The sequence below is a fragment of the Mustela putorius genome, unplaced genomic scaffold, assembly GCF_011764305.1.
Source record: "Mustela putorius furo isolate JIRA1106 unplaced genomic scaffold, ASM1176430v1.1 tig00003899_pilon_pilon_pilon, whole genome shotgun sequence".
In the NCBI taxonomy this organism is placed as follows: domain Eukaryota; kingdom Metazoa; phylum Chordata; class Mammalia; order Carnivora; family Mustelidae; genus Mustela; species Mustela putorius.
The window spans coordinates 148,887-220,087 of record NW_025422048.1 but is presented as its reverse complement, the minus strand read 5'-3'; the positions used below and the strand labels follow the sequence as shown (position 1 = coordinate 220,087).

The window sequence follows — 71,201 nt, the reverse complement described above, 5'->3', positions numbered from 1 at the left end:
TCTGTGCCCCTGGTTCTACAGACGAGCTGTTTAGAAGCCAATTGGTACCTTCTAGCCAAACCCAGCGCACACACCGGTGTAGGGACTCTCACCGATCACGTTGACCTCACAGTCGTTTTAGTTCTAATGGTTTCCAGTGGGATCCTTTCCCCCCTTTACATATTTCTTTATGTTTGTGACCTATGAATGAGCGGAAACACCAAGAGATAGTTCTCCTGTCTGAGGGTGTATTTTTCTGGAAAAGTTTCCCCGGACCTCAGCCCCTCGACACGCAGTTCGCAAAGGGCACACGGAGCAGCCCCTCAGTCACATCCACCCACCCACGGCCAGTCAGACGCCCCTTGAGGAGGAGGCTCACTTGGTATGTAACATGGAGGTCGAGTCCAGTCGGTCACGCAGGGATTCTCTTCGTTGGGATCGCTTTGCAGTTCAGGTGGGAGAGCACGTTTCGGGGCCCAGACAGCTGACTAGCACAGGCATCTCCGCTCTGATTTGACAACCTCTTCTGAAGAGTGAACCACGTTTGGTACAAATCCACTCTTCACCCCTTCCCATCCCTCCTGGATTGTAATATCCCCCCGCTTAACCAGCTCATATATGTCTCTTGTCAGGTCTGTGAAGGCTTTCTCCACGTTAATGGCGTCTCGGGCTGACGTCTCAATGTACTTCATGCCGTATGCAGCAGCCAGTTTCTCTGCCTCGTGGCGAGTCACTTGCCTCTGTGTATCCAGGTCACACTTGTGACCTACCAGGACAAATACGATTTGGTAGGGCTGAACGTGTACTTTGGTCTCTTCTAACCACTCATGCACATTCTGGAAGGACCTGCGGTTGGTAATGTCAAATAAGAGCAGACCACCTACAGAGTTCCTGTAGTAGGCGCGAGTGATGGATCTAAAACACAAGAAAGAAGTAAAGCATAAAGGCCGTGCCCAAACCCCTGTACTTCCGTGAGCTCGCGCAGTGCACTGACACAGTCCTTTAGTAAGAGTGATCTTTTGTTTAAAGAATGGAATGCGAGTGCCATTCTGTAATGAATAACCCGTGAATTTTCAATTGGGCAAAACTAAGAGACAGCATCTTCTAGAAATAAACGCTCATGGCCTTCCAGGCATTTTCTCTCAATTCAGGTAGAACTACAGCTTACTGTCCCGAAGTCACAGGTTATTATGAAGTAGTTGAAACAGAATTTAAAAAGATTAGAAATGAATTTATGGTAGTTGACAGAAAATGTTTATGAGTATATATAGCTGTATTGCAATATACTCCATTTTCCCCCAGGTAACACTTCTTATTTTACTCTAAGAGGGTCCTCCATCTCTTCTCTGAGGAGAAACATGCTTTGTTTTTTATTTTCTAGGCCATGTGGAAAGGGGAAAAATCAGAATGGTCTGCGGTGGTGTCGAGCAGAGTGACTGTCAGCCCCATTTCCTGACACACTTCAGAGAGGCTGAGTCAGGAGCTACCCCAGGGAAGAACTGCCTAAATAGCAAAAATTTCCCCTTAAACTGATAGAACTTATTTAAAGCAGTGTGCTGGGAGTATCTCTAAAACCTAAAGGTTTAGGTTCTAAAACATTTGCTGTACTTAAACAGAAGAAACCTCTGATATTTTAACTTCTTGGTTTGAGGAGCGCACATAAGTCACAGTACTTGGCTTAGAGCATAGTAGAGCTTAGTGGAGGGTTAAATTGTTGAACAATTTGCCTCTACCATCACTTGTTTTACACTACTGTGCTTCTTGATCTACATCTGTTTTTAGGTTTTCTGTCTCCTTGGATGAAAAAGTTAAACAATGAGGGACTCAACAGCTTAAGGCTTAGGACCAATGGCCCAGTGATAAGAGAACAAACATCGTCCAGGGAATTAGATTCCAAGTTAGATGATAGTAAGAATGAACGTTACCAGTGACTTCAAGTCTCTAAAACCAGGCAAATCAGCCCTGGAGACTGGAAGCATTTCTAATTCTCTTATGTTTAAGGGTTCATGGAGAATGGCAGGTGTAATCAGAAAATTCAATGTGAACAAAGGTTTTGATTTGTGACTAACTTGGTTCAGGAAAACAGTCAACAAGCTGTAGATCCCTATCAAAACTCTTAAAGACATTATTATATTAGTGGTTTGTAAGTATTTAGAAAGGAAAAAAGCCCTTTCCAAACACAATATAAGGCTACCTAAAAATTAAAATTCCCATTCATCAAAAACTTTTCTTGAAGTTTAAAGACAAATGACAAACCAGGAAAATATTTTACAACATACATGACAGAAAAGGGTAATAATCTATTAAAAAACTCTTTCAAGTCAATATCACCCAATAAATAATAAGCAGTGGATATGAAAAGGCTGATCATAGAGACAGAGATTCCTGTCAACATATAAAAACCCTTTCTTCACTTCTAATACAAGAAATGCAATCACGAATTCAGAGTTGATCCTGTGCAAGGGTATGTGCCACAGTGTTGTTTGCAGAAGTTGGGGGTGGTGTGGGTGGGGCCAAGTTTGTAGTAAATTCTTCTTTCTACTCTTCTTCAACTACCTAACCAGTATTTTCTATGCTCAATTAGTGTTCAATAGATAAATGAATAAATATTGACAGACATATTTGAAAATGAATAAAGGCGATTGAGTCCTTTTGACCTAATTCCTGCTGCCATATGTGACATTAGCTCAACTTGATCTCTCCAAGTTTTCTGTGTACGCTGCTCTGTTACTTGTCTTTACACATGCTGTTTCCTGTCCCTGGGCTTTTCCTGTCTTGGCTTGGGTAATCCTCTCCAGGCAGCTTTCTGTATGTTCAGACACATAATTACACATGATACATACTACAAGGGAAAACAAAGGGTTGTAGGAGAAAATTATACCTGTTCATTGACTACTCATTATATGCTTAGCGTTGTAGTAGGGTGTGGGCATCTGAATATGAACCACACAGTCTTTTGTATAATTACTGCTTATGTATTTCCTTCCACTATGCCGGCACAGAAGTTCTAAAAGGGAAGGGCTCTTGTCTGTTTTGTTTACAAGGCATCCTCTTGTGTGTTTCCTCAGGCTGTTTCCCCAGAAACAAGCCCAGTGCCTGGCATGTAGTGGATGATTTCCGAATGTGTGCTGGTTGCAAGAAGGAATCAATCATCCGTATCTATTTCATATAATTACGATTATCTCTATATCTCTATATCTGTATCTATGTCTATAAGTAGCTATGTGTGTATATCATCTGTCTATGCCTGTCAGTTTTGTAAAGATGACCTGGAAACAGTTTTGAAAGTAATGTAGCATAAGGACTGAGATTGATAAATTCCAGCTAGTTTATTAGCTACTAAGGGGCAGATCGGTGGAATTGTGGTGCAAGCAATACGTATTATTGACTGGCCCTCCCTGCCAGGGTGTTTCTTTCCCGGCACTGAACTCCCGGCCAGCTGAAGGTGGGCTTGAGCAGAAATCCCCAGACCCTTGGGATCGTCCCTACGGGGGCCGGGCCGACTGCAGGGCCAGGAAGTCCTCTCTCCCCAAGGGTTGTGCAAAGCCGAGTAGACCCTCCCACTGCTCGCGGCCCGGCTGCGCTCCCCACCTGAACCTCTCTTGACCCGCGGTATCCCAGATCTGGAGCTTGATGCGTTTTCCTGGCTCGATCTCCACCAGACGGGAGAAAAAATCCACCCCCACGGTGGGGTCCGAAACCTGGGCAAAGCGGCCCTCGGTGAAGCGGCGGATCAGACAGGACTTGCCCACCGTGGAATCCCCGATGACAATGAGCCGGAACTGGTATAGCCAGATGGCCTCCATGGCCGGGGCTCAGCAGGTCTCCTCGGCCCGGGCCGGCCGTGGGCGGTGAGAGGGGCGCCCAGCCGAGGCCTCGGAGAGCGTGGCTTGGTCCGGATCTAGATCGGCCGCCAGCACATCGCTAGCCTGGGAGCCTGAGGCGAGGTAGGCCCCGGCGCGGGGAGAGCGAAGGAATGGATGCTGCGCTCGCAGAGGTGATGAAATGGCAGCAGCATCAGCACCACGCACTCTGACTCATCACTGACAACCGAGTTACTGTAATCCCGCGCGTAGACGCGACTGCCGGGGCTGCCACACTGTCTGTAAAAGGAGCGCACACAGAAACAGCCGCGGGGGTCGGTGGGGAGGGAACCCAGCGCCTTCCTTTCCTTTCTAATTTCTCCACCCACCGCCCCTTCTCAATTAACTTTTTTCTCTACCTCCAACTAGCAAAAGGAATACCTTTTCATTCAAACTAGCAAAACAATCCAAAAATGTACACAAAAAAAGTAGATCCATCCTTATTAAGATATTAACAGCTTGGGATATATTCTTTTACGTGTATTGCCAAGCAAATATACATACACATAAAAATGTATTGCTATTTGGTGTCACAAAAATTGAATAGAATTGGACCATTACTTTAGTGTTTGCTTTTTGCAATTAATAAAGAATCATAAATATCCTCCATTTCCAGCCCACTTTCCTTTTGCAATGACAATGCTACAATAATGATTCTAACTATAGTCACACATACGTTATTTTGGTGAGATAGAGTCTTCCAAAAGGGACGGAGAAGTCAAAGAGGATGAGCATTTTAAATGTAATGAATTTGGGCACGATACCTTGTAAAAATATTTAGCGATATAAATTCTACTTGGCAATATGTGAAAAGGCGATTTCTTCACAATTTTTATTCAAGCGTCATGTTATATTCTTTCTGAATTCTTGCCACTCTGATGTAGTTAAATAAGGCGTTCATTACTTTGTTTTACATTTTCCTGACTACTAATGAGGTCAATACCATTTCTCAAGTATTGACCATTTGCATTTCCTCTTCTGGGAATAACCTCTTCAAAACTTTTGCCTGTTCTTCTTCTTCTTTTTTTTCTTTTTTAAGATTTTATTTATTTATTTGGCAGAGATCACAAGTAGGCAGAGAGGCAGGCAGAGACATAGGAGGATGCAGGCTCCCCGCTGAGCAGAGCTGAGCAGAGAGCCCCATGCGGGGCTCAATCCCAGGACCCTGAGATCATGACCTGAGCCAAAGGCAGAGGTTCAACCCACTGAGCCCCCCAGGTGCCCTTCTTCTTCTTCTTCTTTTATTTTTTTTAAATGTAATTCCTTATCATTGCATTACACAATTAAAAAACATTGGGCTCCTGTGTGTCTCAGTCGGTGAAACGTCTCCCTTCGGCTCAGGTCATGATCCCATGATCCTGGGATTGAGCCCTGGTCACAGCCCCTGCTTGGCATGGAGTTTTCTTCCTTTCCTGCTGCCTCTCCCCCCTCTTGTGCTCTCTCTCAAATAAATAAATAAAATCTTCAAAAAACAGTTTTATTGATATATAATTCACATTCCATACTATTCACTCATTTGAAGTGCATAAGTCAATGGTTTTTGGTATAGTCATGGACTTGTGCAACCATCACCATACTCAATTTTAAAATATTTTCATCATCCCCAAAACAGACCCTTACCTTGTGGCCCATCACCTCCTATCATCCTTTCCTCCTAGCCCTAGGAAACAGCGAATCTACTTTCTGTCTCTATAGATTTCCTTATTCCGGACATTTCATATAAAGGGAATTATAAAATATGTGGCTTCTTTTCACAGAGACACTTTCTAGCTTTATAACTGGCTTTTTTCACTTACCATAATGTTTTAAAAGTTCATTCACATTCAGTTTTATGACCGAGTAGTATTCCATTGTGCGGAAGTACCATTTTATTAATCCATTTATCTATGGATGGAAATTTGGGTTGTTTCCACATTTGGGCCATTATAAATAATGCTGCTATGATCATTTTGTCTACAAATATTTGTTTAAACACATGTTTTGAATTCTTTTAGCTTTAAATCTAGGAGTGGAATTCCTGAGTTCGGTGGTGACTGTATGTTGAATGCTTTGAGGAAATGCCAGACTGTTTTCCATAGAGACTGCAAAGTATGATGGCTCTTATTTCTCTGTATCTTCTTCAACACTGGTTGTCTTCTGACTTTTTAATTTTAGACATCCGAGGAGTGGGTGTGAAGCGGTATAGCTCATTGTGATTTAGATTTGCATTTCCCTGAAGACTAATGACAGTTAGGGTTATTGACCATTTGTATATCTTCCTTGAAGAAATGTAGATTCAGATCCTTTCCCCACTTTGAAACTGGGTTATTTGTCTTTTTATTGTTGAGTTGTAAGAGTTCTTTATCACATACATGATTTGTAAATATCTCTCCCATTCTGTGTTCCCTTTTTGCACTTTCTTGAGGGTGCCCATTGAAGCACAGAGTTTTAAATTTTGATGAAATAGAAATTACCTTCCCCCCCTTTTGTTGCTCATGCTTCTGGTGTCATGCCTTAGAGTACTTTGCCAAATCCAAGGTCGTGAAGATTCATTCCTAGACTTTCTTAAAAGATTTTCATAGTTTTAACTCATATATTTAGGGCTATGCTCTATTTCGAGTTAATTTTCAAATATGTTGTGAGGGAGGGATCCAACTTAATTCTTTTGCATATGGGTATCCAGTTGTCCAAGCACCATTTGTTGGGAGAGGTCATTCTTTCCCCATTGAATGATTTTGACACCCTTGTTGAAAATCAACTGGCCATAGACTATGGGTTTATTTCTGGACTCTCAATTTTATTCCGTTGGTTTATATGTGTAGCCTTATGCCAGTAACACATTGTCTTGATAATTGTAGCTTTGTAGCAGTTTTGAAATCGGGAAGTATGAGTCCTTGTCCTGTGTTCTTTTCCAAGATTGTTTTGGTTATTTGAGGCCTCCTTTAATTCTATGAATTTTAAGATCAACTTGTCAGTTTCTTCAAATAAGGCAGCTGAGATATTGATTGAGATTTTATTAAATTTATAGATCATTTTGAAGAGTATATTCATCTTAACAAAATTAAATTAAATTAAGTCTCCTAATGCTTGAACATCGGGTATTTTCCCACATATTTAGGTCTTTTAAAATTTCTTTTAACAATGTATTTTAGTCTTCAGTTTGCAAGTCCTACACTTCTTTGGTTAAGTTATTTCTAAGTATTTTATTCTTTTTGATGCTATTGTGAATGGAGTTGTTTTCTTAATTTTATTTTCAGATTGTTCATTGCAAGTGCATAAAAATACAACAAAGGCTGTTTGTGGTGGATGTGATGGCTTCAAGTTTACTTCATGGAATTGGTGTGCTGGCCATGCATGACCTCAGGGCCCACAGTCCCAATGGCATCTATGGCATCTGCATGTAGTGTTCCTACTGAGACGGGCAGGCAATCGGGCTGGAGAGGGAGGTCATGATGACTCATGAAGGTGAAGGGGCATGCTAGCCCCACAGGCAACTTCAAGCACCAAAGAAGACCCTAATTTAGTCCCATCTATCACCAACAAGCAGATAGTGGGCTGCATCTTTGAAGAGGACAAAGATGTTGCCTTCATCTTTTTCTGGCTGGACAAAGGCAAGATCCAGTGATACCCTAGCTTTGGAACCCATTACAAGCTGGTGCCCCACCAGTTGGCCCACTGAGCCTTTACCCTAACTTACTCAAAATGTCCTGTGAAGTTTCTTCCTTACAGTAAAGACTAGCCATCGCATCGGCCCCTTCTCCTCCCTCCTCCCGCAAATACAATAGATTTTTAATTGATTTTATAATTTCCAATCCTGCCAAACTCGTTTACTAGTCCCAGTGGTATTTTTTAGGGTATTCCATATGATTTGGTCAAATAGTTTGTCTGCAACTGATCATGTGATCATGAGATGATCATATGCTTTTTGGTTTTGTGGTCTTTTTTTTTTTTTTTTTAAAGATTTTATTTATTTATTGGACAGAGAGAGATCACAAGTGGGCAGAGAGGCAGGCAGAGAGAGTGAGAAGCAGGCTCCCCACCAAGCAGAGAGCCTGATGCGGGGCTCGATCCCAGGACCCTGGGACCACGACCTGAGCTGAAAGCAGAGGCTTTAACCAACTGAGCCACCCAGGCCCCTGGTTTTGTGGTCTATTGATATTATGTACTACATTAATTAATTGATTTTTGGATGTTGAGTTAACCTTGCTTTCCTTGTATAAATCCTGCTTGATTGTGGTGTATAATTTTTTTAAAGATTTTATTTCTTTATCTGACCGAGAGAGAGAGATCACAAGTAGGCAGAGGGGCAGGCAGAGAGAGAGGGAGAAGCAGGCTCCTTGCTGAGTGGAGAGCCCAATACGGGGCTTAATCCCAGGACCCCAAGATCATGACCTGAGCCGAAGGCAGAGGCTTTAACCCACTGAGCCACCCAGGTACCCCAAATGGTGTATAATTTTTAAAATATGTTTTTAGATTTAATTTGCTATTATATTGTTGAAGATTTCTGTATCCAGCTTCATACTATTTGATCTGTAGGGTTTTTTTTTATATATTTTTAAAATTTTTTATTTTTTATAAACATATATTTTTATCCCCAGGGGTACAGGTCTGTGAATCACCAGGTTTACACACTTCACAGCACTCACCAAAGCACATACCCTCCCCAATGTCCATAATCCCACCCCCTTTCTCCCAACCCCCCTCCCCCCAGCAACCCTCAGTTTGTTTTGTGAGATTAAGAGTCACTTATGGTTTGTCTCCCTCCCAATCCCATCTTGTTTCATTGATTCTTCTTCTACCCACTTAAGCCCCCATGTTGCATCACCACTTCCTCATATCAGGGAGATCATATGATAGTTGTCTTTCTCTGCTTGACTTATTTCACTAAGCATGATACGCTCTAGTTCCATCCATGTTGTCACAAATGGCAAGATTTCATTTCTTTTGATGGCTGCATAGTATTCCATTGTGTATATATACCACATCTTCTTGATCCATTCATCTGTGGATGGACATCTAGGTTCTTTCCATAGTTTGGCTATTGTGCACATTGCTGCTAGAAACATTCGGGTGCATGTGCCCCTTTGGATCACTACGTTTGTATCTTTACGGTAAATACCCAGTAGTGCAATTGCTGGGTCATAGGGCAATTCTATTTTCAACATTTTGAGGAACCTCCATGCTGTTTTCCAGAGAGGCTGCACCAGCTTGCATTCCCACCAACAGTGTAGGAGGGTTCCCCTTTCTCCGCATCCTCGCCAGCATCTGTCATTTCCTGACTTGTTGATTTTAGCCATTCTGACTGGTGTGAGGTGATATCGCATTGTGGTTTTGATTTGTATTTCCCTGATGCTGAGTGATGTGGAGCACTTTTTCATGTGTCTGTTGGCCATCTGGATGTCTTCTTTGCAGAAATGTCTGTTCATGTCCTCTGCCCATTTCTTGGTTGGATTATTTGTTCTTTGGGTGTTGAGTTTGCTAAGTTCTTTATAGATTTTGGACACTAGTCCTTTATCTGATATGTCGTTTGCAAATATCTTCTCCCATTCTGTCAGTTGTCTTTTGATTTTGTTAACTGTTTCTTTCCTTTGCTGTGCAAAAGCTTTTGATCTTGATGAAATCCCAATAGTTCATTTTTGCCCTTGCTTCCCTTGCCTTTGGCGATGTTCCTAGGAAGATGTTGCTGCGGCTGAGGTCGAAGAGGTAATTTTTAATATTTTTTATTGTGGTGTCCTCATCTGGTTTTAACCTCATAACACGAGTTCAGAAGTGTTCCTTCCTCTTCTGCTATTTGGAAGAATTTGTGAAGAATTGGTTTTAATTCTTTTTAAATGTTTGCTAAACTTCAAGCCAGTTGGGCCTGGGGTTTATTTTGTGGGTAGCATTTTGATTACTAACTCAATCTCTTCACTTGTTATATGTCTACTCAGGTTGTCTCTTTCTTCATCTTTTTAAACTTTAAAGTGTATATTTTATTTCATCAATTATATTCAAAACTATAATCAATTTTATAATCAGCTACCCAATATATAAGCACTATAAAATTATGAATGAGATGTTTTACATATATTTGTACTAAATCTCAGATATTAGGTGTGTATTCTCAACTTGTACCAGCAGTGTTGCTTGTGGCTTGTGACAGTGCAGCCCCAAAAGGCCCCACCACTCAGCTGCATTCTCCCCCTACAATTCCTTTTCAGGACCAGCTGGCTCATGCCCTGGCCATTGTTTCTTGAGCCAGCTTCAGTAGTTTGTATCTTGGTAGGAATTTTTCCATTTCATCTAAGTTATCCAATTTCTTGGGATACACTTGTTTGTACTATCACTTTATGATCCTTCTAAATTTTGTAAGGTCAGTAGTAATGTCTCCTCTTTCATTTATGATTCTAGTAATTTGAGTCTTCTCTCTCTCTCTTTTTCTTGATCAATCTAGCTAAAGTTTTGTCCATTTCCTTCATCTTTTCAAAGAACTAACTTTTCTTTCATTGATTCTGTTTTAATTTACTTCCATTTCATTGATCTCTGCTATAATTTTTAGTATTTCCTTCCTTCTCCTTGATTTACTTTTAGTTTACTCATCTTTTTTTTCCAGTTTCTTAAGGTGTAAGGTTAGGTTATAGATATGAGATCTTCTTTTTTTTCTTAACAGAGGCATTTACTGCTATAAATTTCCCTCTGGACACTGCTTTATTTGCATCTCATAACTTTTGGTATCTTGTGTCTTTATTTTCATTTATCTTAAAGTATATTCTGATTTTTATTTTGATTTCTTTTTTATGGCATACCATATGGGTTTATTCTGGACAATACTTCATGTGCACTTGAGCAAAATGTATATTCTGCTTTTGGGTGTATTGTTCTATGTATGTGTCTTAAGTCTACTTGTTTTTACTGTTGTCCAAGTCTTCTATTTTCTTCTTGATCTTCTGTAGAGTGGGCTAGCTATTATTGGCAGTGGGATGTAAAGTCTTCAACTATCATTGTAGAAATATTTCTTGCTTTAATTCATCAGTTTTTGCCCCATGTATTTTGGAGTTTGGTTGTTGGATGCTTATATATTTGTAATCACTATACTTCATAATGGATTGGCACTTTTATCATTATGAAATATTCCTGTTTATCTCCAGTACTCCTTTTTTTTCTTTGGAAGTCTATTTTGTGTGATGCTAACATAGACACTTCAGCTTTTTTGTAGTTGCTGTTTGCATGATATATCTTTTGCCGTATTTTTTTTTACTTTCAATCAGTTTGTATTGTGCAATACTAAACATTTCTACTGTATATATAGTTGTATCATTTTTAAAAACCCACTATCACAATCTTTGTTTTTTTATTAGATTTTGTTATTGTAATCAGTGAAATACTTGGATTTGCATATGTCATTTAATTTAATTTTTCCTTTTCTATATATTTTATGGGATTTTTTATTCCTCTATTCCTCATGTCTGCTCATGTCTTCTGCCCATCTTTAAACTGGATTATTTGTTTTTTTGGGTGTTCAGCTTTATAAGTTCTTTATTTTGGATACTAACTTTATCAGAGATGTCATTTGCATTTATCTTTTCCCATTCCAAATCCTGCCTTTTAGTTTTGTTGATTGTTTTATTTGCCATGTGGAAGCTTTTTTATCTTGATATACTCCCAATAGTTCATTTTTGCTTTTGTTTTCCTTGCCTCAGGAAACATATCTAGAAAGAAGTTGCTATGGTTGTTGTCAAAGAGGTTACTGCCTGTGTTCTCTGTTAAGATTTTGATGGATTCCTGCCTCCATTTAGGCCTTTAATCCATTTTAACTTATTTTTATCTACGGTATAAGAAAGTAGTCTAGTTTCATTCTTTTGCATGTTTCTTTTTTTTTCCCCTCTGAAGTATTTTTATTTTTTTATTGTGTTATGTTAGTTACCACACAGTACATTATTAGTTTTTGATGTAGTGTTCCACGTTTTATCTTGTGCATGTTTCTATCCAGTTTTCCTAACACCATTTGTTGAAGAGACTGTCTTTTCTCACTGGATACTCTTTCCTGCTCTGTTGAAGATTGACCATATAGTTGGGGGTTCATTTCTGGGTTTTCTATTCTATTCTATTGATCTATGTGGCTACTTTTGTGCTAGTACCATAATGTTTTGATCACTAAAGCTTTGCAATATAACTTAAAGTCCAGAATTGGGATGCCTCCAGCTTTTCTTTTCTTTTTCAAGGTTGATTTGGCTATGTGAGGTCTTTAGAGATTCTGTCAGAATGGCTGAAATTCAAAACACAAGAAGTAAGAAGTGTTGGCAAGAATGTGGAGAAAAAGAAACTCTTGTGCATTGTTGGTGGGAATGCAAAGTGGTATAGCTGCTATGAAAAACATTGTGGAGGTTTCTCAAAAAAAATAAAAACAGAACTACAATATGATCTGGTAATTTGCTACTGGATACTTACCCAAAGAAAATGAACAGTAATTTGAAAGATATATGCACCCTTATGTTTATTGCAACATTTACAACAGCCAAGATATGGAAATGACCTAAGTGTCCATTGATAGAGGAATGGATAAAGAAGATGTGATGTGTGTATATGTATGTGTATGTTTATGTATATATAATGGAAATTACTCAGCCATAATAAAGAATGAGATCTTGCCATTTACAATGACATGGATGGAGCTGCAGAGTATAATCCTAGTGAAATCAGTCAGAGGAAGACAAATACCATATGATTCTACTCATGTGTGAAATTTAAGAAACAAAACAAAGAAAAGAGAGACAAACAAAAACCCAGTCTCAACTACAGAGAACAAACTGCCGGAGGGGAGGTGGGTGGGGGGATGGGTGAAACAGGTGAAGGGAATTAAGAGTACACTTATATTGGCAAGCGCTGTGTAAGATATACAATTTTTAAAAAAGATTTTATTTATTTATTTATTTATTTATTTATTTGACATAGATCACAAGTAGGCAGAGAGGCAGACAGAGAGAGAGGGGGAAGCAGGCTCCCTGCTGAGCAGAGAGCCCAATGTGGGGCTCGATACCAGGACCCTGAGATCGTGACCTGAGTGGAAGGCAGAGGCTTTAACCCACTGAGCCACCCGAGCACCCCAATATATACAATTTTTGAATCATTATATTGTAACCTGAAGCTCATATAACACTGTATGTTAGTTATACTGGAATTAAAATAAAAACTAAAGGGTGTCTGGGTGGCTCAGTTGGTAGGGCAACTGCCTTCGGCTCAGCTCATGATCCCTGAGTTCCAGGATCAATTCCCACTTCGGGCTCCCAGCTCCTCGGGGAGTCTGCTTCTCCCGCTGACCCTCTCCTTCTCATGCTCTCTCTTTTTCACTTTCTCTCAAATAAATAAATAAAATCTTTAAAAAAATAAAATAAAAACTAAGGAAACAACATTGGTACATCACTAATAACTATACTCCATACTCTATTCAAATTTCACTAATTTTCCTTAATTTCCTTTTCCTTTTCCAGTATCCCCTCTAGGATACCACATTACATTTTGTCATCGTGTTTCCTTAGCCTCCTCTAGTCTGTGACTGTTTCTCTAAGTTTCTTGGTTTTTGATAACATAGAGACCCTTGAGGAGTCCTGGTCAGGGATGTAGTAGATTCCCATTTGGGATTTGTTATAGGGGTCTACTCCTAACTAGTAGAAGCATGTTTTTCATGCTTCTACTAGTTAGGAGTAGACCCCTATAATGTGAATATTTGCTTGCTTAACTTTGTCTAAGTTAAGATCCCTTAACTTACCATAGTTTTTAAAATTTCTCTTTTCTTGGGGTACCTGGGTGGCTCAGTCAATAAGCGTGCATTTGCCTTTGGCTCAGGTCATGATCCCAGGGAATCAAACCCTGTGTCAGGCTCCTTGCTCAGCGGGGAGTCTGCTTTTCCCTCTGCCCCTCTTGCTCAAGCTTCCTCTCTCACTCACTCTCTTTCTCTCAAATAAATAATAAAAATAAAATCTTTTAAAAATAAAAAAATAAAATTCTGTTTCGCTTTACTGTTCAGCTTGGGTGTGATTACCCCATCTTCCAGATCACTGAACTGTTCCTCTGCATCTTGTAACGTACTGTTGATTACCTCTAGCGTATTTTTCATTCAGGTTACTGAATTCTTCAACTCTGATTGGGTCTTTCTTTTATTTTCTGGTTCTTTGTTGATATTTTCACTGAGGTCATCCACTCTTCTCTCCAGTCCTGTGAGCATCTTTATGACCATTACTTTGAACTCTATTAGGTAGATTTGATACTGCCATTTCATTAAGTTCTTTTCCTCAGGTTTTGTCTTGTTCTTTCATTTGGAGCCTACTCCTTTGTCTCCTCATTTTGCCTGACTTTCTGTGTTTATTTCTATGAATTGGTCAGAACAATGACATTTCCTAAATTTGAAGGAAAGGTTTTATGTATGGCCATCCCCTGTGTAAGCTGTGTGTGCCTGGTGAATCTGGATGGCTATCTGGAGCTTTGGCTGGCATGGGCTGGGGATACTGGGGTTGCTGTGGTGGGATGGCCAGAGCTGAAGTGGGTACAAGCTAGGGTGTCTCAGGGTGCTTAGCATAAGGGGCACTCTGATGGGCACGAGATGGGTGTTCCCTGGGTGCTCTGTGCAGGGAATGTCAAGTGTGTGGTTAGAGTGGAAAGTGAGCTGGAATGCCCCAGAATGCTGTGTACCAGGAGTGCCCTTAGCAAGTCATCTGGAGCCAAAGTGCTGTGGGCCTGGAGTGTTCCAGGGTGCTTTGTGTCTGTGTTGCCTTGGTGAAATGGCTAGGCCTGTGAGTGAGTAGTGACCCAGGGTGTTCTGGTGTGTGCTGTGCTGGAGTTGCTTTTGTGGATGGTTGGGGCTGGTGTGGGCTAGGGTCTGGGGCTCACTGAGGCAGCAGGCCAGTTAGGGTGCCCAGTCTGTGCACTGGCCTGTGCTTTAAAGGTGGAAGGGAATGTAAACTGTGGAGCTGACCAACACCTCTAACTCAGAGGAAGTTCCAACAGCTCCCTCACCATTTGCTGGTTCCTTTATAGTCTAGTTGCCCTTTTAAACCATGGCTTTTAAAAAATTTTTCCCACAGTGGAGAAATCTGCTCCTGGTCCCTCAATACTATCTCTCCCTGCTGCAGTTCACAGTCTCAGGGCAGGGGGCAGTTTCCCTTTGTTACTGTGTCTCCATCTCTTGCTGTTCTCTGTGTGGTCTCTATCTTTCGTTCTGCTGAAGCTATTCGGTCAGCTGTCAGTTTTTCATGAGGAGTTGCTCTATAAAATGCACCATTTGGTGTGTTCTGCAGAAGAGGTGAACTCAAGATGTTCTTATGTCATCATTTGGGACCAGAAGCTGTAGTTATGCTTCTTTGAAACTTTTAATTTTCATATAATTATACTTTTACCCATAACATAGCTTCCCCCAACAGTAATGTTTGCATAACTATTGTACTTATACATCTTTAAAATTGTTTATGGGCACAATGATACAGAATTTTTCAAGTTCTGGTTTGTTTAAAATTTTTTTCTTTTTCTGTAAACTCGATATTTGAAACTAGCTTCATTGGATATGAAATGTTTGGTTCTCACTTTTTTCTTTGAATTTCTTGAAAATGCTGCTGCATTGCCTTGCCTTATATGTTGCTTTTGGAAAGCCTGCTTCAGATTAATTGATTTGCCTTCATGAATTGTTTAATTGTTTTGCTTAGAGGTTTTGAGGATATATTTTACCTTTCATGTCTAATAATTTTACTAGGATATGTCTTGGAGTTAATTTTACTAGGATATGTCTTGGATATGTCTGGAGGTTTCCCAGAAACCTAGTGGGACTTTTCAATGTGTAGACTAAAGTTTTTCACTTTGGAAATTTTTCTTGGATTATAGGTTATTTTTCTGCCTTTTTCAATGCACCTTATTAAATGTTCTTGAGTCTATTTTCCCTTCACGAGCTTGTAATTTATCTTCACTTCTGAGATAATTTCTTCCATTTATTTTTTGGTTTGATCAATTTTCTCTTTGTTTTTTTCTTGATTTTTTGAAACCTGAATCCAGGTGATTTTTTTCATACCCCCATATATTTGTCTGCATGTTTTTAAATTCAGTTTGGAATGTTGTATTACAGGGTTTTTTTCTGTAAGGAGATGTCTATCAGTTGAGGTATGCTGGATCCTGTTTTCTGATTTTTGGGTGTAATAACTCTATGGATTTACTAAAAGTTACTTCTCACTTCTTTTTATGTCTTGTATCTCTTCCCTAGAAGCCATACTTCTTCCTTGTACTCTTTGTTCTGACCTACTGGCCTAACTTGAGTTAGACTTTTCTTTCTTCCAATGATTTTAGATTAAACCTAGACCCATGACTAACTTCCTTATTTCCTATAGTTTTTTTCAGCTGAAGTTTGTGATGCAGCATGAATATGACAATACTTCCTGAAATTTGGTATTTTTTTCTTTTTTTAAAGTATAGTTATATTGATATTTGGGGATTTTTTCTGCTTTAAGTTATGCTTTCCATGTGGTTTAAGTGCCATTTAGAATTTGCTTTTGTTATTTGTATTGATTTTGGAGGAAATATTGAAAGACACAAATCAAGGCAGCCACCATTGTCTTCATCAACCTGGAAGTCTAATTAATCTTTTAAAAAGTTTTCCTAACTTAGAAAAACCAGATCCACCGTTCTCTACTTTGTTGACATCACAAGGTATCATTTTCCTTACCTGAATAGTTGAATACCTTCCCACCTTTGCTGATGACAAAACAGATCTTGCAGGTGGTCTTAGGTTATAACTTGCATAAAAGAAAACCTATCCTCAGACACTGGGTAGTATACAGTTACCTCTTTCTTTCTTATAAAAAGCAGTATTTGCTTCAGATTTTCATTTTAATTCCAGTTAACATAGAATGTAATATTAGTTTCATGTGGTACCATGTAGTGATTCAACACTTCATACAACACCCAAGTGCTCATCACAGCAAGTGCGTTCCTAACCCTCCGTCATCCCCAACCCCCCACCCACCTCTCTTCTGGTGACCATCAGTGTGTTCTCTATAAGTAAGAGTCTGTTTCTTGGTTTGCCTCTCTCTCTCTTTCCCCCCTTTTGTTCCTTTGTTTTGTTTCTTAAATTCCGCATATGAGTGAAATCATATGGCATTTGTCTTTCTCTGACTGACTGGTTTTGCTTAGCAAAATACTCTCGAGCTCCATCCATGTCATTGCAAATGGCAAGATCTCATCTTTTCTGATAGCTGAGTAATATTCCATGATATATATATATGTATATATATATATATATATCAGTATATCATATATCATATATCCATGATATATATATATATATATATATATATATATACTGATGAATGGATAAAGAAGATGTGATATATATATCACATCTTCTTTATCCATTCATCAGTATTTGGCTATTGTTTGGATACTAACCCTTTATCAGATGTGTCATTTGCAAATATCTTCTCCCATTCCGTAGGTTGCCTTTTAGTTTTATTGATTGTTTCCTTTGCTGTGCAGAAGCTTTTTACTTTGATGAAGTTCAAATCATTTATTTTTGTTTTTGTTTTCCTCGCCTCAGGAGACATATCTAAAAGATATGAAAGAAGCTTTTGTGACTGATGTCCAAGAAGTTACTGCCTGTGTTCTCCTCTAGGATTTTAATGGTTACCTGTCTCACATCCACTTTGAATTTATTTTTGTATATGGTATAAGAAAGTGGTCCAGCTTCATTCTTCTGCATATTGCTGTTTTCCAACACCATTTGTTGAAGAAACTGCCTTTCCCATTGGATATTTTTTCCTTCTTTGTCAAAGATTAATTGACCATATAGTTGTGGTTTTATTTCCGGATTTTTTAATCTGTTCCATTGATCAATGGTGTCTTCCTTTTTTGAGGCTGAACTTTTGTTTCTCCTTTGAAGGACCAAGTTCGGCTTTTGTTTTCAGATTTGAGTGATTTTATTTTAACATGTAAATTTGAGTACATATAGTAATAGAAGATTTAAAATTCTATACAAATCTTTGACATTATTCTTTAAAGACAGTGTGCCTTATCGTTTTATGGACAGCAACAATACTTTTTGGCTAGTCAAATTTCTTAGTTTCCTTCTTATTTTTATGGACAAAAATGTCCAGTTTACTTCGAGACTTTACCATATATTTGTTTCTTTAAAAATCGTTATTATGGGGGCGCCTGGGTGGCTCAGTCCTTAAGCATCTGCCTTAGGCTCAGGTCATGATCCCAGGGTCCTGGGATCGAGCCCCACATTGGGCTTCCTGCTCAGCAGGAAGCCTGCTTCTCCCTCTCCCACTCCCCCTGCTTGTGTTCCCTTTCTCTCTATGTCTTTCTCTGTCAAATAAATAAATAACATTTAAAAAAAATAAATATCATTATTATGTTTTATTTAATGAATACTTGCTCATTTAACAATATAGCCTGGCCATAAAGATCATATTCTTATGTGTGACTATGAGGCAGTCATATTTCTAGGTATTTAATGCCACTCTAATACCAGTTGATCTTTTTTTTTTTTTAAGATTTTATTTATTTATTTGACAGAGAGAGATCACAAGTAGTCAAAGAGGCAGGCAGGGAGAGGGAGAAGCAGGCTCCCCGCCCAGCGGAGAGCCTGATGCAGGGCTTGATCCCAGGACCCTGAGATCATGACCTGAGCGGAAGGCAGAGGCTCAACCCACTAAGCCACCCAGGCGCCCCACCAGTTGGTCTTAATCTCTTTTTAGAGCTGATGTTAAAAGTCATTCTTTTAGGATTTGCCTCTCTGATATACTTACTCTCTGACTTTTTATTCATACCAGAAATAAATTCACCCATGTATTAAACTAACAAAAATGTAAAATTGTTTTAATGATTTAAACAGAAGTGTTTCTAAGGAGCAGTTTAAGAATGTGGCTCTATTTATGTCATTTGTAACTTCAGCCATCTGTTGAGCTTACACATGATGCATTCTAATAATTCAATTAAATAGCAAAAGATCATGATACTTTCCATGTGATTTAAGATTGCAGTAGTTATGCCATGGGAATAAAGAAAATTAAGTGAATATATAAGGAACTTAAAAATACACAGTGAGAAGATAGTTTGGACTGACTAGATACAGAAAATACGGCATTCTTTTCATGAGAGTTGAGTAGAGGAAACAGTATTTTCCATATTCTTATTTTCAAAAACCTTTATAATATGATAAGTGAAAAGAGAGCCTTTCTACTAAAAAAGTCCTAACTTTTCTGTTTAGCCACACTTGCATAGGTATTTTCAATTTCTTTGTCTTCAGGACATGTGTGGATAAATTCTTCACGGGCATAGGCATTGTGAAGATAGCGCCAGACTCCTGAGAATTCTGCTGGAATGTCAAAGTCACGGTATTTCTTGGCTGCAACCTAGGGTTTTGGGGAAAAAAAAAAAACAGTTGGTAGTAAAAGACATCAGTGACATGCCTAATGTGTAGAAACATATCTGAAAAGTCACGATCATTAAGGACACGTTATCTACACAAAAAATAAGCTTAAAAATCTTGGACTTACTGCTTTAATGTTTCGTTTACAAAGGTAGACAAAGCTATGTGTGTGTAATCACATTTATATTTATGCTGTACTTAATTATTAGTATGTTTAGAAGAAAGCACAGAAAAAGAACACATATTTCTCCACTAGACTAAGACTTTGCTTAGGGTCCCAACTATGTCTTTTTATAAAATATTTTATTTATTTATTCCTCAGAGAGAGAGGAAGCACAGGCACAAGCATGGGGAGCGGCAGGCAGACAGAAAAGTGGGCTCCCTATTGAGCAAGGGGCCCGATGCAGGACTCCAGGACCCTGGAATCATGATCTGAGCCGAAGGCAGACGCTTCACTGACTGAACCACGCAGGCACCCTGGGTCCCAACTATGTCTTATCTCTTTATGTGTTCTGTTTGTCTGGCATAGGATCTGTGACAGAATAAGTTCTGTTTGATAAGAATTTATTAAATCAGTGATTAAATCATCATAAAATTAGTAGCTCACACTATTTGTCATTTGCTATGATTCAGACACTGTTCTAAGCATTTTACATGCCTTAATTTAATTTTCTCAACAATTCCATGAAATGGGTAACATTACCCTTGTTTTATAGATAAGACAAGATAAGAAAACACCTTCTGATTTCAGAAGAAGCAAGAAGTTTTTATGGTTCCCAGAAAAGATCATTATGGATTTTTCCTCTGGGAAGAAAAAGGGTGACAAAACCATCATCTAACAATCTCACACTAAATAGTCACTGTGTTTCATGGGGGCAATTCCCAAACCCCTCCCAAAACCATTCAGCATGCCTTACAAAGGCTTACTTTAATAATGTTCAGTTTGGGTAACAAGCTGCAGTCAGCCAGTGTCAGCTGATCCCCGTCCAAGAACAATCTTCTGGAAACTGTGAGTTCCTCAGGACTGTCTGGATCAATTTCATCCAGAAGCGGAGTGTTTAAGTAATCATCCAGACGTTTAAATTCTCTGAGCAGAGATTTTTCAAAATCTGGTGCAAAGAAGTCATAGGGTTACTAATGTTTTGTCTTCATGACTGAATACATTCTCAATATGCTTTTTTACACATTTAGACATCTTTACATACATGTTATTACTAAACACAGAAGAGTCAGAAGTGGAATCAGAGACTAATAGCTCTCATAACTCAGAAGATAGTAGACCTATTCAAGAATGTTTGTGGTAGATGTTATGGTTTCGGAAACCTTAAAAGTACACAGTCCTGCAGTTAGTTCACTCCTGGTATATCAATGCTCTAATTGAGCTAAGTTAGTAGTTGCCCTATTGAGTCTAGGGTTCTAAATTTAACAAAACTTCATGGAAAGGGATCTCAAAGGAGAGAAGAAAGAATCAGAGGAAAAGTGTATTCCCCAACAGATACTACATAGTCAGGAAAATCCTATTTTAGCTGAGTGAGACTGTGAGAGTCAGCAAATGTGTGAGAGAAACAGAAATTTAAAGGTATCTTACGCTTATTTGCTTCTTTTTGAGTATTCTTAATGTATGCAGAAAACTTGGCAAAGAGGTTACAGCCCACATCAAAGGACTCCTTGTTCTTGGGACTCAGGTGTGGATACCTTAAAAAGAAACATCAGTCTATGATTATTCACACATAACAAGTTAGGGACCAAGTATCCTGGCTTGCACTTTACTGAGGATGGAGGTTTTGGGAAATTGTGCTGGACATGGAAGGCCCTGGAATGTCTCATTGGAAATATATATTTCTCCCAATAACAGAATACTTAATTTCTTAAGTTCACTGGGAAGCCAGTTGTGGAGAATTCAAAGCTCATTAACTTGTAGAAACAATATTTTAAATGGCAGTTAGGTCCTCTGTACTTGCTCCTAAAAGCCTATTTGGCAGGAGATATGTTGGTAATACATTTTCAAAGATAAGTCATAGGAAAAACATGATTTTAAATTATTGCAACTTACATAAAAAATGAAGGAATATAGAGTATCCTCTAAAATGTTGTAATAATGTAATTCACCACATTAAGAAATTAAATACCATATGATCATGAATAGATGCAGAAAAAGAGTTCAATGAAAATCAATTCCTATTCACAAAAAACATTCCGTTAGCAACTAGAAATGGTCAGGACAAAAACTTAGTCATCTTCCTTGATTCCTCTCTTCTCTCCATATCCATATTTGATGTATTAGCAATTCTCGCCAGTTTACTTTTCAAATTCTTGCCAGCTTACTTACTTACTTATCAATTCTTGCCAGCTTACCCAGGGGAGGTGGGTGGGGGATGGGCTAGATGGGTGATGGGCATTTAGGAGGGCAATGGGTGAGCACTGGGTATTGTATGTAAGTGATGAACCACTGAATTCTACTACTGAAGCCATTACTGCACTGTATGTAAACTAAATAGAATTTAAATAAAAATCTGAAAAGAAAACACATAACCTCCCAAATGTACTCAGAATCTATCCACTTCTCACCACTTCCACTGCCCCGTGACTGATCCAAAGCTTCTTGACTACTCTCCCCACTCCCCTGCTTGTCCCCCACACTCTTCGACTATTTTCTACCTGCTGCCAAAGCAATCATGCTAAAAGGTAAGTTGTATCATGTCTCTTCCCTCCTTATTATCCTGCAGTGTGTCCATCTTATTCGGACTCAGACCCCGAGTCCTCTCAGTAACCCTCTGCTCTCCTTTCCTCCTACTCTTCCCCACTCACTTCACTTGGAACTTAGTTCCTTGGTGTTCTTCAAATAGGCCTGACAAGCTTCCACATCAAGTCGTTTTCATGTTGTCTGCCTTAAAAGGAGTGATTTCCCTCATACATGACCATGACCTGCTCCCCCTCTTCCTAAGTCAGGCCTTCCTCTGCCTACCCTATCTAACATTGCAACCCTTCCCCCTGTACTTAACACTTGCTATTTCCCTGCCTTGTTGTTTTTTTGTTTTTAGTATTTAGCATCATCTAAAGTAGTTTGTTTTGCTTTAAAGTAGTTTGTTTATTGTCTTCCCCAACTAGAACGTAAGGTCCACAAGGGCAGAGTGTTTTTGCTTGGTTTAACCACTGATGTGTCCCAAGTGCCTAGAATAATATCTGACACTTACTAAGTATTCAGTAAATATTTGTTGAATGATTAAACTAATTCATTAATTTCCTTAACTTGATAAAATGTATCCATCAAAAACTTTCATCAAGCACCCTATAAATGGAGAAATGTTAGAACTATTTCCCTTAAAATGAGTACAAGATAAGAATAATCACTATCATTACTACTCTTCAACATGGTGCTGAATGCACTAACAAATTAAACAAAAAACCATTCTAAATGGTGACTTTAGAACCATTTACATTATATTAAGGAACAAGTTAATTACATTAACTTGAAAACCATTTACATTAAATTAAGACACCTACAGCAGACCTGTACCCCTGGGGATAAAAATATATGTTTATAAAAAATAAAAACTTAAAAAAAAGATTCAAATTAAGACACCTACAATTGCTTTTATAGTAGATACTGTTTTTGAGGTTCTAACAAGTTGAGAAAGACAACATAAAGCACTCGTATAATAATTGGAAGAGAAGCAACAATATAATTATATACCTAGAAAACCCAGGAAAATATAAGAAAAATTACTAGAATTAATGAGATATTTTGGGAAGGTGGCTAATATAAGTCTAACATTAAAAAAAAAAAGTCTTCCATGCTAGCAATAACCAGGTAGAAATGGATATTAGTAGCATATTCCATTTACAATACTGATAAAAGTATAAAATATTTAGAAATAACTTAATAGAAAAGGTAGAGAGCCAGTATGAGAAAAGCAGAACAAGACAAAATCTTATCAAAGAACATAAGACTGGCACTTAGGTTGATAACCTAATGTAAATCAGTGGATGAATAGCTAAAGGAGTTGTAGTGCTTATATGCAACATATACTATAATATTCATTAAAAAACAGTCAAGTGATAGTTTACTGGAGGCACCTTGGTGGAGGGATTGAGGAGATATTGTCTGAATTGTAAAAACTTGCAACTAATAGATAAATAAGCACAGTATAGTAATTATAGTCAACAAGACGCTATTATAAACTTCAAAAGTTGCTAAGAGACAAAGTTTTAATTGTTCTCACCACAAAAAAGAAATGATAATAATAAATATTATGTAATGTGATCGAGATATTTATTAACACTACAGTGGTTATCATATTGCAATATATAAATATCAAATCAACCTGTTGTGTATCTTGAACTTACACAATGTAATAAAACAATTATATCTCAATAAAAATATAATAAGATGGTACCCAAACAAATACACAAATCATGTTCTCTGATGGGAATCATTTGTATCATAAAAATGAAATTTCTTCAAATAGTAATATAAATCCAGTGTAATTTCAATTAAAAGCCTAATCTTTTTTTTTAAATTGAGATAAAATTCACATAACATAAAACTACATGAGCTATTTTAAGATTTTTTTTTAAATTTACTTGACAGGCAGAGATCACAAGTAGGCAGAGAGGCAGGCAGAGAGAGAGGGGGAAGCAGACTCCCTGCTGAGCAGAGAGCCCGATGCGGGGCTCAATCCCAGAACCCTGGGATCACGACCCGAGCCAAAGGCAGAGGCCTTAACCCACTGAGCCACCCAGGCGCCCTGAGCTATTGTAAAATGTACAATTTAGTGGCTTGTGCAACAATCACTCCTACCTCGTTCCTGTTAAGCAGGTACTCCCCATTTACTCCTCCTCTCAGCCCCTGGAACCACTAATCTTTCTGTGTCTATAAATTTGCTTATTCTGGGCATTTTATGTAAATGGAATCATATAATATGTGGCCTGTGTGTTTGGCTTCTTTCATTTAGTATTATGGTCAAGGTTCATTCATATTCTAGTATCTATCCTTACCTCATTCTTTTTTATGGCTGAATAATATTTCATTGTATGGATAGACCACATTTTCCTTATCCAATAATCAGTTGATGTACATTTGTGCTGTTTTCATCCTTTGATTAGTGCAAATAGTGCTGCTATGAACATTGCATATGTGTTTTTGTTTGCATACTTGTTTTCAGTTCTTTTGAGTGTGTACCTGATTTTGGAAGTGCTGGGTCATACGAGAATGCTATGGTGAAATTTCTACTAGCAATGTATGAGAATTCCAATTTCTCCACATCTTCATCAGCACTTGCTATTTTCTGTTTCCTTTATGAGAGCCATCTTGGTGGCTTTAAAGTATTATCTCATTGTGTTTTATTTTTCTCATTGTGGCTTTGATTTGCATTTCCCAATGTTTAATGATGTTAAACATCTTTCATGTGCTCATTAGTTGCATATATTCTCTAGAGAAATGTCTACATAAGTCCCTTGTCCATTTTAAAATTAGGTTGTTTGCCTTTCTGTTGTTGAATTGAAAGAATTCTTTATATATTCTGGATACTAGACCTTTATCAAATACATGATTTGGAAATACTGTCTCCCATTTTGTGGGTTATCTTTTCACTCTTTTTGATAGTGTTCTTTGATGCCTGAAAGTTTTTAATTTGATGAATTCTAATTAATCTATTTTTTCTTGTGTTGCTTAAACATTTGGTGTCATATCTAAGATTCTATTGCCAAACACAAGTCCCTGAAGATTTACATATAAGTTTTCTTCTAAGAGTTCATAGTTTTAGCCCATACATATAGTTCTTTGATAGAATTTTAATTAATTTTTATTTATGGTGTGCGGTAAGGGTCTAACTTTATTCTCTTACATGGAATATCTAGTTGTCCCAGCACCATTTCTTGGAGAGACTATTCTTCCCTCATCCAATGGTTTTGGCATTCTTGAAAATCAATTGACCATAGATGTATGGGTTTATTTCTGGACTCTCAACTCTCCTCCATTCACTTATTCCTTTCTTATGCACTGTTTTGATTACTATAAACTTGTAGTAAGTTTTGAAATCAGGAAGTGTGAGTCCTCCTACTTTGTCTTTATCAAAACTAATTTGGCTATTTGTAGTCTCTTGCAATTCCATATGAATTTGAGCATTGCCTTTTTCATTTCTGCAAAAAAAAAGTAATTTTTATTGTGGTTGCACTGAATTAGTAGATCCCTTTGGAGAATATTTCTTTTTTTTTTAAAGATTTTATTTATTTATTTGACAGAGAGAGATCACAAGTACGCAGAGAGGCAGGCAGAGAGAAAGGGGGAAGCAGGCTCCCTGCTGAGCAGAGAGCCCGATGTGGGGCTCGATCCCAGGACCCTGGGATCATGACCGGAGCCGAAGGCAGAGGCTTTAACCCACTGAGCCACCCAGGTGCCCCTGGAGAATATTTCTATCTATCTTAATATTAAGTCATCTATTCCCCAAGCATGGGATGTTTGAATGGGTTGAATTGTGTCACTCCAAAAAGATATGTTGAAGTCATAAACTTAAGTACTTTATTTTTTTTAAATTTATTTATTTATTTTGTGGGGGGAGGGCAAGAAAGAATCTTCAAGCAGACTCCCCACTGAGTAGAGAGCCTGATGCAGGGGTCAGTCTCACAAGCCATGAGATCATGACCTGAGCTGAAACCAAGAGTCAGATGCTCAACCAACTGAGCCAACCAAGCACCACAACTCAAGTACTTTCTAATGTAACCATATTTTGAAATAGGTCTATTACAGATGGAATTAGTTAAGATAATGCCATACTGGAGTAAGGCAGGTTCATTAATCCAAAATGATTGGTGTTCTTAAAAAAGAACATTTTTTGAAAAGACGGAAGTATGGAGAAAATGCCACGTGAAGATGGAAGTTTGGATTTACAGATCTACAAGTCAAGGAACATCAATGACTGCTGGAAAACTACTAGAAACTAGGCAAAGGCAAGAAAGGATCTTTTTCTTAAAGGTTTCAGAGAGAGCATGGCCCTGCTGATACTTTGACTTCATACTTTATACTTCTAGCTTTCAGAACTGTTAAGACAAATTTCTATTTTAAGCCACCCAATTTATCGCACTTGGTTATGGCAGCCCTAAGAAACTAATATAAATGTAAAATTTTTAGGTCTTCTTTAAATTATTTCAAAAATGATTTGTGTTTTTCAGCAGAGAACTCTTTCTCCTCCTTCCTTAAGTTTATTCTAAAGTATTCTGTTATTTTTGTTACTGTTAAAAATGGAATTTTTTTCTTAATTTACTTTTTTGGATTATTCATTGATAGTGTAAAGAAATACAACTGATTTTTGTATATTGACTATGTCCTTCAATTGCACTGAATTCACTTATTAGTTCTAGTAGTATTTTAGTGGATTTTAAAGGATTTTCTATATGAAAGATCATGCCATGTGTAAATAGAAATAGTTTTACTTCTTCCTTACCATTTTGGAATACTTTTTATTTATTTTTCTTTTGTAAATGCTCTGGTTAGCCCTTCCAATACAATGTTGAACAGAAATGTCAGAGAAAATTCCTCAATTTTTGTTTATGTGAAATGTCTTAATGTCTCTTTTCACTTTTGAATGATAGTTTAGCCCAATATGGTTGACTTTTATTCCTTCAGCACTTTATTTTATTTTATTTTTTAAAGATTTATCTGATTATTTGAGAGAGAAAGAAAGAGGGCAAGAGGGAGAGCCAGAGAGAGAGAGAGAGACAGAAGGAAGTGAGGAGGGGCAGAGGGAGAGAGAGTCTTAAGCAAATTCCACACTGAGTGTGGAGCCTGACTTGGGGCTCAGTCTCACTACCCTGAGATCAGGACCTGAGCCAAAACTGAGAGTCAGATACTTAACTGACTGTACCACCCAGCTGCTCCACCTTTCAGCACTTTAAATATGTCAGCTCAGTGCCTTCATCTGTTGATCTTATTGAGGATCCCTTCCACATGATGAGTCATTTTTCTCTTGCTGCTTTCAAGATTTGGCTTTGGCTTTAGAGAATTTGATTATAATGTATCCTGCTTTTGATCTCTTTGTGTTTATCTACTTGGAATTCATTGAACTCCTTGGATGTATAGATAAATGTATTTAATTAAATTTGGGAAGTTTTCAGCTATTATTCTGTCAAACATTCTTCTGCCTCTCGATTCCTATTCTCTCTTTCTGGGATTCCCATTATGTGTATCTTGGTACATTTGATGGTATTCCACTGGTATGTGAGATTCTGCTCATTTTCTTCCTTTTCCCCTGACTGGATAATCTCAATTGACTTATGTTCAGTTTTGCATATTATTTCTTTTTTTTTTAAGATTTTATTTATTTATTTGACACAGAGAGAGAGAGAGAGATCACAAGTAGGCAGAGAGGCAGGCAGAGAGAAAGGGGGAAGCAGGCCCCCCGATGAGCAGAGAGCCTGATGCGGGGCTCGATCCCAGGACCCTGAGATCATGACCTGAGCTGAAGGCAGAGGCTTAACCCACTGAGCCACGTAGGCGCCCTGCATATTATTTCTTTTATCTGTTTAAATCTGCTGTTGAAGTTCGGTAGTGAATTTTTTGTTTTAGTTATTGTACTTTTCAACTCCAGAATTTCTATTTGGTTCCTTTTAGTAATTTCTATCTTTTTATTGATATTCTCTCTATGTTGAGGTTGTGCTCTATACTTTTCTTTAGTTCTTTGTCTATGGTTTTCTTTAGCTTTCTGAACAGATTTTACGTAGGTGATATAAAATATTTGTATATTAAATCAAATATCTGGGCTTTCTCAGGGACATTTCTATTAATTTCTTTTTTTCCTGTGAATGGGCCATACTTTCTTGTTTCTTGACATGAATTGTATTTTATTTTTTTAAATTAACATATAATGTATTATCAGCCCCAGGGGTACAGGTCTGTGAATCGCCAGGTTTACACACACTTCACAGCACTCGTCATAACAAATACCCTCCCCAGTGACCATAACCCCACCACCCTCTCCCTACCCCCCTCTTCCTGGTGACCCTCAGTTTGTTTTGTGAGATGAAGAGTCACTTATGGTTTGTCTCCCTCCCGATCCCATCTTGTTTCATTTATTCTTTTCCTACCCTGCAAACCACCCACATTGCATCTCCACTTCCTCATATCAGGCAGATCATATGATAATTGTCTTTCTCCGATTGACTTATTTCACTAAGCATAATACCCTCTAGTTCCATCCATGTCTTCGCAAATGGCATGAACTTTATTTTTTTCTTGAAAACTAGATACTTAAATATTATAATGTAGAAACTCTGAAAATCAGATTCTCTCATTCCCCAGGATTTGTTGTTGTTGCTTATTGCAGGTATCCTTTATTTGTTTAGTGAATTTTCTGAAGTGATTTAGTAAAGTCTATGTTCTTTGTTGTGTGTGGCCACTGAAATCTTTGTCCCATTATCTTTGGTTAGTTTTTGATTTAACAGAGATTTCATTAAACTCCCAGAACCAAAACAAACAAACAAATATAGAAAGAAAGGTCTTTCAGTGTTTGCAGTCTTGCTCTGAGTTGGGGCACTCCTTCAATGCTTATGTAAGCAGTTTACAGTTTAGCCTTCAATTTCTGCTTGCCTGGTGTCTCAAGTTTAGTCAGAAGTAAGAATTTAGGATCTTCTCAAGTCTTTTATGAGCATAGGTCTAAACCTGGACATGTGCATGGACTTCTAGAGTCCCTAGAATACATGAAAGTGTTTTGAAGCCTTTATTCCCGCAAGTATCCCCCAAACATCCCAGCCTGTTTCTTCCCAGGCTTTTCAGTTGTCTATTGCTTTCCCCAAGTACTATCCCTTGTCCCATGTAGCAAGGACTAATGCAACTGCCTTTAAATGCCTTCCATGAATGCCCCCAAGGAAACTGCCTCAGCCCCGGGAAAGCTGTAAAGTAGGTGAAAAGAGACAAACCCTTGACCTACTCTTTCAGGGTGCCACCAGGCCAAATCACACAACCATATTTATTTGAGAATAAATCCCATATCATGTCCTCTGCTACCAGAAACCTGCACCTACAATGTGGACTGCTATCTTTAAGGCTGTTAAAGACTGAGGAGTAGAAGATGGTAAGATAACCTGAAATCCCATAAGGCTCTTTTACTAAAATTAAGCTTCTTTTCTGCATTAATATTCCCTTGGCTCTGGTAAATTTTGGGTTATATTCCAGAGTTCTGAAAAAGTTGATTCTGATATTTTCCCCCAAGCTATTCATTATTTTTATGGAGAGATGGAGTTTTGGAGCTCCTTACTCCACCATTTTCATTGATGTAGGTATCTAACAGGTTTTAAAAATTTAGATAAAGTTTGGGGCGCCTGGGTTGCTCAGTGGATTAAAGCCTCTGCCTTCGGCTCAGTTCATGATCCCAGTGTCCTGGGATCGAGTCCCGCATCGGGCTCTCTGTTCAGTGGGGAGCCTGCTTCCTCCTCTCTTTCTCTCTCTGCCTGCCTCTCTGCCTATTTGTGATCTCTGTCTGTCAAATAAATAAATAAAATCTTTAAAAAATTTAGATAAAGTTTATATGAAAGGGCTTCCATATCTAGCAATATGGCAGACAAAATAACCACTCTGGGGGGCTTTGTAAAAAGAAAGTATATTGGGAGCCTGGGTGGCTTAGTGGGTTAAGGTCTCTGCCTTTGGCTCAGGTCATGATCCCAGGGTCCTGGGATCGAGCCCTGCATCGAGCCCCACATCAGGCTCTCTGGTCAGCAGGGAGCCTGCTTCCCTCTCTCTCTCTGCCTGCCTCTCTGCCTACTTGTGATCTCTGTCTGTAAAATAAATTTTTTAAAAAGTATAATAAAAAAAGAAAAAAAGTATATTTTAACATTATTTGTAATGCCAAAACTTAGAAACAGTCTTTCATTTGTTTCCCTAACAATGGTAACTGTTACAAACAGGTGATTATTGTGTCCCTTTTATTGTTATCCTTTAAAAAAATGGTAGTTTTTATTCCAGTTATCCCATTCCTGTTCCACCATGATATATTGAGTGTGTCAAGGAGTCAGTGGAAAAAACTTGTCTTTGTATTTTTTTAGGCTTTTCACTCATTTTTAGTTTATTTTTGTGAATGGTATAAGAAAGTGGTCCAGTTTTATTCTCTTGCATGTGGCTGTCCAGTTTTCCCAACACCATTTGCTGAAGAGACTCTTTTTTTCCCACTGGGTATTCTTTCCTGCATTGTCAAAGATTAGCTGACCATAGAGTTGTGGGTTCATTTCTGGGCTCTCTCTTCAGTTCCATTGATCTATGTGTATTTTTTCTTTTCTGAATTTTCAAATTTCCTTTTTAAAAGGTTTTTATTTACATTATAGTTAGCTGACATATAGTTTAACATTGGTTTCAGGAGTAGAATTTAGTGATTCATCACTTATATAGAACACTCAGTGCTCATCACAACATTAACCTTCCTCAATACCCATCATTTTGTGTCTGTACCATACTGTCTTGATCTCTACAGGTTTGTAATGTAACTTGAAGTCTGAAATTGTGATGTCTCCAGAAACATACCTATAAATACAAAGTAAAAACTGCTGTTTGCCAAAGTGGGGGGATGGGCAAAATGAGTGAAGGGGAGTGGGAGATACAGGCTTCCAGTTATGGAATGAACAAAAGGCACAACATAAAGAATATAAAAAATACTCTAGGGGTGCCTGGGTGTCTCAGTTAGTTAAACATCCAACTCTTGGTTTCAGCTCACATCATGATTTCAGGGTTGGCAGATCCAGCCCTTGGTGGGGCTTCCTGCTCAGCAGGGAGTCTGCTTGGGATTCCCTTTCCTGTCCCTCTGGCTCTCCCCCTGCTTGCTTGCTCTCTCTCTCTCTCTCCAAAATAAATAAAATCTTTTAAAAAATACTTTGATATTTTACATCTAACTTTTTAAAAAGATTTATTTATTTATTTGACAGACAGAGACAGCAGGAGAGGGAACACAAACAGGGGGAGTGGGAGAGGGAGAAGCAGGCTTCCCACCAAGCAGGGAGCCTGATACAGAGCTAGATTCCAGGACCCTGGGATCATGACCTGAGCTGAAGGCCGACACTTAATGACTGAGCCATCCAGGCACCCCTACATCTAACATTTTTATGTATTTGAAGTTCAAGGGGGAAGTTTATAAATGATAGACATTATACTTCCCAACCTAGAGAGCTTAGAAATCAGACTGAATCAAAGGCTATTTCAAATTTGAAGATCTTGTGAGGGCTCTACAATAAAACAAGTCTAATTTCTATCAGTATAAATGTCCCCAAGCTTCATTATGGCTGAAATTCCCTGCCTTTCCCAGGTTTCCAAATCTATCCTTTGCCCTTTCCTAATATATTACCTACATCTAATAAGGTTTTAACAACTTTACATATATTAAATAAGTAATACTGTAAAAATTTTTATTATCATGTGTAGAGTAATCATGGGGATCTTAGTAAACATTTCTAGAAAAACAGCAAAAGAGAAGTCCAACAGTGAAAAAGAGTTAGATATCTAGAAGTAAGAATCCTCAATCTATAATATAGGGCAATAAAATAGATTTTCTCAAAAACAGTAATATCATGTGAAATGCTGTACCTTGGAGGAGCCAGTGTCTGCTCTAGAAACTCCTCAATTTTAATGAAGTCTGTTTTCAACTCCTTGTTATACACCAGAAAGGGAGGATTGGTACCTGGGGCTAAGTCCTTCAGCTCTTCAGGCTTTCTGTGATTATTGAAAATAAGCAGAGTTAGGCCTCTAGATAAAGTACACATACGCAAACACAAACATTATATTGGTGTCTACTGATTTCAATCTCCAGAATGAAACATGTCCTGATTTCTCTTACCTGGTCATGTCAACAGTAGTCACATTGAATTTAACTCCTTTAAGCCAGAGGATCATAAAAAGGCGTTGGCAAAAGGGACAGTTTCCAATACTCTCCCCATCACTTCCAGCCTGTTAAGATAAAGGAAGGCCTCATTCATTCATTTGCTCAAGTATGTATTGAGTGCCTACCGGGAAATGAGCCAGTTGCTAGAGATGAAATTGGAAGCCCTTAATTTCATGGATCCTACCACCTATGGGCAGACAGATATAATGAATCAAATAAGTTTATTGTATTTAAAGTGACGAGTTTAATGAGTACATAATAATAATAGCTAATTTTATATGGTACCAGAATTTATATAACCATTTCCTATTGATGGGCATTTCAGATATTCCAAAATTTTTGCTACGCTGAACACTTCAGCAGCAAATACATCTGGACATATAATTTGTTGCACTTCTGACATTATATCTTTGGAATTAATATTCAAAATGAGAATGTGTAAAAAAGAACAAGTGCATTTTTCATTTCAATAGATCCTGCCAAATTTCCTTCCTGAAAGGCATTTTCCATATGCTTATTGCAGATTTTATTTCCTTATTTCGTGAAGTATTTGTTAAAGACAAACTTTCATTTTCTCTGTAAAAGTGATATTTTCACCTCCCCTTCCAATTTCCCCCAACTCCCTTCTCCTCTCCATCTCCCCTTGTCCTTCGTGCTATTTGTTATGCTCCACAAATAAGTGAAACCATATGATAATTGACTCTCTCTGCAGACTATGGACTCTGAAAAACAATCTGAGGGGTTTGAAGTGGGGGGGGTGGGAGGTTGGGGGAACCAGGTGGTGGGTATTAGAGAGGGCACGGATTGCATGGAGCACTGGGTGTGGTGCAAAACCAATGAATACTGTTACACTGAAAAAAATAAATAAATTTTAAAGATTTAAAAAAAAGCAAAAAAAACCCCTAAAAAACAAAGTGACATTTTCCTTACTGATTTGACAATTTTATTTATATATTAAAGATATTAACACTTTTAATACACATTACAGGTACCTTAAAACCTGGTTTATGTAAAAATTAAATTTTACATGGAATCTATTACTCAGTCCATTTTTTCTTTCTTTCTTTCTTTTTTTTTTTTAAATCTTAAGTTAGGTAAATGCAACACTGCCTCCATGGAAGAGATGGGTTTTTTTTTTTTTAAAGATTTTATTTATTTATTTGACAGAGAGAGAGATCACAAGTAGGTGGAGAGTCAGGCAGAGAGAGAGAGAGAAGCAGGCTCCCGCTGAGCAGAGAGCCCGATGCGGGGCTCGATCCTAGGACACTGAGATCATGACCTGAGCCGAAGGCAGCGGCTTAATCCACTGAGCCACCCAGGTGCCCCAGTCCATTTTTTCTGATCTCCTTACACTGTCATTATATACATTAAGATTACAAAAAACAAAAACAAAAAACAAAAAACCAATCCCAACCCTTTCTTATTTTGTTTTATTATAAAGATATTCTTCCGTGTTTTCTTTTAGTATCTTTCGGCTTTCAGTTTTTGCATTTGTTTCATCTATTTGGAATTTATTTTGGCACCAGGAATTGGTGTTCTAGCTTTTGTATGTAAATTTTTAAAAAAATGGTTAATAGATCCATTACCCTAATGCCAAAACCAAAGACACTACAGAAGGAAACTATAGGCCAATATCCCTGATAAACATACATGGAAAAGTCCTCAACAAAATACAACCAAATAACATTCAACAATACATTGAAAGGACAATTCACCATCATCAAGTGGGATTTGCTTCAGGGATGTAAGGATGTTTTAAAATTCATAAAACAATCAATGTGATACAGGATATTAACAAAAGAAAGAACAAAAACCATATGACTATCATCTCAATAGATCAGAAAAGCCTTTCAACAAAATATAACATCCATTTATGATAAAAACTCTCAACAAAGTTGGTTTGGAAGGCACATATCTCAACATAATAAAGTTCATATATGAAAAACCCACAGCTAACATCATAACCAATGGTCAAAACTGAAGGCTTATCCTCTAAGATCAGGGACAAGAAAAGGATGTTCACTCTCACCACTTTTATTCAATATAATAATGGAAGTCCTAACTGTAACAGTCAAACAAGAAAAAGAAATGAAAGATCTAAATTGATAAACTGTCACTATTTGCAGATAGTGACAAAAAACTAATAGAACTAATAAATGAATTCAGCAAAGATGCAAGATACAAAATTATTATACAGAAATCTGTTGCATTTCTATACATCAATAATATAGTAACAGAAATAGAAATTAAGAAAACAATCCCATTTACAATTGCATGAGAAAAAAACTATTTGGGATACTTGGGTGGCTCAGTTAGTTGAGTGTCCAACTTTTGATTTCAGCTCAGATCTTGATCTCAGGGTCATGAGTTCAAGCCCCATGTTGGGCTCCATCCTGGGTGTGGAGCCTACTTAAAAAAAATACCTGGGAGTAAATTTCACAAGGAGTTGAATGACCTGTACTCTGAAAATTATAAGACACTGATGAAAGAAATTTAAGATAACATAAACAAATGGAAAGATATATTGTACTCATAGATTGGCAGAATTAATATTGTTAGAATTTGTTAAAATATCTATAGTATGCAAAGCAATCTACAGATACAATGCAATTGCTATCAAATGCTAATGGTATTCTTCACAGAACTGGCACAAATAATTGTAAAATTTGTAGGGAATCACAGAAGACCCTGAATAGCCAAAGGAATCTTGAGAAAGAACAGAGCCACAGGTATCATGTTCCTACTTCAAAGTATACTACAAGACTATACTAATCAATATAAGAATAGACACATAGATCAATGGTCTATGTGGTCAATCATTCTGGTCAAGATAGCCCAGAAATAAATCCATGCTTATATGGTTAGTAAATCTATGTCAAAAGAGGCAGGAATATCCAATGGGGAAAAAGCAGTCATTTCAATGAATTGTGCCGGGAAAACTGGACAGCTAAAAAATGCAACGGAATGAAACTGGACCACTTCTTTTTCGCTCCATACACAAAAATAAACTCAAAATGGATTAAAGGCCTAAATGTAGGAGTTAAAACCATAAAATTCCTAGATGAAAACACAGGCAATAATCTCTTGGACATCAGCTTTAGCAACGTATTTATGGCTATGTCTCCTGAGGCAAGAGAAACAAGCAAAAATAAGCTATTGGGACTACACCAAAATGAAAAGCTTTTGCACAGCAAAAGAAACTTCTAATGAAACAAAAATACAACATTCTGAATGAGAAAAAATATTTGCAAATAATATAACTCATTAGGGGATAATATCCAAAATATGTTAAGAACTTATACAATTGGGGCGCCTGAGTGGCTCAGTTGGTTAAGCATGTATTTTAGGCTCAGGTCAGGATCCCAGAGTCCCGGGATTGAGCTCCTTGCTCAGCGGGGAGCCTGCTTCTCCCTCTGCCCCTCACCCTGCTTGTGCTCCCTCTCTTGCTCCCTCACTCCTTCGTGCATGCTCTCTCTCTCAAATTAATAAATAAAATCTAAAAAAGATTTGTACAACTGAACACCAAAAAGTCCTGAATAATCTGATTAAAATGAAGACTTAATAGATATTTCTCCAAAGACGACATCCAGATGGCCAAAAGATACATGAAAAGATCCTCAACGTCACTCATCATCAGGAAAATGCAAATCAAACCCACAATGATAGATTCCCTTCACACAAGTCAGAATGGCTAGTATCAGGAAGATAAGAAATAACAGAGTATTACCCAGAGAAAATGAAAACACTAATTTGAAAAGATATATGAACCCTACATTTACTGAATCACTATTTACAATAACCAAAATATGAAAGCAACCCCAGTGTCTATCAATAGATGAATGGAATATTACTTGGCATAAAAAAGGAATGAGATTTTGTCATTTGTGACAACATGGGTGGACCTAGAAGATCTTATGGTAAGTGAAAAAAGTCAGACAGAGAAAGACAAATACCATCTGGTTTCAGTTATATGTGGAATCTAAAATGCAAAACAGTAAGGAAACAAACAAAAACCCCAAACAAACTCAATCTCTAAATATAGAGAACAAACTACTGGTTGCCAGAGGGGCAGTGGGTGGCAGTAGGCAAAATAGACAAAGAATTAAGAGGCAAGAACTTTCAGTTATAAAGCAAATAAGTCAAGGAGATGAAAAGTACAGCATAGGGAATATACTCAATAATATTGTAATAATGTTGCTTGGTGACAGAAGTCAACTACACTTATGATGGGCACTCAGTAATGTATAGAATTGCTCAATAAATATGTTGTATACCTAAAACTAATATAACATTATATGTTAACTATACTTCAATAGTAAGAAAAATAATGGTGAAAAATACAGAGCATCTTTTGCTAACTGACTGAAAACAACATAATTCTCTGCATTGAACTTTTATGTATACTTTGAGTTTATGTATGGCCCCCTACTCTTCACTCATCCATTTACTCTCCCAATAAAGTCTTACTGAACAAATAATGTATTTAAAATAGATCAAAGGGGCGCCTGGGTGGCTCAGTGGGTTAAGGCCTCTGCCTTCTGCTTGGGTCGTGGTCTGGGGTCCTGGGATCGAGCCCCGCATCGGGCTCTCACTCAGCGGGGAGCTTGCTTCCCTCTCTCTCTCTGCCTTCCTCTCTGCCTACTTGGGATCTCTCTCTCTCTGTCAAATAAATAAATAAAAATATTTTAAAAAATAGATCAGATATTCCATATACATATACAATATACATTATATATAACAGATACTAAAAAAATAATCTTCCAAATTAACTTACTTTTAAACTGAGATAAAATCTTTGAAGGAAAGATGGATGTGCATGTTATGAGAAAAACACAATCTATATGGGGTCTGTTAAGACAGGCTTTTCTGAGGAAGTGGCAATTGATCTCAGTTCAAAGAATAAGAGTTAACTAGGTGAATAGGCATAAAGAAGGCATTCTAAACAGCAATTAGCATATCCAAAAGCCTTGAAACTTGCTTGAGCATGGCATTATAAGGAACTGAAAGAAGGTCAATTGGCTGGGATTCAGAAAGTGAAGAAGAGAAAAGAAAAATTCAATAAATTGAGCTACATGAAAGCTAAAATCTGCTTTTCATAAGAACTGTAAAGAAAACAAAAAATGTTTGTATCCAAAATATAGAAAATATATGAATAAAGAACTCTTAAAACTCAATGACAAACTATCTAACTTAAAAATGAGCACAAGATTTAAACACTGTATGAAAGAGACATGAAAAAATGCTCAACATCATTAGTCAACAGGGAAATGAAAATTAAAAGCACAGGATACTACTACACACACATTGGAATAGTTGAAATTAAAAAGACTGACCATACCAAGTATCACCAGGAATTTGGAGCAATTAGAACTGATACACTGTGGTTGGGAGTGTAAAATGGTACAAGTGGTTTATAAAGAGTTTGTCAAAGTTAAAAATGTACCTACCATATGACCCATTAATTTTAATTCTAGGTATTTATCCAAGAGAAGTGAAAGCATATGGCCATAGAAAGACTTGTACATGAATGTTTATAGCAACTTTATTCATAGTAGCCAAAAAACTGGAAATAACCCAAATACCCTTCAGCAATAGAAAAGAATGAGATATTGATGCACATAACAATATGGTAAATCTCCAAAGTAATTACACTGAGTGAAAGAAGCCAAACAAAAGTACATACTGTACAATTCAATCTATAGAAAATCCTAGAAAATACAAATCAATGTATCGTGACAGAAGGTAGATAAGTGATCTGGTAGGGAGTAGTGGGCTACAGTGGGGGAAAACTGACTGCAAAGTAACACAAGGAAACTTTCTGAGGTAATAGATATATTGTATATTTTGATTGGGTTCGTGGTTGCATGTGCATATGTATTTGTCAAAAGTCACTGGATGAGGGGCGCCTGGGTGGCTCAGTGGGTTAAGCCGCTGCCTTCGGCTCAGGTCATGATCTCAGAGTCCTGGGATCGAGTCCCGCATCGGGCGCTCTGCTCATTGGAGAGCCTGCTTCCCTCTCTCTCTCTCTGCCTGCCTCTCCATCTACTTGTGATTTCTCTCTGTCAAATAAATACATAAAATCTTTAAATATAGAAATTTCCTTTAAAAAAAAAAGTCACTGGATGATACACTTAAAATAGGTGCATTTTATTTTATGTAAATTATATATCAATAAAGTGCATTAAAATATAAAATTTCAAAAAGTAGATTAATCCCCCTATAGTATCATGCAGGGGTTGCAAAAGTTTCAGCGACAAGGTTAGGATGTGACAATGGAAGGGGAAGAACAAGATCAGTGGAAGAAGTCAAGGATATGAGAGGCTAGAGTACAGGAAGAATCATCTATGTAGATATTGAAATCACCAAGAATTATGATAGGAATAGTGTTGGAGAGAGTGACAATGATCCAGAAGCTAAAACACTCAAGGAATAGGGGAGAGTGACCTGGACGACTACTATAACCAGGAAGGGTAGAGGGTGGTTTAGACTGATTTTATGAGACTCAACCTAGATATTTCTTTGTATGGGGGAGGTAGAATGGACTGGAAGCAGGAATGGGGAGCAAGGATACGTAAAGGGTACCTACCTTATTTCCAGGCTCAATGGTGAGAAAAATGAGGAAGAAAAGGTAGCCACTTCTTCTGAGGGCTCATGTGAAATCCTGCCTTTAGACTTCAATCTTAACATGTCACAAAATGGATTCCTTTCTTTTTATTTACTCCACTCACTGACCTACTCTTTCTGTAGGGCTCCTGATCCTGCACATGACACTGCTATCTGCTATGGACTGAAGTGTACTCTTCCAGAATCCTATTTTGAAACCCTAACCTTCAATGTGATAGTATTTGGAGGCCAGGCCTTTGGGAAGTTAATTAGGTTTATATGACCTCATGAGAATGGGGCCCTCATGATGGGATTAAGTCCTTTATAAGAAGAGACCAGGAAGCTTTCTTTCTTCTCTCCTCCTCTTCTCTCTGCCCACCATGCAAGACACTGAGAAAGCAATCATCTATAAGCCAGGAAAAGATTTCTTACCAGAACCTGACCACACTGGCACCTTGATCTTGAACATCCAGCCTATAGAACTAAATATCTGTTGTGCAAGCCACCAAGTCTCTGCTTTTTGTTATGACAGCCTGAGAAGACAAGACACTATCTACTGAGTTGCCCAAATTAGAAACTTGAGGGTAATCCTTCTGCTTCATTCCCAAATTGAATTCAACACTAATTCTTGTCAGTTTTACCTATAAATATCTACAAATACATTTAGTTATTTCATTTGCCGTGGCTATTACATCATTCATTCATTCAATATTTATTTGATGCTTACTATCTGTTCAACAGTGCTAGGTGCTAGCTACCCAAGTCCAAGCCATCAACATATCTCATCTATTGGACTCACTGATTTATTTATTTATTTAGTTCTGCTTTTGCTTTAGTCTGTAAAAGAAAGTAAAGTGTACTTTTTACCTTAAAGCTGCTCTGATTTGTTATTTCTAGCAATATTAAGGTCCCAGAAAGCCTGGGCAAAATCCCAATTCTTTGGACAAAATTTTCTTTTCTTGACAATGAGCACAACAGAGGAAATGACCTTTACTGTTGTTCTTTTGTGATGTCAGGGAGTGAAGAGCTATAGGAAGAGGTACCCAACCTTGGCAGCTGTGTTTCTTTTGTAACGGAAGTCAAACTAAGGATCCAATCAGAACTGGGGCTAGTGAGGAGAATCATGATTATGGGTGGGAGGCAGGAAGAAGACGGAGTCTGAGAATAGATACAGCAGGAAGGGTGGATTGCCTTTGGCGAAAGGAAAGGCAAAACACTGCGATGTGGGGGGAATGCAGTCAAGTTTTACAGGAAAACTCAGGTTTTTTTTTTCCTGTTAACAATATGATGATTTAAAGTGCCATCACAGAAAATTTTAGAATGTAAATTCCCTAGCCTGATTGATGAATTACCACCTCTTAAGTATGTATAGCTGGCAAAAACAGGATGTGATCATTCACAAAAACAACTTTTCTCTTTTTGTTTGTGATATGTTTCTGAAGATGAAAAGTAATATGTCACAATATCTGACATTTATTGAGTGTTTACTATGTTAACAACTACAGTGTTTTATATATTTGTCTTATTTAATCCTCACAGTGAAGATGATCCCATGAGGTAGGTTCTGTTAATACTCGTGTTCTTCAGGTAACGAAAATGAGGCCCAGAGAACTGACTTGTTAAAGTTAGAACTTTCTCTTGTAGCAGGCCTAGGACTGTCTACTCTGTAACCCAAACTCTTAAACACTGTTTCTACCATCTAATAGTTTTGTTGTATAAAAAAAACAGTTTTTATGATAGTCTTTATGATAGTTCTAAGAGAGTTTGAAAATGGTCTGAAAATTCAGAGAAAGGTATGATCTCTTTTTTCTTTTCCACTTTTGTTTTTTTCAACTTTTGTTGTTGTTGTTAGGGTTAGGGTCTGTGCCTTGTATTTTGCTGTTCAGAGACCCCTCCAGAGAATAAAATCCCACACTTCTGCTGGGGTTAGGGTTAAGGTTAGGGGCTAAGAATTAGGGGTTAGGTTAGGGCTTGGGTATATGCCTGGTATTTCACCACTCAGAGATCTCTTCAGAAGGTTAGGGTTAGGGTTAGTTTTAGGGTTAGGGGTTATGGTTATGGGTTATGGGTTATGGATTAGGGTTAGAGTTAGGGTTAGGATATGTGTCAGGTATCCTGCCATTCAGAGACCTTTCCTAATAATTAAACCCCACACTTCTGCTGGGATGAGAATAAACATCGCCATCATTTATCAAGCTGAGGCAAGGAGAGGATTGGGGGCTCTAGATACTCTTTACACAGATACTGAATTTATGTTTGTTTTTATCCCTACCTTCACACCCATCTTCAGAAATATTACCAATTCTTTTTTTTTTTTTTTAGAGAGACAGAGACAGGGACAGAGAGAATCTTAAGTAGGTTTCATGTCCAGTGTGGAGCCCAATGTGGGGCTCAGTCTCACAATCCTGAGACCATGACCTGAGCCAAAATCAAGAGTCAGATGCTCAACCAACTGAGCCACCCAGTTGCCCCAATACTACCAATTTTTAAATGTTTGGGGTAATCTCTAGGAAAACTAGGCTGCTTCTCAGCATTTCTTATCATGTGTTCAGTAAGCATTTTTCTCAGGTCAAGGGTTAGGGCTAGGGTATGCGCCTGGAATTTTGCAGTTCAAGAACTCACCAGAGAATATAACCCCAGACTTCTTCTGGGCTTGGGTTTAGTGTTATGGTTATATTATATGCCTGGTATTTTGCAGTTCAGAGACCTCTCCAGAGTGTTAGGATTAGTGTTAGTATTACAGTTAGGGTCAATTTTAGGGATTAGGTTTAGGGATTAGTGCTTACAGGTTAGGATTAGGGTTAGGGTATATGCCTGGTATTTTCCAAATCAGAGACATCACCAGAGGACAAAATCCCAGATTTTTGCTAGTGTAAGTGTAAGGGTTGGGGCCAGAGTTTGATTTAAAGTTTGTTTTAAGGTTAGGGTATGTGACTGGTATTTTCAGTATAGAGACCTCTCCAGAGGGTTAGGGTGTACTGTTAAGGGTTAGTGTTAGGGTTTTGGTGAGAGTTAGCATTTGGGTCAGGGTTAGTGTTAGGGTTAGGGTTAAACTTGGGGTTAGGGTTTAGGGCTTACCAGTCAGGGATTAGGGTATGTGCCTGATATCCTCCAGTTCAAAGATCTCTCCTGAGAATAAACTCTGTGATTTTGGGTTTGGAATAAACATGGCAACCATCTACCAGTTGAGACAAGGAGGGTATATGAGACTTTACATTTGAGTTAGATGTTCCATTGATTTTTCTGTTTTTATCTCTACCTTCACACCCCCATTTTCAGTAGTACTACCAATTCTTAAAAGTTTGGGGTCTTCTCCAGGATAATTAGAATGTTTCTCAGTTTTTCTTGTTGTGTGTTCAATAAGCCACTTTCTCAAATCAGAGTTTAGAGTTACGGTAGGGTTAGTTATGTGCCTGGTTTTTTTCAGTCCAGAGACCCATCCAGTGGGTTAAAGTTAGGGTTAGAGGTTAGGGGTTTGGGTTTAAGGTATGAGATAAAATGGGTTTGATACATTCAGAATTTTGGCAGAAATGTTAAGTTCTATAACTTTATGTAAAAATCTTTAGTTTAGAGTGTTTGGTAGAGATCACAAAATCTACTTATCAATGAGCAACAAACCAGTAAGATAAAATCTGCATTTAGAGAAAATAAAATGTATGTTAGAAAGTCTTTTGTTCTTAGTTCATAGTTAAAAATCTTGCCCAAGTTATTCAGTATTGAAAGACAATGTTTTCACTGATTACATTAAAACACGTAGGTGGTGTGTTATAAATTTTTTTGTTTTAGGATGATACAAATTCTTAATTGTGACAGGAAAGTCCTTAATCTCTTGTAGGTATCTCATCAGTGATATGGGAAAGAAGTTGTGGTAGGGTTTTAAGCGCAGCCAGAGGTAGCTGGGGAAATCATAGACTCTTTTAATCTTTAGAAAGAATCAGCTGGATCTATAATTAGATACCATTGATAAAGAGTAGTGCTTTTTAAACTCACTCTTTAACATTTTTCCTTTCTCTCAATCCTTATGTCCCATCTCCATATTTTGTGTGAAAGTTCTAGAGATCTATGGAATACATCTTAAAGCAAAGCAAAACAAATACCTGCACCAGATGATACTCAGTGTTCTTTCAGAAAATCTATAATTTGTATCATTGTCATTAGATAACATTGAAAGGATTCCACCTGATGAAATTCTGGAAAAATTTACTAAAAGGTTTGCCAAATTGAAAACAGTTGAATAAGATTAGATGTATTTATTTTAAATAATTAGAATCCTAACCTTGCCATTCACTAGCTATGTGACCCTGGACAAAGTTACTTAGATATTCTTTGTTCTATTTTCTGTATCCATAATTAGAATTAATAATAACCCACTTAACACAATGCCTGACATATAGTAAGTACTCAACAGATGATTAGTTATTTTAACCTGAAAGTTATTATTTAATTCAACATTTGTTCCTTCAGTGTGTGAGTCACTAACAACTCCTGTCCAGATTAATACCCAAATATGGGTATTCTATGAAGATGAACACATAGATAAATGCCGACAACTAGGTAGGGGTGTTTGATTGGATTGAATGAGTAGTTTAGACTAAAGGAACACTTTAGTTTGTCTGTGAAAAGACATGACTTCTGGTTTGAAATTGGTAGATGTAAAAAGCCAGTTAGGAAATCAAAGCTTATTAATATTGTGTCTGAGCAGTCACATGTTTTGCTAAAATCCAGAGATAAGAGAAGTAGCTCTTATGCTCCACAGTCCAACACTTACTTGGATTATTTTGCTATGTAGGAATTCAAGAATCACTCTATAATTTTGAAAGGGCAGGTTGAATATGTCCTTTGTGTATATATGTGACCACTTGTTAAATATTTTTAAATGATTGTGAAAGTATTACTTTGGCTAACAGATGTTTAAACTAACATTTCATAAAAACATACCTTATTTCATGTCTTTGTAAGTCATCAATAGATGTGGTTTTAGAGGCAAGTTACTTAAACTTTATTGCCTTCGCTTAATTACCTAGAGATGAGCACAATATTACTATAATGACAAGTACTACTACCGTTACTCCTAGTCATGATACTACTTCTAATAGTACTATTAATGTAAGTTATTAGGACTAAATGAGGTAATATATAAAAATATGTGTAATATATGTGAAGTGCTTAGATATGAGAGTTTATTATGATTATTATCATTCTGGACACTTCTAAAAGTCAAGGAAAATATAGAAGAAAAAATAATTAATATAAACAAAGTTTTAGGAAACTGTAATTTCTACTTGTAATAACCTATACAAAAATTATTATTTTTCTTGATGAGTTAATTTAGAAACACATGTTCATTTCTCCTGCTTAGGGGTTTTCCAAAGGGCTTTTCTCAAAAGTTAAGGCATTACAAAAAAACCCTAAGGCAGACCATAAAGAGGAAACACAACATTCTAAAATGCGTCTTCCTCATGCAGACTCCTGACTGTTTGCTCCCATAGTGTCCATGTGACTCCACGGTGAGCTTCATCTATTGTGGGAGAATTTTAGAAAGCTCTGTCTGGACTGTGTGCAGGATTGGGGCACCTACCCATTTTTGGTCTTTTCCTTTCCCCATTTAGGCCTTCCAAAACTTATTTCATAAAACACAGATTGCAAAGCTAGAAAACCCCTAAGGATCATTTGGTCAGGTTTGTTCAGTACAGATGAAGAAACAAAGGTCCAGAGAAAAGGAGAGATTTGCCCAAAGTTACACAGGAAGCCGCCAAGAATATAATTTAGTTGTTCAAACTAGCAACCAGTCTAGTGCTCTTTCCACAATATATCTTTGCCTTTTTTCAAAAAATATGTTTTCCTGTTGTCATCTAAGAACAGCCATTCATATATCAACTACTTACAGGAGGAATATAATTACAAAATTATATCTTATCTCTAGCCCAAATATTGACTTATTTTTAGAATTTAAGGCACAGTGTCAAGAAATAATACATTACATATGCAATTATTATAGCTAGAAAACGTACCTTTACAAAAAGCTCAATTTCAGGATCTGCCATCTTTCCGTTTTTACCACCAGTTGTCAGTACCCTGTCTCTTGCAGAGTTCACAGTACTTGTGCACTATTTTCTTCCAGTTTTGTCCGAAGGCTCGGATAAAGCTTTTGCTTTAAGAGGAGAGTCCAGCTTGGAGTAGACTGAGTCAGAGCTGGGGCCAGTCTCTCTTCTCAAGAGGTGGGGTGCAGAGAATTCTAGATTGTTGAGAGCAGTTCTTGGATTTGTTTTCCTTCTTCCTCTTGACTTAACATTCGAATCAAGGAGGAGCTGAAGGGCTGTGTGTAAACTGGCTGGCTACAAAGGTGGGGGTGTTTCCAGAAAGACTTCAATGCCATGAGTCAGCATAGGAAAAACACATACACACAAATACACACATGCAGTGCTGGCTTCTATATATCAAGCAGACCAGATGTTCTCTAGAGCCTCCCTTTGAGTCCTGGGCTTCATGCCCAGAACATGGCCTCTTATTGCTGTTCCTGTAAACTGACAGCAGCAAAAAGCTTTTCCAGGAAAAGGGCCAGAAAAGACTTGAGTTGTATCATTGAAAAGGATGTTTATCTAATAATATTGTCTAAAAGGGGGTTAAAAAATTGTACTTCATCAAATGTCTCCACCCCAATGCTACTGCTCACACAGCCAGATTTCCCTTCCGAATTATAACTTTCACTTCTCTTCGGTAACCAGGGAATCTTTGCTGGGTTTGTCGAGTCCAGAACTGTTGGGGTGGGAAGTGGCACCCTTTGCATGCCCCATCCCATTCTCATTTCTGGGAAATCTGCACTGGGACAGAGCACTTCCTGGTTTGGGTATCTGCAGAAGCCAGAAGCCGTTCTGGATCTCTGCTTGTCGCCCCTGGGAGAAACAGTAAAATACGCAGAGTGACCCTTGGAGCCCATAGTGTTGCTGGCAGTGGTACTTTTTGCCTGCGGGCATGAGGGTGGGGGCAGGGGCCGGATCCACAGGCCTCGGTGGTGCGAAAAGTCTCTCTGGGGTGGAAGCCCAAGTGAACAGAGGTCCACCAGCTGGGTGCCATCGTGACCCTGTTTAGACGACACCAAACGGGGGGCCATACAGTCTGCCACTGCGCTCCCCTAGAGGACTCGCAGGATGACAGGCTCTTGGCCAAACGCGGCCTGCGCCACACCTGCAGGTTCCAGGCAAGGGGTGCCTGGTAGGGAGGAGGGGGTCCTTCTGGGCACGGGACCTGGTGATTTTCCAAACTGTTGACAACTGAGAGGGAAACGGTGATAGACTTCTGCTGAGCCGACCTCGAGGGTGACTTTAGGACCGGCTGCTTGGCAGGCACCGATGAATGCTCTGTTTGGCCGCATTTCTACTCTATTCATTTATTCTCTCACTCCAAAGACAATCAATGAATGCTTGCCCTGTGCCAGCATGCTGACCCACTCACGGAGATTAGCGGCGAGGAAAGACAGTAAGTTTGGGAGGAGAACAGGAACTCCACTTTAAGCACGCTGACTCGGGGGCATCTTCTCTCCTCCTGATTCCCACTAGAGAGTCCATTCAAAATCTTGCCACTTCTGCTTCCTGAATATTGTTAAACCCATCCGCTTCTCTTGGCCCCCACGGCCACTCCAGACTGAGCCAGCAACATGGTTTTGTATGCATCTACTTAAAAAGATTTTTTTATGTGTCATCGAGGGGTCATTCATATACATTCATTTTACCTACATTTTCAGGCATACGACATACTGATTGGACAACTCTGTACTCTACTCCTCAGTACTCACTAGCGCAAGTGGAGTCACCATTCGTCAACGCACAGTGTTATTACAATATTATGGACTCTGTTCCCTGTGCTGTACTTTTCATCTCCGTGGCTTGCTTGTTTAGTGATTTCAAAGATTTTTTTTTTTTTTTCAAAGATCCAAACCATTGCTTGGCCCTCGGCCCTCATGGGAAAACCACCACTCCTTGTCAACACCACAGCAACAAGAACACTGCACAACAGTCCAGGGAGCTCTGTACGACCCCTAACAAGTTGTGGAAGAGATGAGCTTCCTTTTCTTTTCTCTACTACCCAGAGGGTCTTTAAAATTTCTTGTATTGGGACAACCTGGATGCACCTACAGGGTATGGTGTTAACTGAAACAACTCAGACAGAAAAACGAGGACCATACAAATTCCACTTATAGGTGGAATTTAAGTGGAAACAGATTCCGCCTATATGTGGAATCTAAATTAAAAAAAAAAAGAAGTTGAGTGGAAACAGATTCCACTTATGTGTGGAACCTAAATTAAAAAAAAAAGACAAACACAAAAACACTCTTTTTTAAAGGTTTTATTTAAATTCCAGTAGATAACATCAGTGTAATACTAGATTCTCATGTACAATATAGTCATTTAATACTTACAAGGACACCCAGCAGCCATCACTAGCGCCATCTTCAATCCCCGTCACCCATCCAACCCATCCCCCCCAACCACCTCCACTCTGTTAATATCAGTTTGCTCTCTGTAGTTAAGAGTCTCTTTTTTGGGGGCACCTAGATGGCTCAGTGAGTTGGACCTCTGCCTTCGGCTCAGGTCATGGTCTCAGGGTCCTGGGATCGAGCCACCCATCCGGCTCTCTGCTCTGCTCAGCAAGGAGCCTACTTCCCACTCTCTCTCTGCCTGCCTCTCTGCCTACTTGTGATCTCTGTCAAATAAATAAATAAAATCTTAAAAAAAAGTTTAACAACTAAATGAAAATTTAAAGAAAACATTATAAAAATAGCTTAAAACATTAAAAAATAGTCTCTTTTTGTGGGTGCCTGGGTGGCTCAGTCCATTAAGTGTTGACTCTTGATTTCAGCATTGGAATCTATGCTGGATGTGGAGCCTACTTAAAAAAAAAAAAAAAGAGTCTGGGGTGCCTGGGTGGTTCTGTTGGTTAAATGACTGCCTTTTGCTTAGGTCATGATCCCAGGGTCCTGGGATCGAGCCCCGCATTGGGCTCCCTGCTCTGCAGGAAGCCTGCTTCTCCCTCTCCCACTCCCCCTGCCTGTGTTCCCTCTCTCACTGTCTCTCTCTTTGAAATAAATGGATAAGATCTTTTTAAAAAAGAGTCTGTTTTCTTGGTTTTCCTCTGTCTTCCCTTACCTATGATAATTTGTTCTGTTTCTTAAATTCCACATATGAATAGAATCATGTGGCATTTAACTTTCTCTGACTTATTTCATCTAGCATAATACTCACTAGCTCCAACCACATTTTTGCAAATGGCAAGAATTCATTCTTTTTATGACTGAGTAATATTCCATTATATATACATACCACCTCTGCCTTATCCATTTATCAGCTGATGGACATTTGGGCTCTTTTCATAATTTGGGTACTGCTGATAGTGCTGTTGTAAGCATTGGGGTGCATGTATACTTTCAAATCAGTATTTTGTACTCTTTGGGTCAATGCTTAGTAGTGCCATCGCTGGGTCATAGAGTAGTTGTACTTTCAACTTTCCGAGGAACCTCCCTGCTGATACCCACAGCGGCTGCACCAGCTTGCACTCCCACCAACAGTGCAAGAGGATTCCCCTTGCTCCGCATCCTCGCCAGCACCTGTTTCTTCTGTTTTTGAGTTTAGCCACTCTGACAGGTGTGACGTGGTCTCTCATTGTGGTTTTGATTTGCATTTCCCTGGTAATGAGTAATGTTGGGCATCTTTTCATGTGTCTGTTGGCCATCTGGACGTCTCCTTTGGACAAATGTCTGCTCATGTCTTCTTCCAATTTTTAAACTGGATTATTTGTTTTTTGGGTATTTAATTTTATAAGTACTTTATATATTTTTGATACTGACCCTCTATCAGAGATTCAGAGACGTCATTTGCAAACATCTTATTCCTCAGTCTGCCTTTAAATTTTTTGATTGTTTCCTTTGCTGTGCAGAAGCTTTTTTTAAAAAATGAAGTCCCAATAGTTCATTTTTGGTAAAAATAGTTTCTTAATTTCACTTTCAGAATAGTCATATTAGTACATAGAAATACAATTTTTTTTATTTGATAGACAGAGATCATAAGTAGGCAGAGAGGCAGGCAGAGAGAGAAGGGAAAGCAGGCTCCCCGCTGAGCAGAGAGCCCAATGCGGGGCTCAATCCCAGGACCCTGAGATCATGACCTGAGCCGAAGTCAGAGGCCTAAACCACTGAACCACCCAGGCACCCCAGAAATACAATTTTTTTAAGACTCAAAATTGGTCTGTTCTGATGGCAAATTAGGCACTTAGCAGTGACTGTATCCGCCCTGTCCTAGATGAGTGGAAATCCACATTAGTGAGCCTATGCATGACCCCCATCACTACTTTGTTCATGAGCCCATTGGGCAATGGTGGAGGGGCTGGGGAAAGAGGCAGACTAGTATCCGCAGAGCAGTTCATCGTATGCACTTGAATATGAAAATCCTTCTCTGCTAAGGTCACCCTTTGCTGAAAATTCACATGGGGCATGGATATCATCACATTTTCCCCTGCTCATTTAGAGATGCTTTTCCATATATGACTTCATCTCACTTCCTTGTCATCAATTTTATAATTGTATTCCTTAGAAGTCTCTGACCATCCAGGGGCACCTGGGTCACTTATTTAGTTAAGCATCTGATTCTTGATCTCAGTTCTGATCTCAGGGTTGTGAGTTTGGGCCTTGTGTTAGGCTCCACTTGGCACAGAGCCTAGTTAAAAAAATAAATATTCCTTGACCACCCAGCCAAACCACTGGCCACTGCCCATGAGTCAGTATATAAACACATCTGGCCTTTTCTCCTTCCAAGCAAAGTGAACGGCCAGGTGTACAGCTTTAAGCTCTGCCCACTGGGAGGATTTCCCATCATCACTGCCCTTCAGGAATATTCCAGAGAGGGGCTGTAGTGCTGCAGCTGCCTACCTATTGATGGCTCCTGCAGATCATACAAAACCTTTCGTACAGCAGGCCCAAGTCTTTTATTCCTTTGTCAACTGATGATAAGGAACTCCTGATAAAGCCATAGGTGAGGAGAGAGAAAATCATGTAGTAGAAGGGGGGACCAAGGGCATTTGGGTCACTTCTCTATTATCTGTGCCTTCACAGCCAGCTTTGGCCCCATCTCATATATATCACTTCCATTTGATGATGGAGTGCTGTTGTGCATGACTAACTTTACTAAAAAGAAAGGCTTGGTGTGTCAAAGGACACCCAGTTTATGATGGGCAGTTCAAACAGCATGGTAATTTGGTGGCCCATGGTTAGGCACTCAGTCTTTACCAAGGCTCAGTAAAAAACCAAAAACCATTTCTCAGAAGGAAAGTCATCATCTGCAAAGAGAGGCTGCAGATAAAAACAACTCTGTTCATAGCTTGATCTTGGACTTGTGGCCTCCAGAATTGTGAGAATATAAATTTCTGCTGTTTCAGTCATCCAATCTGTGGTATTTTGTTATGGTAACCCTAACTAAATAATGCATCTTCTATCCACTTCTAGGAACACTGTGATCAACTAACCAACCTAGATTTCCAAGAATCAGACTATTTTGATTGCTGTTTCATCTGCTGTCCATTATAGTAACCTATTTTGCCTTTGGCTATTGAGAGCCTGCCACCCCGGGGTCTATTTACTCCTATTGCATTTTGATTTCCCAATTCAGAGGCAGCAATTTACACTGTTAAGTCCTGGCCTACAGATACAAGTGTTCATGATAGCCCCTCAAATATACTGGGGCTCCCTTCACAATTTTATTTCCCACAGTCATGATGAAAGGTGTGTCCTCTAAATCTTCCAAAGGTGGATGAGTAGATGTTAAATGACAAATCCACACCATATTGCAAAGTCATTTAAGCTTCTGAATCCTTCCTTCTATAGTATACCAAGGCAGATATAATATTTCAGGTTAATTTACCATGGGTCACTTTTTGGCAAATAACCAAACAAAGTGCTAGAGCCCCCTTTTTTTTTTTTAATTCCACAAGCTGCAGTACTGAATACAGAATCACTGCCTAGTGGGCCCATATCAATGTGTTTGGCTTAATTCAACTTTATGTTTCTTCCACCATTACCCACAGTCTTTTTTTTTTTTTTTAAAGAGATTTTATTTATTTGACAGACAGAGATCACAAGTAGGCAGAGAGGCAGGCAGAGAGAAAGAGGGGAAAGCAGGCTCGCTGCCAAGCAGAGAGCCCCATGTGGGGCTTGATCCCAGGACCCTGAGATCATGACCTGAGCTGAAGACAGAGGCTTTAACCTACTGAGCCACCCAGGCTCCCCACCCACAGTCTTAATATCCATTCCCACACACACTCCCCAGATTTGTCTGTATAAATTAGAAAAATCAAGTAGTTCTTTGGAGTGTAGCACACCTCCTCATGGATCACACTTTGTGCCTCACCTGTAGGGCTTGCTGGGACTTGAGTGTAGTTATAGGTCTAGAAACCGAAAGGGGTGATGGAGGTCCTGTGATAAATGGCAGTGTTCTTGTAAGGCAAGTACCTCAAGAAAGGCTATTACACTTTTCCCCAGAGTGATGCAGGTTTAATCTCAGACAGGGGTAGAGAGGGTGTTTCTATTGGCAAGGAAGACATCCGAAACTAGGGGTTCAAAATCCCCAGCTTCGTCAAGGTTTTCCTATATACCTCCATTTCAATTTTTACCCACACTTTAACAGTTAACATTCTTCAAGTTTGGGAATTCAATTTTCATTGCAACACAGTCACTCCCAATATGAGTTGCTGGGTTTCGTTTTCAGTCACCTCTGTGGCTATGTGAAATAAAGTTCCCTTCAGCACAGATGGAGAAGCTTTCAGGTCAATTATGTGACACTTGAGTTGGGAATTTGAATTCCAGAGCTCATTCATTTATTACCCAGTTTGTCTACTTACTTTACACTGCCAACCCATTGTGTTCATTAGTTTGACAAAAATGTTCTAAATGTACATAGTCACCCAGAAACTTGCCTCTTATTAGTGTTTGATTACTAATATCCAGTGGTGATATTTTGTATATCTCTATTGGATATCATGTCATGGACCATCAGTGTTCTCTTTCCTACTTGCAATAGACTCATTAGTAACTTTAAACCTAATCAGACTTCAGAACCATTTACAGAAATGCCAGAACCAAATTAGAAAATTTATTCTTAAGATTATGTTGCTCTAGAGCCTCTCTTAGTACCAAAATCTGTATAACTCAAGATTCTTGAAAGACACTGAAACAATGGAATGTATGTTTGTGCATTTGTGTACAAAGAGAGAGAGAAAAAGAGACATTATGAGGAATTGGTTCATAGTATTGTGGAGGATGGCAAGCTCCAATTTTCAGGCTAGGCCACTATGCTAGAGACTTAGAAAAGGGTTGATGTTGCAGTTCAGGTCCAAAGAAAGCTGATAACAAAATCTTTTCTTTGCGGAAGGACAGTTTTTTCTAAGTAAGGCCTTCAACTGATCGGATGAGAATCACCAACTTTATGGGACATAATCTGTCTTACTGAAATGTTATTTATTTATTTATTCACATTTTATTGGCTACAGGGGAGAGGGTGAAATTCTACTAATTTAAATGTTAATCTCTACTAAAAATACTTCAGAAATACCTAGGAAAGTGTTTTACAAAATAACTGAGTACCATGGCATAGCAAAATCGACAGAAAAAGTTAACCAACAGAGTTCCCTAATATGGCAGTAAAGCACAGCCACAAAAGAGGAAGAGGAGGGAGGAGGAGGAGGAGGAGGAGGAGGAGGAGAGGAAGATGGGGAGGGTGTGAGGGAGGGGAGGAGGAGGGGGGAGAAGAAGAGGGGGATGAGAGAGGAGGGGGAGCAGGAAGAAAGAGAGGAGGGAAGGGGGAGGAGGAGGAGGAGGACTTGGGGAGGGGGAGAAGGAGGAACAGTGTAGGCCGGGAAAGGCCGGAAACCCCTGCCCCAGGACGGGAGAAGCCTTTGCCAGGCACCTGGGCGACAAGGGCGTCTTCTTCCGGACGCCCAAAGAACACTTTGAACTCAGCCACAAAGAGGCGGACAGAGCCGGGCCGAGCACGGGAGAGCCGACAGAACGTTCCTCCGAAGCGCGCGTTCAAGCGACCAGGAGGCCCATGGACAGCCGCTGCCCATCGGTGGCCGTTAGGGACGTGCACGTCCAAAGCCCTGGGAGGGGCGCCTGGGTGGCTCGGCGGGAGGAGCGTCTGGACTCTGGACCTCGGCTCAGGCCAGGCCTGTTCTCTGGGGTTGCGAGACCCAGGCCCGCCGCGTCAGGCTCCACGGTGGGCTCTGCGCCGGGCATGGAGCCTGCTTCAGCTTCTCCCCCTCTCTGTCGCCCTCTGCCCCTCCTCCGCTCCCTCTCTAAGGGCGGGGGCGGGGGGGGCGAGGTTGCCGTGAGATGCCACTTCGCCCCCCAGTAGGACGGCTCTTCTAGGCCCCAGAAAGACCAACCAAGCGGGAAATGACCAGTCTGGGCGAGGATGTGGAAGAAACTGGGACCCTGGCCCACTGCTCCTGGGATGGGGGGAGTGGTCCGGCTGCGGCGGGGAAGGTAGCCAGGGAATGACCCTAGGACCCCGCGAGCCCGCTCCTAGCTCCACAGGGCACGGCACGGGAAACAGGAGCTCAGACAGAACCTTGTAGGCGACCGTCCACTGCGGCGCAGTTCCCACGGGCCCGGAGGTGGACATCACCGCCAGGCCTGTCCGCTGAGGACCAGAGTCCACGACTCGTGGTCTCTCCGTGCTGTGGCCTCCTGTCCACAGCCATCAGAAGACACCAAGTGGGGGAGGAAGGGGGGTGCCGTGGGGAGCGTCTGCCCGCCAGCTGCGGGGCTTCCTTTTGGGGGCGGGGCCCACGCTGTGGAGCGAGATAGGGGTGACGGTCGCCCCTCACGTCGAGGGTCTGCTTGGGGCCACGAGGTCCTCCCCCGTCTGGGGTCTCTTGGGTAGGACGTCCCAGTGGGGCGGAAGGTGAGCCTCCATCTCCTCCGCGAGGCGTCGTGGGGGGTCGTGGGGGGGGGGGGGGGGGGGGGGGCAGGCTCCCACTCGCGCCATTTTTCGGCGGGCCCGAGCTCCCGGCAGGGGCCGATGGGAAAGCGGTGACCTCACCGGATCTACGTGTCCCGAAGTGTGTGGCCCCGGACCAATGATGGGGGTCGGTCCGTGGTCGCTAGGAGACGGCGGCGTAAGGGTCCGAGTCACGAGTCCCAACCCGGTGGTTGGAGATGTTGGGACTCGCTGAGCCCCGCCGAGCCCCGCTGAGCCCCGCCGATCTCCGCCGAGCGCCGCCGAGCCCCGCCGAAAGCCGCTGAGCCTCGCCGAAGCCGCTGAGCCTCGCCGAAGCCCGCTGAGCCCCCGCCGAGCCCCGCCGAAGCCGCTGAGCCCCGCCGAGCCCCGCCGAAGCCCCGCCGAGAGCGCCGCCCTGAGCCCCGCCGAAGCCGCTGAGCCTCGCCGAAGCCGCCCCGACTCCCCCGCCGAGCCCCGCCGAAGCCGCTGAGCCCCGCCGAAGCCGCTGAGCCCCGCCGAGCCCCGCCGAAGCCGCTGAGCCCCGCTCCGAGCCCCGCCGCCGAAGCCGCTGAGCCCCCCCCTTATCCCGCCGCCGAGCCCCGCCGAAACCCCGCAGAAGCACCGCCCACACCTAGGCCCGTCGCCGAGCCCGAGCGCAGCCGAGGCCCAGCCATGCCGGCCAAGAGGAGCCGTCGAGGGTCGTCCGGAGGCCAGAGGCAGGCCCGCTCCCCGCACCGCCCGAGCCGAGCTGTCGTTCTCCGTGAGCCAACGTGGAGCGCCTCCTGCGCGAGGGCCGCTACGCCCGGCGCGGCCTGGGCTCGTCCGCGCCGGTCTTCCTAGCGGCCGTCATCCAGTACCTGACGGCCACGGTCCTGGAGCTGGCGGGGGCAACGAGGGCCCGGAAACTGCGGGCAGGACGCGCATCACCCCGGAGCTCGTGGACATGGCGGTCCACAACAACGCGCTGCTCAGCCGCTTCTTCGAGTCCACCACCACCATCTCCCAGGTGGCCCCGCCCCATGACTAGCTGCCGCCCCCACGCCACCCCGGCCGCTCGGCCGCCCGCCCCGCCCCAGCCGGGCCTGCTCCCCGCTGCGGCGGCCCGGGGGGAGGGCTGGGGCCTCGGGCCCCAGCGCCTCGAAGTCCCCCCAAGGGGCTCAAGAAACCCGTGTGTCCAAGCAATAAAAGCCAAGGAAAGAAACCTGCGCGCCTGTGTGTGTGTTCGCGCGTGCGGGCGCTTCTTTCGGTCTTCGGTCACTCGGTGGGCCACGTGCTTCGGGGATGTCCCCCGAAGGACAGACCCCCAGGCAGGGGGGTGGGGGGGGGGGGGTCGGAAGAGCCGTTTCTCTCAGGGACGGTGCACGGGCGTGGCCCCGGGTGGGACAGGCTGGATGGGGGTGCGGGGGGGGGCGCTGGCGCCCCCGAGACCCCCACATGAGTGCCGAGCAAGCCAGAGCCCGGGACCATCCCGGGAAGGACGGGGTTCCTGGGGCCGCAGCTCAAGACCAGGACCGCGGCGTCGTGGAGGGGACAACGTGCCAGGGCGACCCCCCGGGGATGGGGCCGAAGGGTGGACACACCTGTCGGCGTGGACTCTGGTAGGGCAGGGGCTTGGTCCGGAAGGTTGAGGAGGGACGGTGCAGGGGTGACGGGCGGGGAGGGGGTGGGTTGGCCACCGCGAAGCGTGCAGACTTGGCGGGGGTGGACACACTTGGGGCGGCGGGCGGGGAGCAGGGACTCGGCCCTCGCGAACCATGCGGACTTGGCCTTCGGGCCACGTGGCGCCGCGGGCTTGAGTTCTGCTCGGCTTCCGTTTAGGGACGCTAGGGGACGCCCGTGCTAGCAACCCGGGCCAGCAGGCTGTCGCCTGGCAACAGCCGGCCCCTGGCCAGGCCCCGCCCCAGGACTGACGATTTGCATAGACAACGCCCCCCCCCCCCCCCCCCCCCGTGAGGCCTCTCTGGCGGCCGATCCCGCGCTTTTCCTAGCGCCGGCGCGGCAGGGCGGCGCGCGCGCACGCGCGGTTTAGTGCGGCCTCCTCCCCCACCCCCCGCACCCCCGCCTCACCTCGACCGAGCGAGCGGCTCGCAGGGCACGTCGCCTCCAGGCGCCGCCGCGCCCCACCGACTGCGTCAGAGAGCAGGCGACGAACATGGCGGCGTCCGCGGCCGGCCTGGGCGGCGGCGCGGGCCCCGGGCCCGAGGCTGGGGACTTCCTGGCCCGCTACCGCCAGGTGTCCAACAAGCTGAAGAAGCGGTTCCTGCGGAAGCCGAACGTGGCGGAGGCGGGCGAGCAGTTTGGCCAGTTGGGCCGCGAGCTGCGTGCCCAGGAGTGCCTGCCCTACGCGGCCTGGTGCCAGCTGGCCGTGGCGCGCTGCCAGCAGGCGCTCTTCCACGGGCCCGGGGAGGCGCTGGCGCTGACCGAGGCCGCCCGACTCTTTCTGCGGCAGGAGCGCGACGCGCGCCAGCGGCTCGTCTGCCCGGCCGCCTACGGGGAGCCGCTGCAGGCCGCAGCCAGCGCTCTGGGCGCCGCCGTGCGCCTGCACCTCGAGCTGGGCCAGCCGGCCGCCGCCGCCGCCCTCTGCCTCGAGCTGGCCGCCGCCCTGCGCGACCTGGGCCAGCCGGCCGCCGCCGCCGGCCACTTCCAGCGCGCCGCCCAGCTGCAGCTCCCGCAGCTGCCCCTGGCCGCGCTGCAGGCGCTCGGCGACGCCGCCTCCTGCCAGCTGCTGGCGCGCGACTACAACGGCGCCCTGGCCGTCTTCACGCGCATGCAGCGCCTGGCGCGGGAGCACGGCAGCCACCCGGTGCAGCCGCCGCCGCCGCCCCCGCCGCCGCCGCCGCCCCCGGGGCAGCAGGCGGGCCCCGGCGCCGCCTTGGCCGTGCCCGCCGCGCTGCTCCCTCCCAGCGCCGCCTCCGCGCCCGGCGCTTCCTCTCCCGCCACGCTCGGAGCCTTCGCGGACGTGTTGGTCCGCTGCGAGGTGTCCCGCGTGCTGCTGCTGCTGCTCCTGCAACCGCCGCCCGCCAAGCTGCTGCCGGAGCATGCCCACACCCTGGAGAAGTACTCCTGGGAGGCTTTCGACAGCCACGGGCAGGAGAGCGGGGGCCAGCTTCCCGAGGAGCTGTTCCTGCTGCTCCAGTCCTTGGTCATGGCTACCCACGAAAAGGACACGGAAGCCGTCAAGTCGCTGCAGGTGGAGATGTGGCCGCTCTTGACTGCTGAGCAGAATCACCTCCTTCACCTCGTCCTGCAAGAAGCCGTCTCCCCCTCGGGACAGGGCATCTGATGAATCACTTCGACCAAGGGACTTTGGGCTCGTGGCAGAACTTCGTGCATCTGCCCTGGCCTTTGGGCCGAGGGGCGGGGCGGGGGGGGGGGGGGGGGGGGGGCGGGGGGGAAGGGAAGGGGGTCCGAATAAAAGACAGGAATCCTCGCAGTTCTGCCTTGCTCTTACTCCGCTTGCCTCCTGAGGCTTTAAGTTGATTACAAGTTACCTGTGGTCCCAGAACTTACTGCCGAGACGGTGGGAGGGAAACCACGTGGCAGGATCCATGGAGGACATGGCTCTCTTCCCCCAGACTGCCCACAGACAAATAAGAACCCCCTGGGTCGCCTGGGTGGCTCAGCTGCTTAGGCGACTGCCTTCGGCTCGGGTCATGATCCCGGGATCGAGTCCTGGGATCGAGCGCCGCATCCGGCTCCCACCTCTGCGGGGAGTCTGCTTCGCCCTCTGACCTTCTCCCCTCTCATGCCTGCACACTCTCTTTCTCGCTCAAGCAAATAAACAAAAAATCTTTACCAAAAACCAACCAACCAACAACAACAAACAACAAAAAAAAAACCAAACCAAAAAACAAGTCAGAACCCCCTTTATCCCTTACCTCTTCTTCCACCTGACGCCCCGCCCCCTACATCTTTGTTGCAAAGTGAGGACTGGATTTTGCACAGCGCCCAGTACGTAAGCTATAGGATTTTTTTTTTTTTTTTAAATCGTGATTGGATTTCTTAGCACAGATCAGTGTCAATCCAAGTGGCCAACCAAGTTCTTTGTTTCGTCCGCCCCACACCTATTCTTCGGGATGATTTGACGCCCTAAGCGGTTGTGGCTACGGCCCCAGGTCCATAAGAAAGCCCTTCGGATGCTCCTAGCGTGGGGTTTAGCTTTCCTTCCATCTGTAACATGGGAACAGCTTCTCCACATAATCAGGAAGCAGAAAGGAGAAAAACAGGTGGCTGTCTTTCAGGTCCATGAGCTAGTCATCCCTTTGACACAGACAGTGTGTGTTAGTCCTCAGGCCGTGCCAGCCCAGGAGTCTACAGAGACCCTCTGCCACGTGGACCTCTCAGCTGCAAGGCCGCTGGGTCCCGTGCAAGGGGCGGGGGCGCGTTCTAACACAGGTGGGCCCGATGTGCCTTGGAATTCACCGTTCCGGTTCTAGGTTCTAGCCCCAGAGGTATGCCTAGCCCACGGGACGACTTTTATTTGTAGTAGGGATCTCTCTGCAACTCTGCCTTAACACAAATGTGTAAAATCAGCATGGTTCTTTCGTATCGCGTGCACGTGCCTATGCCGGACCGCGTCTTTGTTTCCCAAGAGCAGGACAGCAACCCGTTTCAAAGTACTACATTTACAAAGATTCTTGGTCCGCACGTTACACGCAAGTAAAATTTACTTTTTTCCTTGACATCCTGAAACTTAAATACTATGATGTAAAGTTAAGAATACTTAAATACTGGGTGCCTTGGTGGCTCAATCAGTTAAGCGGCTGCCTTTGGCTCAGGTTATGATCTCAGGGTCCTGGGATAGAGTCCCACATTGGGCTCTCTGCTCAGTGGAGAGCCTGCTTCCACTCTCCCTCTACCTGCTGCTCTGCCTACTTGTCCTCTCTCTCTCTGTCAAATAAATAAAATCTTTAAGAAAAAAGAATACTTAAATACTATGATATAAATTCAGTGTTCCCTATATTATATAATAAGAGGATAAAAGAGGGAAGAAAACAGATTTTTTTAAAAGATTATTTATTTATTTGACAGACAGAGATCACAAGTAGGCAGAGGCAGGCAGAGACAGAGGAAGGGTAGCAGGCTCCCTGCTGAGTAGAGAGCCCAATTCGGGGCTCGATCTCAGGACCCTGAGATCATAACCCGAGCAGAAGGCAGAGGCCTTAACCCTCTGAGCCACCCAGGTGCCCCGAAAACAGATACTTTATGCACGCAAACTGAAAAACATACCGATAATAAATGAAGGAAAAAATGCTCATGTCAATTACAATCCCTGTTTCTGTAACTGATCACATAGCCATAGCTGGTATTCATAATCCTGCACAATTACACTTTAAAAAAATTTATTTATTTATTTGACAGACAGATATCACAAGGCAGAGAGACAGGCGGGGGATAGGGGAAGCAGGCACCCCGTCAAGCAGAGAGCCCGATGTGGGGCTCAATCCCAGGACCCTGGGATCATGACCTGAGCCGAAAGCAGATGCTTTAACCCACTGAGCAACCCAGGCACCCCCACAATTACACTTTTATGATGTTTCTAAAATAGTCAAATTCATAGAATCAGAGAGTGCAATGGTAGTTGCCAGGGCCTGAGGGGAGGACAAAATAGAAAGTCACTAATCAATGGGCATAAAGTTTCAAATAAGCAATACTAATAAGTTCTAGAGACTTGACAAACAACATTGTACCTATAGTCCACAATAATGTATACTAAAAAAAGTATTAAGAGAATAGATCTCATTTTAAGTGTTATTAAAATAGAATAAGATTTTTAAAAGAGATGCTCTTCAAATATAAAAACAGAAAAATCAAAAGTGAAAGGATGTATAAATATATGCCATAAAGAGAGAAGGCATAGGGAAGCTGGAATGGTTCTTCTTCTTTTTTTTTTAAATGATTTTATTTATTTATTTGACAGAGATTTAAGTAGGCAGAAAGGCAGGCAGAGAGAGAGGAGGAAGCAGGCTCCCTGCTGAGCAGAGAGCCCGATGAGGGGCTCCATCCCAAGACCGTGAGATCATGACCTGAGCAGAAGTAGAGGCTTAATCCACTGAACCACCTAGGCACTCCAGGAATGGTTATTTAGATATCAGAAAAATTATAATCATGCTGGATATTTTAACATCACTCTCTTGGAAAACTGAAATGTGCTCAATATCTTTCATCATTAGTTAATTATAAATTATTATTTTTTAAAAGATTTTATTTATTTATTTGACAGACAGAGAGAATAAGTAGGCAGAACAACAGGGAGAGGGAGAAGCAGGCTCCCCACTGAGCAGGACCATGGGTAGGATGACCTGAGCTGAAGACAGATGCTCCGCCTACTGAGCCACACAGGTGCCCCAGTTAGCTGCAAATTACAACAACAGTGAAGTATGCCTATATAGCCACTCAATGTAGAATGGTTAAGAGATTATGCTGAGTGAAATAAGTCAAGCAGGGAGAGTCAATTATCATATGGTTTCAGTTATTTGTGAAGCATAACAAATAGCATGGAGGACATGGGGAGTTAGAGAGGAGAAGGGAGTTGGGGGAAATTGGAAGGGGAGGTGAACCATGAGAGACTATGGACTCTGAAAAACAATCTGAGGGGTTTGAAGGGGCGGGGGGGGGGTGGGAGGTTGGGGTACCAGGTGGTGGGTATTATAGAGGGAACGGATTGCATGCAAATACTGTTTTGCATGCAATACTGTTTTTCTAAAAATAAATAAACTGAAAAAATTTTAAAAAAATACAGAGTTTAGACACTGGAGTCAGACTACCTGGGTTTGAATCATGGCTATGCCATTTATTAGCACTATACCTTGGGAAAGTGATTTATTTCCTGTAATTCAGTATTCTTATCTGTAAAATGAGCTAGATCACTGTGAAGATTAAATAAATTAATATTTGTAAACAACAACAACAAAAACAAATGACAGTACAGACAAAAGGTTGATATCCAGGATCTGTAAAGAACTCCTCAAGCTCAACACACACAAAACAGATAATCATGTCGAAAAATGGGCAGAAGACATGAACAGACACTTCTCCAATGAAGACATACAAATGGCTAACAGACACATAAAAAAAAGTTCATCATCATTAGCCATCAGGGAGTTTCAAATCCAAACCACATTGACATAAGACCTCACAGAAATTAGAATGGCCAAAATTAACAAGACAATAAACAACATGTGTTGGAGAGGATGTAGAGAAAGGGGAATCTTTCTTAAATAAATAAGTAAATTCTTATTTTAGCACTATATTTTTATAATTTTAAAATAATAATACACACATGTATGCATATAATACTTTATATATTTAATTGCTCCTTAATTCTTCTAATCATGATCTAAACTGGAGGACAGGTGTTATGTCGTCATTATAACAGTCTATGAACATACCACACTGAACACTCAGTCTCATCTGCTCTTATTATAACAATGAAGAAATTAAAGTTTCAGTAAAACACCTGCCGCGCCGGCGCTAGGAAAAGCGCGGGATCGGCCTCCAGAGGCCTCACGGGGGGGGGGGGGCTTTGTCTATGCAAATCGTCAGTCCTGGGGCGGGGCCTGGCCAGGGGCCGGCTGTTGCCAGGCGACAGCCTGCTGGCCCGGGTTGCTAGCACGGGCGTCCCCTAGCGTCCCTAAACGGAAGCCGAGCAGAACTCAAGCCGCGGCGCCACGTGGCCCGAAGGCCAAGTCCGCATGGTTCGCGAGGGCCGAGTCCCTGCTCCCCGCCCGCCGCCCCAAGTGTGTCCACCCCGCCAAGTCTGCACGCTTCGCGGTGGCCAACCCACCCCCTCCCCGCCCGTCACCCCTGCACCGTCCCTCCTCAACCTTCCGGACCAAGCCCCTGCCCTACCAGAGTCCACGCCGACAGGTGTGTCCACCCTTCGGCCCCATCCCCGGGGGGTCGCCCTGGCACGTTGTCCCCTCCACGACGCCGCGGTCCTGGTCTTGAGCTGCGGCCCCAGGAACCCCGTCCTTCCCGGGATGGTCCCGGGCTCTGGCTTGCTCGGCACTCATGTGGGGGTCTCGGGGGCGCCAGCGCCCCCCCCCGCACCCCCATCCAGCCTGTCCCACCCGGGGCCACGCCCGTGCACCGTCCCTGAGAGAAACGGCTCTTCCGAACCCCCCCACCCCCCTGCCTGGGGGTCTGTCCTTCGGGGGACATCCCCGAAGCACGTGGCCCACCGAGTGACCGAAGCGCCCGCACGCGCGAACACACACACAGGCGCGCAGGTTTCTTTCCTTGGCTTTTATTGCTTGGACACACGGGTTTCTTGAGCCCCTTGGGGGGACTTCGAGGCGCTGGGCCCGAGGCCCCAGCCCGCCCCGGGCCGCCGCAGCGGGGAGCAGGCCCGGCTGGGGCGGGCGGGGGCCGAGCGGGCGGCCGGGTGGCGTGGGGCGGCAGCTAGTCATGGGGCGGGGCCACCTGGGAGATGGTGGTGGACTCGAAGAAGCGGCTGAGCAGCAGCGCGTTGTTGTGGACCGCCATGTCCACGAGCTCCGGGGTGATGCGCGTCCTGCCGCAGTTCCGGGCCTCGTTGCCCGCCAGCTCCAGGACCGTGGCCGTCAGGTACTGGATGACGGCCGCTAGGAAGACCGGCGCGGACGAGCCCAGGCGCCGGGCGTAGCGGCCCTCGCGCAGGAGGCGCTCCACGTGGCTCACGGAGAACGACAGCTCGGCTCGGGCGGTGCGGGAGCGGGCCTGCCTCTGGCCTCCGGACGACCCTCGACGGCTCCTCTTGGCCGGCATGCTGGGCCTCGGCTGCGCTCGGGCTCGGCGACGGGCCTAGGTGGGCGGTGCTCTGCGGGGTTCGGCGGGGCTCGGCGGGGCTCAGCGGCTTCGGCGGGGCTCGGCGGGGCTCAGCGGCTTCGGCGGGGCTCGGCGGGGCTCAGCGGCTTCGGCGGGGCTCAGCGGCTTCGGCGGGGCTCGGCGGCTTCGGCGAGGCTCAGCGGCTTCGGCGGGGCTCGGCGGCGCTCGGCGGGGCTCAGCGGGGCTCGGCGGGGCTCAGCGGCTTCGGCGGGGCTCGGCGGGGGCTCAGCGGCTTCGGCGAGGCTCAGCGGCTTCGGCGAGGCTCAGCGGCTTCGGCGGGGCTCGGCGGCGCTCGGCGGAGATCGGCGGGGCTCAGCGGGGCTCGGCGGGGCTCAGCGAGTCCCAACATCTCCAACCACCGGGTTGGGACTCGTGACTCGGACCCTTACGCCGCCGTCTCCTAGCGACCACGGACCGACCCCCATCATTGGTCCGGGGCCACACACTTCGGGACACGTAGATCCGGTGAGGTCACCGCTTTCCCATCGGCCCCTGCCGGGAGCTCGGGCCCGCCGAAAAATGGCGCGAGTGGGAGCCTGCCCCCCACCCGCCCCTCCCCCCCACGACCCCCCACGACGCCTCGCGGAGGAGATGGAGGCTCACCTTCCGCCCCACTGGGACGTCCTACCCAAGAGACCCCAGACGGGGGAGGACCTCGTGGCCCCAAGCAGACCCTCGACGTGAGGGGCGACCGTCACCCCTATCTCGCTCCACAGCGTGGGCCCCGCCCCCAAAAGGAAGCCCCGCAGCTGGCGGGCAGACGCTCCCCACGGCACCCCCCTTCCTCCCCCACTTGGTGTCTTCTGATGGCTGTGGACAGGAGGCCACAGCACGGAGAGACCACGAGTCGTGGACTCTGGTCCTCAGCGGACAGGCCTGGCGGTGATGTCCACCTCCGGGCCCGTGGGAACTGCGCCGCAGTGGACGGTCGCCTACAAGGTTCTGTCTGAGCTCCTGTTTCCCGTGCCGTGCCCTGTGGAGCTAGGAGCGGGCTCGCGGGGTCCTAGGGTCATTCCCTGGCTACCTTCCCCGCCGCAGCCGGACCACTCCCCCATCCCAGGAGCAGTGGGCCAGGGTCCCAGTTCTTCCACATCCTCGCCCAGACTGGTCATTTCCCGCTTGGTTGGTCTTTCTGGGGCCTAGAAGAGCCGTCCTACTGGGGGGCGAAGTGGCATCTCACGGCAACCTCGCCCCCCGCCCCCGCCCTCTTAGAGAGGGAGCGGAGGAGGGGCAGAGGGCGACAGAGAGGGGGAGAAGCTGAAGCAGGCTCCATGCCCGGCGCAGAGCCCACCGTGGAGCCTGACGCGGGCCTGGGTCTCGCAACCCAGAGAACAGGCCTGGCCTGAGCCGAGGTCCAGAGTCCAGACGCTCCTCCCGCCGAGCCACCCAGGCGCCCCTCCCAGGGCTTTGGACGTGCACGTCCCTAACGGCCACCGATGGGCAGCGGCTGTCCATGGGCCTCCTGGTCGCTTGCACGCGCGCTTCGGAGGAACGTCTGTCGGCTCCCGTGCTCGGCCCGGCTCTGTCCGCCTCTTTGTGGCTGAGTTCAAAGTGTTCTTTGGGCGTCCGGAAGAAGACGCCCTTGTCGCCCAGGTGCCTGGCAAAGGCTTCTCCCGTCCTGGGGCAGGGGTTTCCGGCCTTTCCCGGCCTACACTGTTCCTCCTTCTCCCCCTCCCCAAGTCCTCCTCCTCCTCCTCCCCGTCCTCCCCCTCTTATTCCTCCTCCCTGCCCGCTCCTCCTCCTGCTTCTCGTGTGCCTATGCCTTTCCTACCCCATTTAAGAAACTCTTGTGTAACAGTGTCTAGAAACAGACCGTTTCTAGACAGAGCCCTTTGGTGCACAAATAGATTTGCTTTGGTTGGGGTACAACTTATCCTTTGTTTTTCTCCTCCGGCTCCTCCCCCCTCCTCCCACCCCTCCTCCTCCTCCTCCCTCCTCCTTCCTCTTCTGTTCCTCCTCCTCCTTTTTTTGTGGCTGTGCTTTGGCTGCCACCGTATTTAAGGAACCTCGCCTAACCAAAGCCACCGGGTTTTACAGCTGTGTTTTATACCAAGGGTTTCATAGTTTCCTGTTTACATTCAGGCTTGTGAGCCATCTGGGGGGTTCAATTTCGGTTTTATCCTGGACTCCACCTTCTTTCTCGTGTCTGCGGATATCCAGTTTTCCCAGCACCACACCTGGAAGACATTGCTCATTCCTACATTGAGTGGCCTGGGCACCCTTGTTCGGTACCAACTATTCATAAACCCGTGGGTTTGTTTCTCACTCTAACTTCCTAATCGTTGACCTATATGTCTACCGTTGTGTCAGTACCACACTTTTGGGGATCGCTCGCTGGAGCTCAGAAATACGTTTTGAAATTGGAAAGTGCGAGTCCTCCAACTTTGTTCTTCTTCCGGATAGATGGTTTTGGCTATCTGTGTCCCTCGCAGGGACACATGCATTTACGATTGGCTCTAACATTTCTGCAAAACAACTCTTTGAGATTTTGATATGGGTTGTATTCAATCTCTGTATTGCCTTGGGGATTACGGACATCTTACCAATATTACCTGTTCGGTTTACTGAGGCAGGATGTCTTACCGTTTATTTGCATCCTCTTTAATTTCTTTCAACAATACTTTCCTTTCAGCAAATACAACTCTTGCACGTCTTTTGTTAAATTTATTCCTCATTGTTTTATTCTTTTTGATGATACTGTAAAATGAATTATTTTCTTTTTTTGCTAAATTTTTATTTAAATTCCAGTTAGTCAATATACAGTCAAACATTAGTTTCAGGTATAGAATTTACTCATACAACAGCCACATACACCCCCCAGTGCTCATCACACGTGTCCTCCTTAATGCCCATCACCTATCTAACCCATCCCCCATCAACCTCCCCTCTGGTAACCATCAGTTTGTTCTCTATAGTTAATGTCTGTTTCTTGGTTTTCCTCTCTTTTTTTCCACTCTATGTTCATTTATTTTACATCTTAAATTCCACATTTGAGTAAAGTCATATGGTATATGTCTTTCTCTGACTTATTTCGCTTAGCATAATAGTCTCTAGCACCATCCAATGTCATTGCAAATGGAAAGATTTTATTATTTTTGATGTATCAGTACTATTCCATTGTATTTATACACACCATATCTTCTAAATCATTCATCAATCCATGGACATTTGGGTACTTTCCATAATTTGGCTATTGTAAATAATGTTGCTGTAAATGTTAGGGTGCATGTATTCCTTCAATTAGTCTTTTTGTATTCTTTAGATAAATATCTAGTAGTGCAACTGCTGGATCATAGTTCTATCTGTAAATTTTTAGAACACTCCATACTGTTTTCCACAGTGGCAGCACCAGTTTGAATTCCCATCAACAAAATAATAGGTTTCCCCTTTCTCCACATCCTCACCAACATCTGATGTTTCCTATGTTGTTCATTTTAGCCATTCTGACAGGGGTGAGGAAATAGTAGTTTTGATTTGTATTTCTGATGATGAGTGATGTTGAGCATCTTTTCATGTGTTTGTTAGCCACCTGTATGTTTTCTTTGGAGAAATGTCTATTCATGTCTCCTGTTCATTTCTTAACTGGATTATTTGGGGGTTTTTTTTGGGTGTTGAGCTGTATAAGATCTTTATGTATTTTGGATATTAACCCTTTATAGGATATGTCATTTTCATATATCTCTTTCCATTCTGTAGGCTGCCTCTTAGTTTTGTTAATTGTTTCTTTCACTGTGAAGAAGCTTTTTCTTTTACTTAGTCCCAATAATTTATTTTTGCTTTTATTTTGCTTGCCTCAACAGACATCTGGGAAAAAGTTGCTATGGCAGATATCAGAGAGTTTACTGCCTATACTTTCTTCTAGGATTTTTTTATCATTTCAGGTCTCACATTTAGGTCTTTCATCCATTTTGAATTTATTTTTGTGTATGGTTTAAGAAAGTGGTCCAGTTTTATTCTTTTGCACATGGCTGTCCAGTTTCCCCAACACTATTTATTGAAGAGAATGTCTTTTTCCCATTGGACATTATTTCCTGCTTTGTCATAGATTAATTGACCATAGAGTTGTGGATTTATTTCTGGATTTTCTATTCTGTTCCATTGATTTATGTGTCTATTTTTGTGCCAGTACTACAGCTTTGTAATTTAACTTGAAGTCTGGAATTGTGATGCCTCCAGCTTTCCTTTCCTTTTAAAATGTAGTATTGGCCATTCAAGCTCTTGTGGCTCCAAACAGATTTTAGTATTGTTTGTTCTAGCTCTGTGAACAATGCTGTTGGTATTTTGATAGGGATTGCATTAAATGTGTAGATTGCTTTGGGTAATACGGTTTTTATTTTAATAATATCTGCTCTTCCAATCCATGAACATGGAATGTTTTCCCATTTCTTTGTGTCATTTTCCACTTTTTAATATGTGTTTTATAGTTTCCAGAGTACAGATCTATTACCTCTTTGGTAATAGGCATCTTATGGTTTTTGGTACAATTATAAATGGGTTTGATTCCTTGATTTCTCTTTCTGTTGCCTTGTTATTAGTGTATAGAAATGCAACAGATTTCTGAATGATGACTTTGTATTCTGTGACTTTACTGAATTAATGTATCAGTTCCAGCAATTTCTGGGTTGAGTATTTCAGGTTTTCTATATAAAGTATCATGTCATCTAAAAAGAGTGAAAGTTTGGCTTTTTCCTTGCCAGTTTGGATGCTTTTTATTTATTTTTTTTCTATGATTGCAGTGGCTAGGTGTTTTACTACTGTGTTAAATAATAATGGTGAGAGTGGACATCTGTCTTGTTCCTGACCATAGAGGAGATGCTCTTAGTTTTTCCTCATTGATTATGATATTTGCTGTGGTTGTTTCACATATGGCTTCTATTATGAGTAGGTATGTTCTTTTTAAACCTACTTAGTTGAGGATTTTTATCATGAATGGATGTTGCACTTTGTCAAATGCATTTTCTGCATCTGTTGAAATGATCATATGGTTCTTATCCTTTCTTTTATTCATGTAGTATATCACATTGATTGGTGAATATTGAACTACTCTTGTAGCCCAGGAATAAACCCACTTGATTGTGGTGAATGATTCTTTTAATGCATTTAACGGATTCCATTTTTTTTTTTTTAGTATTTTTATTGAGAATTTTTGCATCATGTTCATCTGGGATATTGAGCCATAGTTCTCTTTTTTTGTGTAGTCTTATCTGGTATCAGGGTAATGTTGGACTCATAGAATGAATTTGGAAGTTTCCTTTACATTTTAATTTTTTGGAATAGTTGGAGAAGAATAGGTATTAACATTTATTTAAGTGTTTAGTAGAATTTCCCTGTGTAATCATCTGATCCTGGACTTTTCTTGGGAGATTTCTTATTATTGATTCAATTTCTTTGCTTGTTATGAGTCTGTTCAAGTTTTTCTATTTCTTCCTGTTTCAGTTTTGCTAGTTAATATGTTTCTAGAAATTTATCCATTTCTTCCAAGTTGTTCTATTTATAGGCATATGATTTTTCATAATACTCTCATAATTATTTGTATTTCTGTGGTGTTGGTTACTCTTTCTTGTCTCTCATTTGTGATTTCACTTATTTGGATCCTTTCTATTTTCTTTTTGATAATTCTGGCTAGGGGATTATCAATTTTTATTAATTCTTTCAAAGAGCCAGCTCCTGGCTTCATTGATTTGTTCTATTGCTTTTTAAGTTTCTATATCATTTATTTTTGCTCTAATCTTTATTATTTCCCTTCTGCTGGCTTTAGGCTTGGATTGTTGTACTTTTTCTAGCTCCTTTAGGTATATGGTTAGGTTTTTTATCTCAAAATTTTCTTGCTTTTTAAGGCAGTCCTATATTGCCATATACTTCCCTCCAAGGACAACTTTTGCTACATCCCAAGGTTTTGGCTGTTGTGTTTTCATTATCATTTGTTTCAATGTATTTTTAAATTTCTTCTTTCATTTTTCTGGTTAACCTATTCATTTCTTAGTAGCATGTTGTTTAACCTGCATGTATTTGTGGTTTTTCCAAATTTTTTTCTTGTGGGTGACTTCAAGTTTCATAGTTCTGTGGTCAGAATATATGCTTGGTATGATCTCAGTCTTTTTGTATTCATTGAGGCCTGATTTGTGACACAGTATGTGACCTATTTTGAAGAATGTCCCATGTGCCCTTGAAAAGAATGCATATTCTGCTGCTTTAGGATGGAATGTTCCTAATATATCTGTTAAATTCATCTGATTTAGTGTGTCATTCAAAGTCAGTTTTTCCTTGTTGATTTTCTGCTTAGGTGATCTGTCTATTGTTGTAAGTGGGATTTTAAAGTCTCCTACTATTTTTGTATTATTATCAATGAGTTCCTTTAGGTTAGTTATTGTTTTATATATTTGGGTGCTCCCAAATTGGGTGTATAAATATTTACAATTGTTACATCTTTTTTTGGATTGTCCCCTTTATTATGATATAGTGCCCTTCTTTATCTCTTGTTATAGTATTTGGTTTAAAGTGCAGTCTGTGTGATATAAATATTGATACTCTGGCTTTCTACATGCATTTGCATGATAAATGTTTCTCCAGCCCCTCACTTTCGATCTGCAGATGTCTCTCAGTCTAAAATGAGTCTCTTTTTGGAAGCATATAGATGGATCTTGCTTTTTAAAATCCATTCTGACACCCTATGTCTTTTGATTTAAACTTTAGTCCATTTACACTCAGAGTAATTTTGATAGATATGTATTGAGTGCAATTTATTCCTTGTTTTGTCATTGTTTCTGGAGATTTTTCTCTGATCCTTTCTTGTCATTGTCACTTTTGGTCTCTCCTTTCCACTCAAAGAGTCCCATATGTATTTCTGGCAGGGCTGCTTTAGTGGTCTCTAACGCCTTACTTTTTGTTTGTCTGGGAAACTCTTAACTTCTCCTTCTATTCTGAATGATAGCTTTCCTGGATCAAACTTCCTGGCTGCAGATTTCTCCCATTCAGCATGTTGAATATACATGCCACTTTCTCTTGGCCTGCCAAGTTTCTGTTGATAAATCTCCAGCTAGTCTTATGTATTTTCCCTCATAAATGAAGTACTTCTTTTGTCTTGCTTTTAAATTTTTTTCTTTATTACTAGATTTTCCACATTTAACTAAAATATGGCTTGGTATTGGCCTGCTTTTGTTGATTTTGATCAGATTTCTCTGTGCTTCCTGGATCTGGATGTCTGTTTCCTTCCCCAGATCAGGGTAATTTTCAGCTACTATTTCCTCAAATAAATGTTCTGTCCCCTTTTCTTTCCTTCTGTGGATCTCCTATAACATGCTATTATGTTTGATGGAGTTACTGAATTCCCTAATTCTACTCATATTCCATGATTCTTTTTTTTCAGCTTCATTATTTTCCATTACTTTATCTTCCATATCACTTATTCATTCTTTTGCTTCTTCCATCCTTGTGTTCACTGCATCAAGTGTATTTTAAATCCTAGTTATTGAATTTTTCATTTCTGATTTTTTAAATCTCTTACTCTGTTTTAAGGGTCTCCCTGAAGTCTTCCATTCTTTTATTAATCCCAGAAAATATTCTTATGATTGTTGCTTTAAATTCTCCTTCAAGCATGTTACTTATCTTTGTTTCACTTAGATCTCTGGTGTGACCTAGTTTTTTCACTTGGGACGAATTCCTCTGTCATGGGATTTTTTTTTTCTAAATTTCTGTCTTCTTCTCTGTGTTAGATAAGCCCGTTATGTTTCTTGATCCTGAGAGTAATGGCTTCATGAAGAATAGGTCTTATAGTGTCCAGGGCCTGCCACCTCAGGGAATGTCTCTGGTGCATGTTGCATAAACTCTGCTGTGTTTTGAATGCTCCATCCTTCAGGCCAGTTGTCTGACAAGTTTCTCCTTGCCTGCAGTGGGCAGTGTTCAGGCCTTGGCCCAAATGTGGTGACTTTTAACTAGGTGTGATCTGGTCTGCTTGTTAAATAAGACCTGATACCACTTCCACTAGAACTGAAGCCTTGCAGAACTCTCTGGTCAGGAGACACGGTGTGGGCAGGAGTTTCTGTTGGTCTTTTGGGGAAGGATCCACCATGGTGGGACTCGGCACACTTAACCAAGAAGGGCAGTAGCAGCAGAGGACGAGGGTGTGGGACCTGCTGTAAACAGGTTAGGCGGACAGTGGTGGCAGTGGGCTATTTACCGAAGGTGGTTCTGTGTTTACGCTGAGGGACGGGGGAGGCAATGGCACCAGCCCCTCCTTATTCCCCAGAGACGGATCTCTGTGTCCACGGCTCTCAGGGATGTGCTCCCTGAGAGTGCATAATCCAAGCCCCCAAACCCACCGTGTGAACCAGGTGTTCTTCAGATTGCTGTTTCCACACTGTCTCTGGGTTGTGTGCTTGCCTTCTGTCCAGAAACATCACTGCCTTTTGCACTCTAGCCCAGCCTAGCCTGCTGACTTTTAAATCTCCAGGCTTTAGGGACAAGGTGCAAGTAGGGGCCTGCACTGATCTTCTAAGGGAAGGTTTCACCATGCTGGGACTGAGGCAGGTTTGGCCAAGAAGGGTAGTTGTGCCAGAATGCAGGGGTGTGGGACCTGGAGCAAGCAGACTAGGCAACCAGTGCTGGGGCCAAGCTGCCTTCTGCAGGTGGCTCTGCATTTACACTGAAGGGTGGGGGAAAGAAAGAAATGGTACCAGTGGGCTCCTTTGTCCCAAGAATGTTGTCTCAGTGAATGCTACCTCTTGGGGACCAGGGACACTCTCCAAGAACA

The 71,201-nt window shown here is 42.2% G+C and overlaps 4 protein-coding genes and 1 pseudogene across 5 annotated transcripts in view; 2 read left to right on the top strand and 3 right to left on the bottom strand.

Annotated features, from left to right (window-relative positions):
- Positions 1-4,048, bottom strand: part of RAB39B (RAB39B, member RAS oncogene family) — a 5,902-nt gene extending 1,854 nt beyond the window's left edge. The window contains exons 1-2 of the mRNA XM_004779286.3: positions 3,571-4,048; positions 1-894 (exon numbers count right to left, since the gene is read on the bottom strand). The exon at positions 1-894 is cut by the window's left edge and continues 1,854 nt beyond it. Coding sequence (XP_004779343.1) covers positions 468-894; positions 3,571-3,785 — 642 coding nt within the window. The 5' untranslated portion in view covers positions 3,786-4,048 and the 3' untranslated portion in view covers positions 1-467. The remainder of the gene's footprint in view (positions 895-3,570) is intronic.
- A 14,578-nt stretch (positions 4,049-18,626) lies between these two features.
- On the bottom strand, positions 18,627-55,814 carry CLIC2 (chloride intracellular channel 2). Of its 2 annotated transcripts, none has more exons than XM_045068094.1 (6): positions 55,712-55,814; positions 32,016-32,125; positions 31,766-31,891; positions 20,795-20,901; positions 20,134-20,315; positions 18,627-19,189 (listed from the first exon to the last, which is right to left on the bottom strand). In XM_045068094.1, exons 1-6 carry the CDS (start codon positions 55,796-55,798, stop codon positions 19,028-19,030), a joined length of 774 nt encoding a protein of 257 aa, XP_044924029.1. In that variant the 5' UTR covers positions 55,799-55,814; the 3' UTR covers positions 18,627-19,027. The 2 variants fall into 2 exon arrangements, with proteins under 2 accessions (XP_044924029.1, XP_004779342.1); XM_004779285.3 differs by lacking the exon at positions 55,712-55,814 and adding an exon at positions 44,675-45,105.
- On the top strand, positions 54,317-54,671 carry LOC123388472 (annotated as a pseudogene).
- Positions 55,797-57,035, top strand: LOC106004362 (40-kDa huntingtin-associated protein). Its single transcript, XM_045068093.1, has one exon. It carries the CDS (start codon positions 55,797-55,799, stop codon positions 56,925-56,927), a length of 1,131 nt encoding a protein of 376 aa, XP_044924028.1. The 3' UTR covers positions 56,928-57,035.
- Positions 57,036-62,047: 5,012 nt separating this feature from the next.
- On the bottom strand, positions 62,048-62,486 carry LOC123388498 (histone H2A-Bbd type 2/3-like). Its single transcript, XM_045068216.1, has one exon. It carries the CDS (start codon positions 62,390-62,392, stop codon positions 62,048-62,050), a length of 345 nt encoding a protein of 114 aa, XP_044924151.1. The 5' UTR covers positions 62,393-62,486.
- Positions 62,487-71,201: the final 8,715 nt, after the last annotated feature.

Coding starts and splice junctions, on each gene's coding strand:
- LOC106004362 (XM_045068093.1), top strand. CDS start 55,797: ATGGCGGCGTCCGCGGCCGGCCTGGGCGGCGGCGCGGGCCCCGGGCCC.
- CLIC2 (XM_045068094.1), bottom strand. CDS start 55,798: ATGTTCGTCGCCTGCTCTCTGACGCAGTCGGTGGGGCGCGGCGGCGCC. Junction 32,126..55,711: donor GAGCCGCTCGCTCGGTCGAG/GTGAGGCGGGGG, acceptor TTATCTTAACAG/GCTGGAAGTGATGGGGAGAG. Junction 20,316..20,794: donor TCAAAAAGAAGCAAATAAGC/GTAAGATACCTT, acceptor TCTTTGCACCAG/ATTTTGAAAAATCTCTGCTC.
- LOC123388498 (XM_045068216.1), bottom strand. CDS start 62,392: ATGCCGGCCAAGAGGAGCCGTCGAGGGTCGTCCGGAGGCCAGAGGCAG.